Here is a 68,525-nt window from a genome sequence, read left to right as displayed (position 1 = left end):
TGGATCATTTTTGGGTGAACTATGCCTTTAATGTGCTAAGTTAACCATAGTTACTCTCTGCTCTGTAGGTGTTTGATGACTGTCATGAAGGGGGCGAGATCTCTCCATCTAACTGTGTTTACATGGCTGAGTGGCTGGATTTCTGAAAAGCCAACCGGGTGTCTTTTGTTTTTCTCTGTGGAGAAAGTATTATTCGATGCAACTGAAGATATCTTTTTATTTATGTTTTGAACATTAATGGCTTTAATGACTCAAAGAGAACTACATGAAGTGAATCAGAAGCAGCTTCCATCTGGTCGTCAGTGAAATTTGGACACATAAGACTGATTTTCCTTTTCTTTTTTGTTTGTTTGTTATTGATTCTCTTCACCCACAGATATGTCTTTAAAGATATACCTCAACCATATCAATAAATAAATGTTTTCGTATTTGTTGATAGGTGGTCTGCACATTGGACCGTGTGCTTGTGGACTGCATCCATGTTTTAGCTGATTGTTAATGACACTTATGTTTGTTTAAGTTGTATGCGTTAGTAAGAGTCAATTACACTTTCACTGTCCACAAATGCAATAGTTTATTATACATGTGCTGGAGTATTTAATTTTGTGTGTGTGTATATGAACTATTCAATTATTTGGTCAGTCAGAATTTGTAAGAAATTAGTACTTTTATTCAGTGGTGCATTAATTTAATCAAAAGTGACTGTAAAGACTCCTACATTGTTACAAAACAAAGCATTTGTATTTCAGAAATGCTGTTCATTTTAACTTATTCAAAGCATCCTGAAAACATTAATGATGCACACAGCATAAATACATTCACTCATAAATCAGACATCTTTTTCATATCGGTGACAGATTCATCACGAAATAATTTTATATCAAGAAGAACCACTCATAATCTTCTAATGTGTATTTTTCTCTTCAGTAACGCAGTCTGTTCAGAGTATTCATAGATGATGATGAAGAGACCAAAAGCTGTTTACATCAATGTGACACATCACGCATTTTCATCACAGTCTCTCGCCACCCTCTATTGCGCGCGGTAGCCATAGAAACTGGCCAGAGGGGTACTTAGCAACAGAAAAGGAGGAGGCGCAGCATCATCTGCTGCGAGCGGAGGAAAAAAAAACAGCCCTTCATTTCGAGGATCGACCTTCATTTCATCCAGACCTACTTCTGATGGTGAAAACCGGTCGTTTGTAAATGTTAAACATCCATAAAACTACACTCAGCGGTTTTATTGTAAATTTTAATTGGCTAGATGAAGTTCGTCGTGGTTTTAGTCTCCGCCGGCCTCTTGGCTTTTCTCGGCGCGGTCATCTGCATCATCGCCAGCGTGTACTCACGATCCTCGGCCGCCGCGCCCCAGGCGCTATCCGGCAACCGCTCACTGTCGCTCCTGGAGCCGCTGCCTGGATCCGTGGCGCACGCCGGGACGCTCGGAGCTCTCCATGGTGCTGAATCTTATGAAGGCGGCGGCGGATTGGACATCGGCCTGGAGATACCGTCGCTCAATGAGCTCAGTACCGGGGACGTGACTGGGCCAGGTCCGAAACAATTCACCCTCAATCGACTCATTTGTACCCCTGTGCCCATCAGTGATTGTAAATCCAGGGGTTTGAGAGAACAAGCCGATGACCCGTTTGCAGATGAGGAGGACTGGAGCCTCCGCACCACCGCTGAGGAACTCCGGCAGATCATCATGCAGCAAAACGACCAGATCCTCATGGACCAGAGGACCATCACGGAGCTCACCGGGAAAGTCTCGGATTGTGAGAGCGGACTGGAGGAAAGGAGTCTCCATGAGAGGAGTATGGGGGTTTGGGCGGGCAACCGTCGCCACATGGCCGGGGACGAAGTGAGCAGCTCGGTTGCAATACAGCTGCAGACGGCACGGGCTGTGGAGGAACTGGAGAAAGCGATTCTTCAACTCAAAGATCGCATAGAGAAGTTGGAGGTTGGTGTGAGACACTTTTTTTTTTTTAAGTCTAAAATGTTTTTGGAATTGGTGCCATGGAGATATTTAGGGGAAATGGTTTTGTAGGCAAGGAGGCGTGCAAAAGTTCAAGATCAGGGGGATAATTCATTGTGCCTGTTCATATTGAAGTACTTCCCTGCTGACACCATCACAAAATGTGTAATGGTTTTACTGGTTATGATAATAATTGTACTGGTTTTAATGGAAACTGTGATGGACCCTGTGGGTTTCTACTGGTAAGTGGTTGCCGTCTATTGGTGGCTTGTTAAAACTACTAAATCCTAATAGAATATGTCCCAAAACACTACAGAAACCTATTTTTTAATGGTTTTAATGGTTAAAACTTGATGGTTTGTAATGTTTGTAATGGTATTTGTAGTGGAGACCATTAGATTTCTGTGATGGTTTCTATTGTTTCTCCAGCAGGGTTTTTATGTGTCTTTGTGTGTTTTTCTCACCTGGTGGTTGCTTTCCCCTCCATGGTGGAAAGACATACATAAATCATGATGGAGGAGAGAATAGTACAGGTTTCAGCCAGCTGGGGCACTGTCAGCAGTCGAAAACGGTTTTTTGATTTTGTTATTTTGAATTGTTGAGTGGATTTGTTATTGATTAGGTTGATAATATTGGTTTAATGTTCATTAGGGCAAGATTTCATTATTATTGAAAAAAAAAAAACCTTCTACTGTGAAAAACTATATAAAATAAATGTTTATTTTACAGTTTATTTACTCACCCTCATGTCCCTCCAAACCCATATCACTTTCTGTCTTCTGTTGAGCACCCTAGCAGAAATTTTAAAGAATGTATTAGTCACTGTTTTCTATGCAATTACAGGGAGTTTTCAAGCTTCAAAAAGCATGTAAAAGCCCCATAAAAGATTTAAAACGTATTTTGTATAACTCATGCATCATATTCCAAGTCTTCTGTACAGAACGAAATGTAAGTCATTGTTCACTCAAAATCTTGGCATCCGTTCTAGCTCTCCTTAAATGAGAATCAATTCAAAAAGTATGTCTGATTCATCAAGATTCAACAAATCATTCTTTTGAGTTCCTGTAATTGAAATGGATCTAATATAGTCAGGTACACTTGTTAAACAGGATGTATTAGGTTTTGCGATATTGACTTCTTGCATAATTATCTCGCAGTTGGAGATAGGCCCGGCAGCGATGAACCACACTGAGCATACTGTGAGCACCCTGGGGAGTGTAGTGGTGGGCGAACCTGGCAGGCCTGTGGAGGATCTGGAGGGAGAGCTGGAAAAAAAGATTAGGCTGCTGGAGAAGGAGAGAAAGAACCTCCGGAAAGAGACCCAGAGCCACCACCAGCACATAGACCAGGGAATCAACACCCTGCAAGAGCGTATTGCAGAGCTGGAACAGAGTAAGGAGGAAGGTTTGGTCAAACTCAGGGGAAAGGGGATGATACGGTCTCTTCATTTTCAACTCACTCTCTCGATCTTTTCTTCCCAGGTCTTACAGATTACAGTTACCCACAGGGGTATAAACTTTCCTTCCCTGTGCGGACTAACCACATGTATGGGCTTGTCCGGCGGAATATTCCAGAGATGTACGCCTTCACGGCGTGTCTGTGGCTCAAGCCTGTTGAGAATGGAATTGGGACGCCATTTTCCTATGCTGTACCAGAACAACCCAATGAACTTGTCCTGTTGCAGGGCATTCATAATCCAGCAGAACTACTCATCAATGATAAGGTAAGACCTAGTACACCAGCACTCCTCAAATATGGGCCTGGAAGGCCACTGCTCTGCAGAGTTTAGCTCTAACCCAAGTCAAAGTCACCTGAGCAAGCTAATCAAGGTCTTCAGAGTTACTACAACATTATAGGTAGTCTTTGAGCTAAACTCTAAACCCTCCAGGTCCAGATATGAGGAACCCTGCCCTAAATCTTCCTTCCACAGCAACCTTGTGCAATACAGCTGATGGACTCAACCCTTCCTTCCATTTACAGGTGGCACAGCTGCCTCTATCTTTGCCCCAGGGCATCTGGCAGCACATATGTGTAAGTTGGACCCTACGGGATGGAGTTTGGAAAGCATATCAAGGTGGAAAGTTGAGAGGACGGGGTGAAGGTTTGTCTGCATGGCACCCAATCAAATCCGGGGGCGTCTTGGTGTTGGGACAGGAACAGGTAAGCAAGACAGTGAATCTTGAAGAGTCTGAATACACCCTCAAAGGTACACATTCACGCTTGGAAAAAAAATGTGCAAAAATTGTACCTTCAGTTGTGCAAAAGCTTGTCACTGGGGCAGTATCTTCAACAGGACAACTTTGCACCTTATTTAGCCCTAAAAGATTCATGGTAGTACCATAAAGCTACATATTTTTACCTTAATATGCACCTTTTAGGGGTAGATAAGGTGTAAAGTTGTCCTTTAAAGGTAAGTGCCTCAATTTTTGCACATTTTTTCCTGACAATGTTTGCATCCTTCAAGGGTTGTTAAGGTACAAAGGTATACCTTTGAGGGTCCTACCCCAGTGACAAGGTGTTGGACCCTTAATGGTACCATTTTTGCACAGTATTTCTGATGCAACATTATGGTTGTCCATGTGTAACCCTTCTGCTCTCCTTGGCTCCTCTGCAGGATACCCTTGGTGGGCGGTTTGATGCATCCCAGGCTCTTGTTGGGGAGCTTTCCTTATTTAACCTGTGGGACCGGGTGTTGTCGCCAACAGAGGTTGCTGCTTTGGCGGCATGTGCAGAGTCGCCCCGCTTGGGGAACATAGTGCCCTGGACGGACCGAGATGTGGACGTGTTTGGAGGGGCCGTCAAGGACCCTGTTGACCCCTGCCTTCAGAGCTCCCATCCCCGGCAGTGAGCAGGGCTATGGGTTGATACCTTTCTTTTTTTTGAGGCGAGGGTAAATGAGACAAAAATGGCCTGAAAGGTATGACAACTGTGCTGTGGTCCCGGTCTGTGTATAGAATATATTTACCGTAGAGATACACTCTCACTGAGTGTTTGTTTCTGCAGGAAAGGGATTTGTCTGTATGTGTGGTTGTGTCACTTTGGATAGAGCTGCTGCCGAGGGCTTTTAAAGGCCTGTTTGTGTCTCTTGTTGCTTGTGTTATTTCATGCCCTTCTTCTCAAAGCATTACCGCACAATGGTCCCTTCAGATATAGAGAATGTTTTTGTAATATGATGGATGTGGCTCATTCTCATAGCACTTGTCTTGCTCTTGTTTCATTATTTGTGTAAAGTGGAGCTTTCGCTTTTTTCCCAGAGCAGCTTTTTCCTTTCTTGTTTTTATTACCGATCCCTTAGGGTCACTTCACTTGTTATTTCAGTCTGGTTGCACTTAAAGGTGTATAATGTCTTATCTTTATCATAAATTTTTTTTGTCTTTTGGCATCTGGTCAAATGGGTCTTTACCCTGCTGTGTATCTTTTCTCACAGATTCAGCAAGATTCAAAACTTTTTTTTTTAAACCAAAATGTGTTATTTGAAGCTTGATATCTTAAACATCAGACTCAATTTTGAAGATCTGATGTGCAGCCCACACACTATGAAAATATGAATGTAAAACAGTGTTTAGCATCTTGTCGCGTTACCATTGCACTGCATCTAGTCCTACTTGCCCCCTCACAGAGAACAGCTTATGGAGAAGTGCCTGTCTGTTTATTTGACTCTTGCTATTGGTTAATGATCAGCTGTGATGTCAGTATAGTGCTTCTTCATATTTGCACCACCAAGGATCTACTATGATATTGTGACAAATGTGGATGAAAATATTAAAACTTTGAAGAAAATGAACTATAAGAGTACTTTGTCTTGTTTACTTGTCTGTCTATCTATCTATCTATCTATCTATCTATCTATCTATCTATCTTGTTTACTTGTCTGTCTCTGTCTTTCTGTCTATCTATCTATCTATCTATCTATGTCTATTGATGGTCTGAAATTTATTACATTATTTTGATCATTGTTATATGAGTATTTATCCACTATTTCTTAAACCAATCCAAAACAAAATGCTTAAAATATGTACATAACATAAAACTGTATATGCACAATCTCATGGGCTCAAATTCATGCAAATCCTGGTTATTGTCATTCTCATCCTCTCATTGCTCTCTTCATGCTGTTGCTGCTGCTGTTGAATTATAGATGAGTGATAACGACCCCCTTCATCACACTGACCCCTGCTGCTTCTCTCACACCAGTAACATCCTCTGTGTTTGTGTGTGTGTGTTTGTATTTCCTCTTCTGTACAGTCTCTGTATTTGCCATTTGAATTAATTTAAATCTTTGCAATACTGAAAATTTGAATAATCATATGCCGGCTGGGTATCCTTCCTATATCCATCCCACGATCACATAAAAATAATATCATGACATGGACTGTGTACAATGGCTGCCTTTATTCCTCACAGCACTTGTTAGACACATTTATAAAGAAACACTTTGGGTTGTCATGTTCTGTAAGTGTCATTATGTTCCAGACTCCCATCTGTTGCAAGCCTCCTCTCTTTTCTTCTCCTCCTAAGATACAATTCTTGCTTATATTCTTGCTCAAATCAGTGGCTAGATTCTCCCCTCCCCCTGCTTTTATTTGTAAATCTATCTAGAAATTGAAAATCCCCTGTAATCCACAAATCAAAACATGGTCTGTCTGGGAAATTCATGTAAAGCTTTTAGATGATCAAGTGTCTCAAAATCAGCACCATCCAATGCATAACATACTATAACCTACAAATGGCTATAGCTTAATGCTCTCCCTGAATATTAAATAGGGATATATGAGAAACTGTTTAACTGTATTGCAGTGTTGTAAAGGGTATCCTGTTAACACTGAAAGGGATTGGTCATCCAAAATTTAAAATTCTGTCATACCATCCTCAAGTTTCCTTGTCCTGTTGAACATAAAAGAAGATATTTTGAAGAGTGTTATCCCAACAGTTGCTGGTAGCCGTTGACTTCCACAGTATGGATAAAACAAATACTAAGTCAATGGCTACCAGCGAATGTTTGGTTATACTCAGAGCAGCACCGCATCTTGCTGACAGCTCTTAGATCAGTGTGACAGTTATCTGGGGCAAACTCACCAGCTGTGCACAGATGTATCTAGAGCTTACTAGGGTCAGTAAAAAGCAAGAGAGTAAACAACACAGATGAATGTAGTGGGAGCAATGCAGCATCTAGACAGCAGGCTTCACCCTGCTCAGACCGCAGTAAGGTTACATGGGGATAAAACACAGCTGGTGTCTGTGCTCACAAAATACTGAGCTTAAAGAGATGCACAGAAATGACAGTTCTGTCAACATTTACTCGTTGTGTGGTTAGACGCTTTGTCAGTATTCAGCCTAAAGGTTTGGAATGACATCAAAGCAAGTAAATGAGAACAGAATATTAATTTTCGGTGAATTGTTATTATTATTATTATTTTTATTTATTTATTTAAAAAAGACCAATAAGACATGACTTGCAGTCCATCAATTAATGTCTTGTGAAGCAAAAGCTGTGTGTTTGTAAAAAACAAACCCATCATTAAGACTTTTTAACGTTAAACTGTAGCCTCTGGCCAAAATGCCAGTCTATAATGCATAATTCTCACATCGCAATCCACTGACACATTCGCTTAAGAACTATTTTTGCTTGTAAATGGTGTTTGATCCGTGCATATTTCTCTCCTGATTCAGAAGAGATAACGTTTCACTGGAGAAAGCAACATTAATAGCCTAATAAGATGCCTATAGATATTTTAGCTGAAAGTAATAGTTCTGAAGTTAAAAATGTCTTGATGGATTTGTTTCTTACAATCATGCAGGCAGCTCACTTCACAAGACGTTAACTGATGGACAGGAGTCATACTTGTGGATTATTGTGATGTTTTTATCAGCTGTTTGGACTTTCATTCTGACGGCACCCATTCACTGATTTATTAGTAAGCAAGTAGGCTAATGTACAGTAATGCTAAATTACTCTAAATCTGTTCCGATTAAGAAACAAACTAATTAATAGGTGAGTTGATAATGTTTGTTAGTGATGGTTTGATTGAACTACTCGTTTTAAGCATACTTCTTAAATTTGCCTATTTCAATAATCTGTCCTCATAAATGAAGAAGACCCGAAAAAAATCTTGCTATTTGACCATAGATAGAAATGCACCTGACACTTGAACGACCGAATGAACGACACGCCCACGGACCAATCACGACAAGCGACGCGTTACGAAGGGCGGGGCTACGCACACAGCTGTCGCGCAGGAGTGGTTGCCATGGTGGACATGTCTCTCTAGCGATGTCGGTTTAAGCGCATTGAACGTCAGTTTTCTTTTATTACGGTAAATTTCGCTTTATACTTTCAAAGCTAGTTCATATGCAACGTTAAATACCTAGGTAGATCATATAATGCTAATGGAAATAAAAACGAGTGACCTAGCCATACAAATTAGCCTAGCAAGCTAGCAGTTTCCCTTATAAATTACTGTTCGTTTTCCAAAACAACGTTAATAATCGCTTCATAAGCATGCAGGACTATTATTAACTATTCAAAAATATGCTCAATTACGTTTATATGACATTTACTTCAACAAAAAGTGCTATGGTATTAGCATTGATGTTTGGACATCGAGTCAAGGTAACGTTAATGTAATTTTATTGAAACTTAAAATTGAAATGCCACTGTATTAAGTAACTTTGCTGTACTATGGTATATCAAAGTATCACGGTATTACTGATACCACAGTTTCAAAAACTATTAAAATAACAGCCATCTCAGATTTATTAGATATGAATTCTTATATCTTAAATATGTCCATTTATTCTCATCTAGAGCTGAACATCATGGCAGAGACAGTCGATGGCAAGAAGGACGAGGCAGACTACAAGAGACTACACAGCTTTCCTCTCATACGGGTAAAAACTGTTGCATGAATGGACTTCATCAATCTTATGAAAATTATAAACCGTATTGTAACAAGCAAAACAAAAAAGGGTGGAAAAGCACGTTTTCTTAGTGCTTTCCAGAACTCAAACAGTCGAGCATGGCATTGGAAACACCAAAAATCATTGGTTTGTTACATGAGCTTGTAAAAATGTACACCTTATTTCTTTGGAGAAAAAAGTGACTTGTCAGATGCAATAAAAGTTTTAATTTTGGGCCTGTCCGGCTGCCTTTAACCATGAAATATTGGTCAGAATGACTCGTAAACATCTCAGTCATAATATAAATTCCAATAATGCAAAGTTTCACAACTCGGTATGAGTCTAAAAGTTACAAAGCTTAAAGAAGAACATAAAAAACCGATGCGGGTCAGATTGACCCGAAACATACAGTGTATTTCCTCCACAGCACACAGATATGCCTGAGGAGATGCGGGTGGAGACCATGGAGCTCTGCGTTACGGCGTGTGAGAAGTTCGCCACTAATAACGAGGTTAGTTCTCATTGCCATCTAGGAGAAGCAGATGAGATGTTAATGAGGTCTCCTTTGTGATTGTTCATTCCTTTGGGTGGTTCTTTCTCAACAGAGCGCCGCCAAAATGATAAAGGAGTCTATGGATAAGAAGTTTGGGAGCTCTTGGCATGTGGTGATTGGTGAGGGCTTCGGTTTCGAAATTACACACGAAATGAAGAACCTGCTTTACATGTTCTTCGGTGGAGGCTTGGCGGTGTGTGTATGGAAGTGTTCCTAACACTAAACGACTGTCTGACAAACACTTTTTTTTTTTAATGTGCTTTCTGACTTTATATTCATCACTGAACAGAGTGCATCATTTCATACTGTTTATTTTGCGTTTTATGTTTTCTTCTCTCTTTTAACTGTTCTCTCAAAGCTGACAGGCCATCTGTTGGTTTTATTGTCCATCCCTGTCACTCTTTCTCCATCTGTCTCTTTTCTGTCTTCTATCTGTACATCCTCCGTTGCTTATGATAATTTCTATTCCTTTCATTTTTTTTCTGAAGGACAAAGTATTTTTATAAGACAAATCCTATTTTTTTAATTAATATGTGAATACATATGATCTGTTTTTAAAACTTCTGATATTTTATAGGAGTTGTACATTTTGCACAGCTGTGATGTGTATTTGTTTTATTATTAATAACGATTGTTATTGTCTTGTGTAATAAAACCTCATTAGAAATTAAACTCTTTTGTACCTGCTATACATCATTTGAAGTGATTTGAAGAAAAATTGATTTAAAAAACAGACATTTAACAGAACAGTGCATCCAATAATTTACTCATCCTCAGGTCAAAAAGATGTAGAGTTGGTTTCTTCATGGGAACAGTTTTGGAGAAATGTAGCATTGCATCACTTGCTCACCAGTGGATCCTCTGCAGTGAATGGGTGCCGTCAGAATGAGAGTCCAAACAGCTGATAAAAACACCACAATAATCCACAAGTAATCCTCCAGTCCATCAGTTAACATTTTGTGAAGTGCCCTATTTCGTAATACTGCTATCTTAAAAGGGATTCAAGTCATGTTCATCGATTGTTAGATGGCTGTGATGCATTTATCAGCTGTTTGGACTCTCGTTCTGAGAGCTGTCATTGGCGAAAAATGCCTTTATCCGTAGAATTTAATAGGTATGTATGAATTGAGAAAATATGTGTTTTTAAAAAGAAGGGATTCAATTGCTTTGAGTGTTTGAAGCACTTTTTATTTACTGATTATTGCCCAAGGGAGTGTAGACATCTGGCTCAGAGCATCTGTTTACTCGGACACACACTGACCTGCTGTCAGGTTACTGTGACCTCCATACCAACAGACACTCATTAACCTTTCTTTGCTCACCTTTTTCACTTTTAAATATTCATTGCAGCAAAAGGACTTGTTCTTCTGTGCCTTGCCTCTCACGTTATGCTTAATACGTAATACTTCTGTGGAACACAAAAAGATGGTTAGCAGGATAAACTGTAAATAACAATTTTAATATAAAATAATGGCAAATGCATGGTTTTGCAAGTAAAAACGAATAAATTACTGAATAATTTATGGTGAAAAGCAGCAAGTCATTGCATGATAGTTGTGATAATTAAAGATTGGTATATTAATTAAATACAGTTATCTAACATATGCAGTTATTATATATAAAATGTTTTAATGTTTTTCCATATTAACCACAGCTGCCGTTTTCTTTTTAACTGTAAATTTAAAAGTTGCAATTAAATGTATGTAGAGATCTTTTCTTCCGTATTGTGACGTACATCTGAGTTTTATGGGTTTTCTAAAAAAGAAAAAAACGTTGGGCGGAGACTTGGTTCTATGCATTAGTTGTTGATTGGATGTTCAGATATGGGTGTGGCCTGTGAGTTTTCAGGGGTGGAGTTTAAGCAGACTTACCAACGCTCATGAACAATATCTCATGAACAATTCGTACGTATTTTATGAGGTGGCTAATTCATACAAATTCGTATGACCTCACTCGTACAATTTGTGTGAGGGGTAGGTTCAGGGGTGGGGTTAGGTGTGGTCCTTTGTACGAATTCGTACGACTTGGCGACCTCATAAAACAAGTATACGTTGAAAAAAATATAAAAAAATACGTCATCAGTGGGAAGTCTTAGTGGTTGGGAAGTCCAGTTATGACATGTTGCTTAACCTGCATTTGTGAAATAGATTGTCCCCCACCTAATATATATATATATATATATATATATATATATATATATATATATATATACATATTTGTGAGCTTTAAATGCATTATGGAGAAACACATCTTTCTGCTTGACATATTATCAAACCTCAGTCAGTCTTTTGGTTTTCAAAAAAAGGGCTTTACGCAATCTCCCACACTCTAAACAACTTTGCTTTAATCGTTTGGCCTTTTGGCATCTGCCTTTTCATCAGCTTCATTTCAAAACTGTTACTTACTGTAGCAACCTGTACAGACATCATGTTTCGGGACTCACCATCCACTGTTACAGGACACTGAAGGATAACTAATTATCACGGATTCATACATATCTATCTATCATGACTGGAATAAAGTCATGGCATGCACTTCCCCTTCTGCTGTGTATCTGATCTCTGATTGCATGGCATTATGCAACATTAGCAAATGTTCAGATTTGATCACGAAGCACCACGCGGTGTGAGGTGTTCTCCGAGTTATTCATCTGCTGGTGTGTGGTGAATGTGGGCGCATGTTTGCACGAGAGATGCTCGTGCCAGTCTGTTTCTGGGTTGCCAATGCGAGGAGGTCCCCCATCAGATGTACAGGGTGAAATTATGAGACCCAAAAGGGCATTTTTGCACCTGTCTCTCCTGATTTGGAACTGTCTATACTTAAAACAGTTCTCTACATTACAGGTGAAATGATATTTATGTGAAAGCATCACATGAAAGAATTCCCACTTAGGTTTATTGGGGAAAAGAAGACAAGACTTAAATGAAATGCAACCTTTGTAATATAAAATAATTCCTTGTTGGCCCAACCATGTTTTTTGTTTTTTTTTTAATTATTATTATTATTATTATTTGTGGTAGCAGAACACCAAAATATTGAAAAAAAAAAAAATAAACATTCCTATTAAAGTGTCCAGAATGTAACCATTTTGTTCATGGAAAACCAAAATGTTAATGTAATACAAAATAAATATTAATAATTAAATATTAATATTTTTGTAATGTTTTTCTAACCTTTTTACAATAATAAATTCTTGTTAAAACATTTTTTGGATTAATATTAATAAATGATTTTCATTAATATTGCCATTGATATTGTTTTGCCAACATTATTATAATATTATTGCTGTTATTATTATTTCTGTCAGGAATGTAATGTTTTGTTTGTTTATAAAAATGTAAACCCAAACTGTTGAACTAAAGTAATGCAGAAATATATTGTGATTTTATAAAAATTTCAACATTTTATGGTTGTCTCTTCAGTATATTTTGATTAATATTAATTACATTATTTTCATTAATATTCATTATTTTCATTATCAATTCATTCATTGATTAATATTAGCATTGCCAACATTACAATACTAATAAAAATATTTAATTTTGTTTGAATTTTAGTTTTATATTGTTAACCCCCTACCCTCTGCAACCACAATAAGTTTTGTATTAAATGAATTATAAAAGATAAATCTTAATAAAATAAAAACATATATTAAAAAAAACATTTTCATATAAGCTTTCATGGCGAGACCCCCAATCATTTGGTTTCACCAGAAAAATGACTAATAAGCAATTGTCCTCTACATAGAATAAAAGTGAAAAAGTAGGCTCGGTTGCATGAGGGTAGAGGACAATTTGGTTTAAAAAAAAAAATAACAAATTGACCTGACTCTCCCATATTGGGAGATGTGCTGGACATTGCAGGGGGGAAAGTAAACATGCCCATTCAGATCAACCTAACCTGGCACCTCTCCTTTGTAATGTTTGAGAGAAAAAGGGAGTGCAAACAGGGAATAAAGGTCTAAAGGACAATCTGAGCTTCCTTTTAGTCCAGACAGACGGAGACAGCAACACCTTCAGCTGGAAGACAGGTATGTTTTGCTCTATATTCTTTAACATGGGTGACTGTAGAGTTGAACTTTATACTTTTTGCCATCTCATTTCAGTACAATGCGAGTATGTACACGTCGGCGTTCACGGACATTGCGCTTATGGCTGTTAATTGTCTTCCTGAGTCTGCATTTGCTCGTGGTTTCTCTTGTCCTGTCCATATACCACACTTCCTGCGAGCTCCACTCATACCCTGACATCCAGACCTCCGTCAGCTTCTCCGTTCAAAATACATCTGCTTCAACAAGCACAATGGCTGCTGCAGGAAGTGACACCCAGGAAATGGAAATGGATGGCACAGCAGATGATCTTGCCAAACTGGAGGCTCTGTTCTCCCACCCGCTGTATAATTTGCCCACTCCACCTCTGCCTGATGGTGATTGGCTGCTGAAAGTCCGAAAGAAGAAAAAAGAGGAAGAGCGTAGCGCACAGCAGTGGTGAGGATGTTATGATATCACTTTTTCGTTATTTTGGACTGCATGTGGATTTGTTCGATTTTCTAATATAATATCAAGGCTAAATATATAAATTAAATAAATGAATAAATATGTTTTTATTGATTATTTCTGACAAGTCATAGTGGTCTAACTGGTTCACGAATCAGTCTGAATCAAGAAAATCACAACCAAAAACATTCACTTTTGTGTGATTCTTCATCCTGGCCTCTAGGTTGTCAGTATTGAGTCCAAAACTGCTGCCATATTAGCCATCAAGACGAACAAAATTCCTTGTTGCTTCTTTAATTATGACTGCTGTACTGTAAGAAAACCCATGAGTGAATCCCAACCTTAGGCTTAGTGCTAATGAGGACGGCTATGATCCTATCCTCTGGAATGCTAGTGCTGAGACACATCCACCTTGGCTCCGGTTTCACCTTGGCATATCTCGCTGGCAGATGTATCAGCACAAAGACCCCAATCTGTCAGTGCTGACTCAGCAAATGGCATCCCTTCGCATCGTCAGTGCAGGTAGGTGACCTTAACTTGTGCAAAGCAAGGCCTTTATATGAGAAAGAGAGAGGGAGGGAGGAGGATGAAAAGAGCATAGAAGCCTGTTTCCATCTTAGAGTGAAAAATTAAACAGACAAACAGGTTAAAACACTCTAAAGTGTATATATAAAGGGATAGTCTATGCAGAAATCAAAATTCTGTCATCGTTTACTCATCCTCATGCAGTGGTGTCAAAAGTATTCACATTCATTACTTAAGTAGAAGTATAGATACTAGGGTTTAAAAAGACTTTTGTAGAAGTTGAAGTATCAACTCAAGCTTTTTACTCAAGTAAAAGTGTAAAAGTACTGGTTTCAAAACTACTTAAAGTATAAAAGTAAAAGTAATGTAAGGAAAAAAAAATGCCATTAAGAACAAAAGCTTAGGCCACGCCACAGGGGCCTATTGTGCACTACCCCACCTCCTCAAAAAAACATTTTTCTAAAGGCTACAGGCCATAATGACTATAATGTTATATTAAAATATTCATGTTGAAAAATTTGGGATGCACTAGATTACCTGTTTCAGCCGCATATATGCCCATTGAAAATGAACACACTTTAGTACAATGCAAATACATTAAAAAACTAGAGATATGATGACTAGTTGCCTATAAGTATTGTAATGGTGCAAAAAGTCAAACTTCAGAGGCATGTCATCAATAACCTTTAAGTGGAATGTATTTAATGTACATCCAAGCTTAGCTGCAGGAATCTGCGAGGGCAACGAACAAGAAAATTGGTGTACCCAGGGCAGGCTTAGTAACAATTACCCTTGTATGGTTGTCTATTTACAATAAACATTAGTGCTGTCAAAATGAATGATTAATCCAAGTGATTAATCAAAAAATAAAAATGAAAAATAAATCATAATCCTAATACCTTCTTGATCGATAGCTTCCTGTATTCGCTACATGGTTAGAGATTTGGACTTGTAACCAGAAGGTCACAGGTTCGAGTCTCGGTGCTGGCAGGAGTTGTAGGTGGGAGGGAGTGAATGAACAGCGCTCTCTTCCACCCTCAATACCCATGGCTGAAGTGTCCTTGAGCAAGGCACTGAACCCCCAGCTGCTCCCCGGGTGCTGGATATATAGCTGCCCACTGCTCCGGGTGTGTGTTCACGGTGTGTTCACTTCTCACTGCTGTGTGTGTGTGCACTTGGATGGGTTAAATGCAGAGCACCAATTCTGAGTATGGGTTACCATACTTGGCAAATGTCACGACTTTCACATTGTCAATCGCAAACGCTAATTTATTCAAACGTATAGTTACCGGACTACCTACAGTAGCTTAATTTGCGGAGGATGAAGAGAAAGCACCCATTTGATAAATGAGCCAGTAGTTGAGAAATAATTACTTTTAAGTAGGGTCCGGTGCCATTTCGATACTTTTAAAATGGTACCGGTGCCTAAAGGGTGCCTGAAACGATACTTAAAAAAAGAGCCACAAAAAAAAAAAACTGGATTAACAATAAAGAACATTACAAATATTTAAAATAAATCCATAGCTTTCACCTTGGATGCTCTCATTTGCCAAGTTGTGCTTCCCTTACTCTAAGGCTAATAAATGTATTTCACAATCTGGGTCATTATTTAATACAAAAGCACACATAATGTTTCTACTGTATCTCTGTCAATCACTCTGATATTTAGTTAAAATGAGTGGTGTCTGTCACTGTCTTTAAGCAGTTCTGCGAATGACTGTATGGTCATTTTTTATAAAGTAGCAACAATGTCGTTTGTAAAGTACAGTACTGTGCAAAAGTCTTAGGCACATTAGTATTTTCACCCCAAAAAGGGGTTTAAGCCATTTATTTATATATCTTTTGCTGTAGTGTGTCAGTAGGAAATATCAGTTTGCCATTCATTTTAATAATAATCTAGTGTGATTTTGAATGCACAAGCAGTCTGACAACGGCAAAATGAATGTTTGGAAATGTAAACTGATTTTCTACTGACACACTACAGCAAAATATATAAATAACTGTCCGAACACAATTCTTTGGGGTGAAAACACTAACGTGCCTAAGACTTTTACACAGTAGTGTATGTTTAAAGTACGTATGATTTAATTCAGTATATTTAAATAAGAACAATTGAAGTATGCGTTCGTTTATATGTGTTAAGGGCTAGATTGTCGCTGGAGGAGACAGCTGTGGTGTGATGAGCGGTGACAAGCGAAAACTTTACAGAAACCGACTGCTCCCTCGTGACCTTTTGTAAACTGTATTTATGACAAAGAACTGCACAGATACAGATATTCTAACAATCTATCGATAAACACACACCTTGTGTCCTCTGTTTCTGTTTAAGTGCGCTCGCGCTTCTCCACCGCCGTCTGTGGATTGAAGAGCGCGCTGAAAGACGGAGAGTAGACCGGTCTGCCGCCTTTTTCATATGAAATTTAAGGGGATTGACTCTGAGGCGTTGGCTATTTTGAGTTCGGTTTTTGGTGTTAGGTTTTATAGCCCCTATAAAAAAGCCTAGCGACGCCCAAGCTTCTTGTGTAGGCCTACATTTCGGAGACCCAGGACAAACATTTCAATCGATCGCTCAGGCATTCCATACCCCAACCCTACTTTTAAGAAATATATTTTTTGATATACGAACCCAACACTGGCTATGCCCTTACTGGAGTGTGATGTAATCTGTGTCATGTGCAGGTGCGATGGATCGCGTACAAACCAATAGGGTGTCGGAATGGTATATGTTTATACTTCTCATCCAACCACAATCAACTTCACTTCATCCGGATGGCGCGATTTATCTGGATAGGGTTTTTTTTTTTTTTTTTTTGGAATGATGACAAGCCGGAATGAAAACCGAAGTGAGTAACGAACCTATTTTTAAAATGTAAGGAGTAGAAAGTACAGATAATTGCGTGAAAATGTAAGGAGTAGAAGTAAAAAGTCGGCTGAAAAATAATTACTCAAGTAAAGTATAGATACCCAAAATTTCTACTTAAGTAATGTAACGAAGTATTTGTACTTCGTTACTTGACACCTCATGTCATTACAAACCTGGATGCTTTTATTTCTTTTTAGTGGAATACAAAATATGCTATTTTGAAGAATGTTATTAACCCAAAAATTTTTCTTCCTTTTGGCTTCTATTATATTTTTGGTTTATGCAATAGAAGTCAATCGTAACTGAAACCATTTGGTTGTCAGTAAACTTTAAAATATCTTCTTTTACATTCCACAGAAGAAAGTAAACCCCAAAGTATGCTTCACTTTTTGTGTGTATGCTAACGTGTGCATACATTGTGTGCAATGCGAATTTCGTCATCAGAATAGTATGCATACCAACCGATGAAACTAAAGAAACAAAATGACAACCGCAACAAAATAATGGAGACTGAAACAACAACAGATGGCAACATTGACAAGCACTATAGTGAGAGTTTTAAGAAATTTTGGCAACTTTAGTTTAAAAGAGTACAAAGAAATTTTTATGGGTTATAACTTCTGTAAGCGATTTTCATGTTATTTAAATTTTTTGGTGGACTTTCCTTTTAAAATAATTTTATTGATAAGAATAGAGTCTAGGTATTATTGACTTTTTGTGGACTAGATCTGCTGGGTATGATCAATTCTTTCTGCTGAATTACAGGGATTAGGATACATGGTTTAAGGTTAAAGGGGTCATCGGATGCCCATTTTCCACAAGTTGCTATGACTCTTTAGGGTCTTAATGAAAAGTCTATAACACACTTAGATTAAAATTTTTCAATGGTAGTGTAAAAACACTCTTTTTACCTTGTCAGCTCTGTTCATAGCAAGCCGTTTCCTTGCATGTTGCTTTAAATGCTAATGAGCTCTGCTGACCCTGCCCCTCTCTTCCGTGGGGTGACGAGCAGACTGTAAACTTTAGCTGCATTTAGTCATGAAACTTGCTAACTGATACATTATTAAGAAACGAGATTTGCAAAGATTAAAAAAAAAAACCCTATACTCACTTCATCTCTAGGTCAAGCTGGATCACTGGAATGGTTTGCGCAAACATAGACGCATTTAGGTAGATCGGGAATCGGCGCATTCCCTTCAAAAAACAAAGTAAGGTTGTTCCACTGCCTCTTTAGCGGCTCAGATGTGGGGAGTAAATGACGACTGCTATGTTCATTATTATATCCAACAACAAAATACCATAATCGCTTAATCTGAGACATTCTTGGCTTGTGGGATTTTAAAATAAAAAGAAATTAGATTTAGATTTAAAAAAACACTGGGTGGATTTTTATCATTATAGGGTGGATGTGTACACACACTTCCAACACACATTTATGTTCAAACAACATGTAAAGTGACTTTTGCATCCGATGACCCCTTTAAGCAAAAATAACCTCTGTAGTAGACAAGTGGTCCTGGGGAGGAGGAGGGGCTAAAGAAAATTCAGTAACATTTTACTTGAAGCCTTTATGTATAATGCATTACAAGGTATTCATAATGTATGTTGTAATGCATTATAAATTTTTATAAGTAATTATAATCTTAGTTAAAATGCATTATAATATTTGAAGGTTTGTTTGTTATGTGTTTTAATGCAGTATACATTCTAAAGGTGGATAAGTATTATAATGTGTTATAACTGTGGTTACAATTATTCATGAGATCATACAATGCATTATAAAGTGCATTACAAGGCATAATAAATGCATTAAAGCTACTTTTATAATATATTGCATATACAGGCTTTAAGTAAAGGGTTTCCAAAAATTCTCATGTTCGTGCAGGACCAGGTCAAGACGAGAATAAATGAGATAACATAGTGCTATGCATTTGTGAGAACTAAAGTCACAATTACCAGACATAAAATCACAATAACAAGTAAACTTTTTGTGGTGCTTTCCAGTGCAAAAATCAGGTGGGACGCAGCTGAAGTTGGTGATGTCATTTCCTAATTATGGACAGGCGCTCTTCAAACCCATGAAGTGAGACCCAAGCACCATGTGCCTCTTAGTACAACAAAGTGTTACATTTTTCAATTTGTGTACTGTATGTACAAGAGTATATACATCAAGTGACTGCTTGATAGAGACATTTTTTTATTTGCTTATTAGCATTATCATTCAGTGCTATAATAAGTAAGTTCTGGTTATAAACCACATTTTTTTTTAGATCTCTTTGCACTATGAACTAAAGGGTCATTCAGACAGAATGTATTTTTTGCACTCCACTGTACTACGATTGTATTTCTATGTAAACACTTGAGCTGCTAGACAGACATCTTTGTTGCATGGGTCTTTTGCAGCATCATGTGAATAACACTGTGTTCTAAAACACAGCCCTCAGGTAGGTTCATTTTTTAATAAAATGGCTACCAAGACCTTGCAATTTTTTGTGAGATGCAGTGTAATTAACTAATAAAGTATAACAAATAAATGCAAGATTTGGAGACGCATTTTTAAAGTAAATTTTTTTTCCACTTAAGACTGAGCGCGATGGTCAAACACTCGTAAATTCAGTGAAAAACAATGAAAATGTAGTGCCAGAATGGTTTTTACATTGTAAGGGAACAGTGAAGTGGCTCAAATATGTTAATGTAATTCAAGATCTGAATTTTGATGATTTTGTTTTAAATTATGATCAGAATTGTTTCGACTTAAAGACAGGAACGGCATGAGGAGACCAACGTGAATCTGTATTACTTTTCTGACTTTGAGAGGCACAATGCTGAGATCGCAGCCTTCCACCTGGACAGGTAAAAGCACAGACTGTATTTTACATATATAGCCATAAGATAAATCAGCTAATCAGTCTGAATTCAAATGAAATAAAAAATATTTGAAAACACTTTCTCTCTCACGATAAGGATACTGGGTTTCAGAAGGGTGCCTCCAGTGGTTGGGAGGCTTGTTAATGTAATAAAAGAGATCAAAGACATCACCACCGACCATAAACTGGTCACAACATTTTTCATGTCTCCAGGTTTGTTGCACTTGGCTCTTATCTTCCTCCATCACTTCCTCTCAAACAGAGAATTCTTGTACGTCACCATCTGTCTTTCTCTTTCTGCAGTGGGGAATGCATGTTTTTATGGCCAGTGTTCCTATTACTGCTCCACAGAGCATGCTATCTGTGGCCGTCCTCTCAAGATAGAGGGGTCTATGGCTGCTATGTTGCCAGACCAGAGTTTGGCACCACGTCGCTCATGGAGGAGTCCCTGGAGGCGGTCCTACAGCCGTAGCAAGCTGGCTCAGTGGGTGGAGAGTGTGTTATTTAAAAAGACAGTACACCCAAAATTACTCAACCTCGTGTAGTTCCAATCTTGACCTTTCTTCTGTTGAACACAAAAGAATATGTTTTGGAAAACTCTCTTGGTGTTTTCTGTCTATACACTGAAAGTCCTCAATCTGGACTTTCAAACTATTCTCATTTTGGGTTCTTCTTCATTGTTTTTGTACATATTTATTGAGTGTGATTCACAGTGGAGAATCCAGCGATGGTTATTTCTTTAACAGATGGGCGACAGACTCCAACTACTGTGACTCCATAAAAAAGACTCCTCCCTATGACCGAGGCACTCGATTGGTGGATCTGATCGACATGAGCATTCTGGACTTTCTAATGAGTGAGTCATGAATCAGTTCAGATGACTCAAGGGTGAACACTTACAAAAAAAAATTGAGGTTTTCTGATGTGTAACATAGAAATATTCTGTTTTTAGACTAAACTCAAGACATTCTTTAAAATAGCTTGGTAGCATGTTATTACCGAACTTACATTAATATGGTAATGATTTAATATGGTAGGCCTATACAGTATATCCAAGTGCCACAGTACTTACTCAAAACCCGAAAATGTGTACAAAAGAATAGCTTTTTGAAAGTCACTGGAGTCCAAATATCAACTTCAGACCTCATCAACTTCCACTGACCTGATGTAAATGATCAAAATACTCTTTATTTGTCTCTCTTTATTTTGAAATCTTTGTTTTCCTGATACTTTCCATCTACCCTCCTCAGGTAACATGGACAGGCACCACTATGAAACGTTTGAGAAGTTTGGCAATGACACATTTCTCATACACTTGGACAATGGAAGAGCGTGAGTATTCAAAATCGAGAGTCAAAGAGGCTTTCTGGTGATATTCTGGTTTGGCTCAGTTTGAACGAGCATGATGGCTCTTCTATGTTGTAGGTTTGGACGTCATTCTAAAGATGAACCATCTATATTGGCTCCTCTTGTGCAGTGCTGCAGGTAGAGTGAACATAACTAACAATTTAAGAGTGTTGTGTTTTTGATCTGCGTATTATTAACTCGTTCCTTTCTTTAGGGTCCGTCGTTCCACATTGCTTCGTTTACGCCTGCTATCTCTCCAGTCGTATCGGATGAGCGATGTCATGCGTGCATCTTTGTCCCAGGACCCCCTAACAGTGGTGGCCCCGCTCCTCACTGAACAACATCTTTCCGCTTTAGATCGTCGCCTAGAAACAGTCATTCAAACCATTCAGGACTGTCTACAGCAGCATCAACATCACAGTGATGTCATATATGACGACATCGCCGATTTAAGACAAAATTTAAGTTGAATTTTTTTAAATATATAAATTAGATTATAAAAGTGCTTCAATCTCAGTTGGCATAAAATATTTACATAAATACTAGATACGTTATCCAACTGTTATTCTCATTTATCTTAATTTTAAGTGTAAAGATTTGTTAACATCGAGAACATTGGCAAAACTTAAAATCACCTAAAACCTCCCTTTGAGGATGTCCTCATTTGTAAAACCGTGTGTTTTGCTATTTGTGAATATACAGCAGGACACAAGGGAGAGGAAGTGATCAGAGATGTATCAGAAGATGGGAGACAGATGGCATCAAATACAGCATTTTTGATTACATTATGCCATGTGATACTGTATATTGAAGCATTACCATGGTAAAGACCGCACATTACTATAAGTCATCCTTCATCTGAAAAATTCAGGTAGATTCAGTCACATGGCACAGTGAGGACATTTACTCTGTTCTAGCACAAAACTTTATGGCCATGTCATACCTTCATCCCACCTTTTGATAACACACTGGATAAATACTTTTACAAACATTACTGATTTTATGCGAAATATGCAAGTTAGGTAATGTAAGTGTATTTTCTAACATGACAATGATTGTCTGTATTACTGTAATTATTTCAGCAACAACAAACTTGAATCTTGCATTGTTTGCTCTTGAATAAACTGATTGTTAAAAGTACTGAATTAAAAGAAGATCATACTGTTGTGTTTTGGTGATTAATTCACATGTTCTCCATACATATCACAATGATCTTGTGTTTTGAAACAATGATTATGTGGACTGAAAATATGCGCAGCTACAATGAAATCGTGAGATCAGGTTTGAAAGAATGACTAAAGTTTTGTACTAAGAGTTTTGAAAACGTACACCTTACTTGTGAAAATAATACCAAACCAATTTTTAAAAAAAAATACATGCACTCAAATACAGCTGTGCCTCTAATTGGGCTGTTAATGCAATGGCTCATCAACCGTATTGTGACATATGTCAAATTCATCAATGAATTGAAGTCATTATTTGACGCCAAATTGACATTGACAACATTGGATTTTGGTTACACAACCTAAAAACAACTAATATCAACATCAGCTGTCATCGGTATTGCACATTAAATTAACATTGACCCAAATTTAACCAAATATTAATTTCTTATGACGTGTACTTGCTGGGTATTTTTTGTTAGTTAAGGTTTTTTTTGTAACTTGTTTATTTGAGATTTTGAGTTTTTGATTTTTTGGTTATGTGTGTTTTTGGCTGTGTGTTTTAATTTTTGACAATCAAGTGAATTATTTTGAAAGTTAAAGCATGGGCGTCAGACTCATTTCACTGATGCTACATCTACACATTTCAGGTAAGAATATTGTTTTAATGGATTGCAGCTTTGCTTAAAAATGTGATCAAAATTTCATCCAACACAGACTAAAGACATTTTAGACTTTAAGGAGAGTTGCCTCCCTGCCCTCATAGTGACTCACTTGTGGTTTTTCATCAATGCAAATATTTTGGATTCATTCATTCATTAATTTCAGGCTCTCTAACAATGAACCGCCTCTCTGTGACCTGTAAGAATATTTGTGTTCTGAGGGAAAACAACGTGCAGTTGAAGTGCTCTTATGACAGTAACAGCAACATTAAAACTGTGTTCTGGTTCAGTGAGAAACAAAGTACAAACTGGAGAAGAAACAACGAACGTGAAGATTTGACTTTAGACTCAGACTACTCAGGACGAGTGATACATCAGATCTCAAGCAGCTCTTCAACACTCACAATAATAGATTCTGGTCAGTTTAGATTTTTTCCTTTGTCAGGTTTTATTAATTTTCACACTAATTCAGTACTGCAGGTGAGGATGAATTCTGCATCTACAGGCCCCAGAGATCAGAGAGTAATACTGACCTGTGATTTGACATCCAGACCTTAAAATTACTACTGGAAAAGAAATGGACAATATTTAAAAGATATTAACTCCAATTCATCATGAAAATTCTGTGCAAATTTTGCATGTTATTTGTTTGTTTAAATGAAAGTGGCATTATAAAAGTGTGGACTAAAAGCACTTATTGTGCATTTTCACACACTGGCTGTCTTTGCACTTGACCACTAGTCTAACTTGGTATTTCCTGTGTTTGGACCAAGTGTTTAAATGGGTGTGAAGACCTTTTGAACTTGTGATTACACAATGGGTTGTAAAGTTTTTTATTTTGATTTTTTACGGAGCTTTATTTACACATTTTGATTTTAAATCAAAATGTGTTGATTTTAAACTCTGGAATAGCCTTCCTGATAATGTTCAGACACACTTTCTCTGTTTAAATCTAGATTAAAAACACACCTCTTTGGCCAAGCATTCAAATAATGTCTCATAATTTTGGACTGCAGTTATATCTGATCAAATGCGCATTATTATTCTTTAGCTTGGGTTAAACTAATTCATTTTACTTGGCTGGAACAGCAGCTACGCTAATTATGTCTCTATTTGTTTCTCGGTTTTGGTAACTAGGATTTACACAAGCTCCAGTCTGGATCCAGAACACCCGAGAAGAGATGATATAAGCAGAAAAAACACCTTGTGTTTTCTTATAACTTAAAATCAAGCAGGGCTGTGATCTGTTTAAACTAGTGCTGTCAAATGATTAATCGCGATTTTCATGCGTATTTTTTTTTTTTGTTTATATATTGTGAGTGATACAGTATATATTTTGAAAACATTTACATGTATTTACATGTATATATTTATATTCATATAATTTATATTATATATAAATATATTTAATATATAAACATAACATTTTTCTTAAATATATACATGCATGTGTTTCTGCTAAAAGTGTCTGTTTAGATTTTTATTTGAAATTACTTATAGAAAATAAATTATTAACAGAAAACAACAAAATATCTCATGTTTAATTTAAAGAGCTCATGTAACATAACCGCTCATATTGAATTCCTGAGTTGAGTTTGACTGGTAAACATTTTCTGAAGAGTACACACATCTCGTCTTTCTGGTTAAAAAATAATTTCATTTCCCCCCAGTTTGTCAGTGAGAAAGAGGAAGGAAACAAGATCAGCAGAAAGACAGCAACAGCTTCTACAACAGACCATAGAAATAGCAAAAACCATCCGAGAACAACAGAAACCTGTAATGTAGGTAAATCTAATTTATAATTGTATTTAAAATGTTATATTAAGTAAAATGCTACTATTTTCATGATTTTAATGGGGTAGCATGAATGAATGAATCTTCTAAACTGTAATGACCCTTCAAGCGTGTTGTAGTGAAAGTGTAATTGTATTTTTTTCAGGTTGAGCAGCTCTGTGTCTTTCATTGTATTATGTGAATTTACACAAAGTGAAGATCATGAACTCCAGACTCTCTCCGTTGATCCTGCTGCTTCTCATTCCAGGTTTGAGCATTATTGTGTTTTTCCCTTTGTAGTGTTTTCATTTAAATGTGTCTCTTTGATATATTCCAAGAGTCATTATCTTGATATATTTTGATCATTATTGCTCTGTATGTTCAAGCTGTTAAAATAATTTAAGATCAGTTGAACTGTCCGGTAGAGCTGAATGTCAGTCTGAATGGATTTTCTGTTCATACATTTAAAAATGAATGCATGTAGATACATTTAAAACAGACTTTTTGACAGTATTTCAAATTGAACTAAATTAAGCAACATGGTTGAATGGGTGTGGGCAGCAGATTCGTCATGCACGGTTGCTTTAGCAATATTTGTTAGTATGAACACTGGATTGTTTCGGTATGATCTATACTCGGACTGTTTGTAAAACATCTCTATAATGAAATGTTTTCTTGTTCAGACCCTGCAACAATGGACCAGCTCTCTGTGACCTGCAGTCGTAAGAGTATTTGTGCTGTGAAGGGGTCAAAAGTGACACTGTGGTGCTCTTACCCCAGCTTCAAAATCAAAACTGTGTTCTGGTTCAGTGAGAAACAAAGTATAAACTGGAGAAAAAATAACGAACCTGAAGATTTGACTTTAGACTCAGACTACTCAGGACGAGTGATACATCAGATCTCAAGCAGCTCTTCAACACTCACAATATCAGACGTGAGAGAGAGAGACTCTGGAGAATATCAGCTCATGTTCATCATGAATGATGGAGTTAAACATCTCAGCTCAGCAGACGTCAATCTAACAGTCACAGGTGAAACTGAGTCCAGATACTGGTCACTTCATATTTTTTCATCTGGCTTGTGATGAAGTTTTCAGTCCTGCAGGTGAAGATGAATCCTGAATCTACAGACATGACAGATGAGAGTGTAGAGCTTAACTGTGACTCTTCCTGCACCTCTGGAGGTTCTTACTACTGGATGAAGAATGAACAGTTTTACAGCTATACAGAGTCCCGCAACATGATTGTGTCACTCAGCCAAAATGCTGGCAAATTTTCCTGTTTTCTTCATCCAGACCTTAAACATCGCTCCTCTTATCTGTGTAAGTGTTGAGTAATACACTGTTTGATCCATACATGTGTATATTTGAACAAATGTGTACATTTTGCATGTTAATCTGTGTCTCTTTCAGGTGTTTCTCAGAACGGCTGCTGGGGTGTGACTTACACCTCTAGAAGAGTCTGTGCTTTGGTGGGCTCAACAGTAGACATTTCCTGCACATACGCACATCCCTCTGGTTATACTGTAAATACAACATTCTGGCATTACGGTCAGCCTGGAGACTTCGAGGATCTGCGTGAGGAGCATCAGTTTGCTGGTCGTGTGGAGTATGTGGGGAACAAACTGAGAATCAAAGAGCTCAAGAGCAACGACTCTGGAGAATATCGATTCAGGTTCATCACTAACTTAGACCAATACTCTGGATCACCTGGAGTCATTCTTACTGTTACAGGTAACAAATAATAATGATTTTGTTTTTTATGTCAGCCACTGCATTTTAATCATGATCCAAACAAAGATGCTACCTACAAGAGCAGTTTCTTATTAAAATTAGATTAAATTAGATGTAATTTCAAAATCTGAAGCAAAAACAGAATGGTCTGTCTTTAGCTTAGCAAAACTATGCTACATAAAAACATCTGCAGGAATCAAATACAGTAGATGGGCTGCGTGAGAGCGCAAATTCACTCTCTGGCAGCAGGTGGCGCTTATGGAACAGCAGCAATACAGCATTCAATAGGTTACCGCTGTAAACACAGCAGCGGTATGCTTACAAAAACTATTTCAGTATTACACAGAGGCAAGATGGGGAAAAAAAAACATCTAAACATTTCTTAAGACAGTCAGTTCCCCTCAGAGATGCATTTATGTAACCCCACTCCTTAATTCAATATTATATATTTTCTTCCAATATTTCGCAAATCGTGAACAAGTTAGCTGCAGCCTGCGATAGTATTTTCCCCTCTTTGAAAGTATCGCTGGGCTCTAGTAATGTTCTGTTTACAGACTTTGTAATATTTCCACACAAATGACATTGGAAAACACAAAATACTTTTAAAAATAGTTTTCCAGGACAACTATAAGGTTTTCCAGGACATTTTACATTTTCTCTCATTTGTATTTTCCAGGACTGGAAAATACGCCATAAATTTTCCAGGTTTTTCACGACACGTGCAAACCCTGCCGGTGTTTGGGTCACTGTCTTATTTACTGACCTCTAACTTTCTACATACGTAAATTAGTGGGTGGGGCTAAAGAGGCAATGATGTAGAAGTAGGCGTTGGTCCTCTTCTGCAGAGGCAGTCTTTTGTCAAACTGTGATATACTGAGGAGGAAATATGAAAATAACACACACACACACACACACACACACACACACCAAACAACAACAAAAATAAATAAATAAATACAAAATTTGGACAGCTTGTTTTTTTTTTTTTTTTTACTTATTCATTTTCCATGTCAGTCAAATGCAGTGTTAGGCTTAGCCTGAAATACTTCAATTGTTTTTTTCAGATACACAGGTGACAAGCAGCCCGGCCACTGTCTCAGGAGGAGAAGAAGTGATATTAAGCTGTTTAACCAAATGCACTCTGAACAACAAATATACTTACATCTGGTACAAGAACGGACGACAGGTAACAGATGGATTCACTAAAGACAACAAGCTGTACCTGGACTCAGTCAGCAATGAAGAGCTTCAACAGTATTCCTGTGCTGCAGAAGGTAACACATCTCTCATGATACATGTGCTTCAGTGTGAAATGTTTGCAGCATTCAGGTGTTTTCTCTTAAAGTCATGATTCACTTCTTTGTGTTGTGAAGATTCAGTGAACATCACAGCGTTTAGTCATTATACAGTCACTCTGCTGGTGTTTTTACCTCAGTTTCTCATAATAGCAGCTCTGTGGATGTGGTGAGTAAATTATCTAATTGCATGACATATATTGAAATTAATTCAGATTATAAGAATGTAAATGAATTATGATTCAACAGCTATTTCATCATAAACTCCTTTCATAACCAAACTGAAAACAAAAATGAAGAGGTGAGAAATAATTGATATACAGAATCTGCAATAATATTTTAAATGCAGTTGCTACAAAAATGATTCTAAATATGTGTTATAATCTTCTTTTTGCCTTAGATTCTGATGTCCCAGATGTCTTCATCAGAGCTGCTGGAGTGATGTCAATGTGTTCTTTCACTGTGACATCATCACCTAGCAACAGTCAGCAGCAACATTACAATGATGTCATAGACAGATCAGTGACTAGTCTTCATAAATGAACAAAACTAAAACAAAGCTAAATGATTGTCCAGGTTTTATATTTCAGAAGATAAACTGTAACAAAAAGTAATGATGACTGTTATTGTGGAAAAATAATTCTAGGTAAGACTTTAAAATACTGTTCCATCATAAATGAATAACTACACAGGAACACATGAATAATTAGCATTTTAGTTACTACTATTAACCTTATAAGAAACTATGGTTAATGTTTTAGTAAGTAATAGTGCTTATTCGACTGTAGTTCACTAATAGCTAATCGTTAACTACTATTTCATTTTTTCATATGCCTCCCAGAGAACTACCCAGAACTATTGCATATAGGTTCATAATTAGTATGAATAATGCATTATTCATTTCTAAAGTGAAGGTCATGGTAACCCACTAGTAATGCCTCAAGTATTACCAGATAAAGGAATTATTTGGATCAGTAACAAGGACACCTTAAAATAAAGAGTAACCGTTTTTTTAAAGCATTGAAATGAGAAGCACCGTTTTCATTGTCTAAAGATCATGTAAGGATCCAACTTAAATGAAGGGGTGAAGCCTGTTCAGATTCTGATATTTACAGGGGTTGGACAATGAAACTGACACACCTGGTTTTAGACCACAATAATTTATTAGTATGGCGTAGAGCCTCCTTTTGTGGCCAATACATAATCAATTTGTTTTCGGAATGATAGATACAAGTCCTGCACAGTGGCCAGAGGGATTTTTAGCCATTCCTCTTGCAGAACAGTGGCCAGGTCACTATGTGATGGTGAAGGAAAACGTTTTTTTGACTCGCTCCTCCAAAACTCCCAAAACTGGCTCAATAATATTCAAAACTGGTGACTATGCAGGCCATGGGAGATGTTCAACTTCACTTTCATGTTCATCAAACCATTCTGTCACCAGTCTTGCTGTGTGTATTTGTGCTTTATCATACTGATACAAGGCACTACTTTCAGGGTACAATGCTTGAACCATTGGGTGCACATGGTCCTCCAGAATGGTTCAGTATTCCTTGGCAGTGACGCGCCCATCTAGCACAAGTTTTGGGCCTAGGAAATGCAATGATATTGCAGCCCAAACCATCACTGATCCACCCCTATGCTTCACTCTGGGCATGCAGCAGTCGGGGTGGTAAGCTTCTTTGGGGCTTCTCCACACTATAACTCTTCCAGATGTGGGAAAGAGAGTGACAGAGGACTCATCAGCGAACAATACATGTTTCACATTGTCCACAACCCAAGATTTCCACTGGTGGCACCATTAAAACTGACGTTTGGCACTGGCACGAGTGACCAAAGGTTTGGCTATAGCAGCCTGACCATGTATATTGACCCTGCGGAGCTCCCGACGAATAGTTTTGGTGGAAACAGGAGAACTGAGGTGCACATTTAATTCTGCAGTGAGTTGACCAGCTGTGGTTTCATGTTTTTTGGATACAATCCAGGTTAGCACCTGGACATCCCTTGCAGACAGCTTCCTCTTGCGTCGACAGTTACTCCTGTTGGATGTGCTTCATCCTTCATGGTGGTATGCTGACATCACCCTGAATACTGTGGCTCTCGATACACCACAAAGACTTGCTGTCCTGGTTACAGATATGCCAGCAAGATGCACACCAATAATTTGTCCACTTTTGAACTCTGATATGTCTCTCATTATGTTGTGTGCATTGCAATATTTTATGTGCAGTTGTGCTATTGCTCTGCTAATTCAACCTTCACACTCTGCTCTTACTGGTGGAACATGCAATCATTGAATACTCGCCACCAGGATGTGCAAATATAGCCGTGAAACCTCAAACACTATTTTGGCCAGTGCTTCAGTTTCATTGTCCATCCCCTTGTATATTATTGGTTCTTTATTTTGGCATTATTGCACACTCTTATATTTTATATTTTAGTGGATTTAATGACCAGTGCCTGTTGGTAGTCAAATGGATGTTGATTGGCTATCAGTGTTTTTATTGTTCATCAGCTGAAAAAAAAAAAGCTCTTAAAGTGATCACAACCATTTTTTTCTCCATGTCATTGTCAGCAAGTTCATGGTTACAGTGATCATTCTTGGTATGAAAAACAGCAAAATCAATAAAAACTGTTTTTAATAAGCAGAAAAAACATCTTGTGTTTTCTTATAACTTAAAATCAAGCAGGGCTGTGACCTGAACGGCTTTGTGGACTTGGTAGAGTTACTTCCTGGATATGTGATTTTCTGAAAAGACAGCACCACCTATTGGTCAAGAAAAAAAAAATAAAATCTGTTTATAACCAACAGTATAATAAATAGCATGGTCTGGAAGTGTTCTGACAATTTGGGGACAGCGACATCTAGTGAACTGTCCTTGTTTGTGACAAATATCTCTCTTTTACACTACACTTTCATCTTGGTTTGTCTGTTCAGCTGCAGGCCCAGCTGAATGTAGCACATTACCATAAACTGTGTGTTAAACCCCAGCTAGAGAGTCTCATGTACTTCTGTTGACTTTTGAGTCTTTGTGTTGTGTTACTTAAATACAAAACATTTTATTACATTTTAGCTTTTGATATTAACTGTAGGTCAGAGAAAAACAACACAATGAAGCATCCTGTCCATATGCCTATAAAAATAAAAGAAATGTCATCTTACAGTGCAGTTGAATGTAAATTAATAAATAAATGTGTGTGTGATTGTGTGTGTGTGTGTGTGTGTGTGTGTGTGTGTGTGTGTGTGTGTGTGTGTGTGTGTGTGTGTGTGTTTCCTTGAACTTATGATTCCCATTTACCAAAAGTTTTGCAGGAAAAAAATATCAAAAACATGTTTGCATAGAAGCAGACTCTGGTAAGTCTACTGCTCAAAACCAACACTTAAAGCAATAGTTCACCCAAAAATGAAAATCTGCTAAAAGTGTGTTTAGATTTTTATTTTAAATTACTTATAGAAAGTAAATTATTAACAGAAAACAATGAAATATCTCAAAGTTTAATTTAAAGATCTCATGTAACATAACCGCTCATATTGAATTCCTGAGTTGAGTTTGACCGGTAAACATTTTCTGAAGAGTACACACATCTCGTCTTTCTGGTTAAAACATAATTTCATTTCCCCCCAGTTTGTCAGTGAGAAAGAGGAAGGAAACAAGATCAGCAGAAAGACAGCAACAGCTTCTACAACAGATCGTAGAAATAGCAAAAACCATCCGAGAACAACAGAAACCTGTAATGTAGGTAAATCTAATTTATAATTGTATTTAAAATGTTATATTAAGTAAAATGCTACTATTTTCATGATTTTAATGGGGTAGCATGAATGAATGAATCTTCTAAACTGTAATGACCCTTCAAGCGTGTTGTAGTGAAAGTGTAATTGTATTTTTTTTCAGGTTGAGCAGCTCTGTGTCTTTCATTGTATATGTGAATTTACACAAAGTGAAGATCATGAACTCCAGACTCTCTCCGTTGATCCTGCTGCTTCTCATTCCAGGTTTGAGCATTATTGTGTTTTTCCTTTGTAGTGTTTTCATTTAAATGTGTCTCTTTGATATATTCCAAGAGTCATTATCTTGATATATTTTGATCATTATTGCTCTGTATGTTCAAGCTGTTAAAATAATTTAAGATCAGTTGAACTGTCCGGTAGAGCTGAATGTCAGTCTGAATGGATTTTCTGTTCATACATTTAAAAATGAATGCATATAGATACATTTAAAACAGACTTTTTGACAGTATTCTAAATTGAACTAAATTAAGCAACATGGTTGAATGGGTGTGGGCAGCAGATTCGTCATGCACGGTTGCTTTAGCAATATTTGTTAGTATGAACACTGGATTGTTTCAGTAGATGATCTATACTCGGACTGTTTGTAAAACATCTCTATAATGAAATGTTTTCTTGTTCAGACCCTGCAACACTGGACCAGCTCTCTGTGACCTGCAGTCATAAGAGTATTTGTGCTGTGAAGGGGTCAAAAGTGACACTGTGGTGCTCTTACTCCAGCTTCAAAATCAAAACTGTGTTCTGGTTCAGTGAGAAACAAAGTACAAACTGGAGAAAAAATAACGAACCTGAAGATTTGACTTTAGACTCAGACTACTCAGGACGAGTGAAACATCAGATCTCAAGCAGCTCTTCAACACTCACAATATCAGACGTGAGAGAGAGAGACTCTGGAGAATATCAGCTCATGTTCATCATGAATGATGGAGTTAAACATCTCAGCTCAGCAGCCGTCAATCTAACAGTCACAGGTGAAACTGAGTCCAGATTCTGGTCACTTCAGATGTTTTCATCTGGCTTGTGATGAAGTTTTCAGTCCTGCAGGTGAAGATGAATCCTGAATCTACAGACATGACAGATGAGAGTGTAGAGCTTAACTGTGACTCTTCCTGCACCTCTGGAGGTTTTTACTACTGGATGAAGAATGAACAGTATTTCAGATATACAGAGTCCCGCAACATGTTTGTGTCAATCAGCCAAAATGCTGGCAAATTTTCCTGTTTTCTTCATCCAGACCTTAAACATCGCTCCTCTTATCTGTGTGGGTGTTGAGTAATACACTGTTTGATCCATACATGTGTATATTTGAACAAATGTGTACATTTTGCATGTTAATCTGTGTCTCTTTCAGGTGTTTCTCAGAATGGCTGCTGGGGTGTGATTTACACCTCTAGAAGAGTCTGTGCTTTGGTGGGCTCAACAGTAGACATTTCCTGCACATATTCACTTCCCTCTGGTCATACTGTAAACAAAACATTCTGGCATTACGTTCAGCCTGGTGACTTTATGGATCTGCGTGAGGAGCATCAGTTTGCTGGTCGTGTGGAGTATGTGGGGAACAAACTGAGAATCAAAGAGCTCAAGAGCAGCGACTCTGGAGAATATCGATTCAGGTTCATCACTAACTTAGACCAATACTCTGGATCACCTGGAGTCATTCTTACTGTTACAGGTAACAAATAACGATGAATGAGTTTTTGTTTTCTGTGTCAGTCAAATGCAGTGTTAGGCTGAGCTTGACTTATTTCAATTGTGTTTTTCAGATACAGAGGTGACAAGCAACCCGGCCACTGTCTCAGGAGGAGAAGAAGTGATATTAAGCTGTTTAACCAAATGCACTCTGAACAACAAATATACTTACATCTGGTACAAGAACGGACAACAGGTAACAGATGGATTCACCAAAGACAACAAGCTGTACCTGGACTCAGTCAGCAATGAAGAGCTTCAACAGTATTCCTGTGCTGCAGAAGGTAACACATCTCTCATAATGCATATTGTTGAATGCAAAATGATTGTTGCAGTCTGTTTGAGTGCAATTGCTGTTTTCTGATTCATTTAATTCATTTCTGTGTTGTACAGACCAAAAGGAGAGCACAGCGCTACGAAACGCTGCTGTCATACTGTGTGTTTTTTTTACACTTGCTCTCATAGGAATTCTGTGGTATAGGTCAGTAAATTTCATTTGAGGTTTTAGGATTTTGAAAAACATCAAACAGTAAAATTATAAGCTAAACTGAAGAGAAATATTTAAGTTTCTAACCTATTTATGTCACAAATAAAATAATTGTGAAATATAATGATAAATAGAATCTTTCAATTGTAATAAAAAATGAATTAAATACAAATAGCCGTGTTTCTTTAAGAGGAGAATGTGTACCTTGTCTAAAACCCACAGGATTGAAAAGGGGGAGGAGGAGGTTCAGGTAAAGATGTCTGACACTAAATTTAATTTTACATACACTTATTTAAAAATGCTTACTTTTCTCTTAATGTCTTTCCCCCATCAGTATGACTCGGTGCATAACAACACTGCACCCTCTGACTTTACGCAGAAATCAGATGCTGACAATCAAGACATTCAGTATTCCAGCATTAGTTTTAAAACAAAACATACATCTTCAGTTCCCACCGATGAATATCCAACAGACGCTACAGAAACAGAGGCTGTCCACTATGCCACTGTAAGGTTCAAATAACACACTGTTGCCTCTGGTGAGCTTATCATGTTATTGCCTTTGGTATATCAAAATAGTACAACTGACCATTGGCGTTGGCAGCTGATTTCCTACACTGTGGTTTTCTCATGTATCACTCTTTTTGCTTAATAAAATAATTACAGCACAAATCAATAGTTGATGTCCATTCATTTTTTATTTTTTTTTTGGTAAATAGACATCCAACAAGCAGGATAATGTGCAGTCAGATAGTCATTGTTGCAGAAAAAAATGTGTGTGTATATATATATATATATATATATATATATATATATATATATATATATATATATATATATATATATGATATTCTATCATTGCTGCAACTGACGAAACCAGCAGTTCAATTCCAGGGTGCAGCAAAGTCAGACTGTGCTGAAGAATCATCTGTTTCCTGTGGTCTTGTCCCGGTGGTCGTCTGAGACAAGGTCTTTACAGGGGATCTGTCTCTGGGGCTCTAGTTGTCCTGGTCTCCGCTGTCTTTCAGGGCTGTAGAGGTCCTTTCTAGGTGCTGATCCACCATCTGGGCTGGATGAGGATGTGGAATTGTGTGGATTTATACACACACAATTACCGTTATCAACCTTGACAGGGGAATTCTGAACATCTTTCAGCTCAACCTCAAGAAGACCCAGAACATCTATGAAGTTCAAGAGTTGATACTTGATGAAATGAAGTTTGATTATCAAAAAAATGAATCTAGATCTTAAATCTGAGTCTTCATTCTGATGTAGGATGGAGTTCAGGGCATTTTTGAGACCCAATATCCGATAAGTGAAGATGAAGGAAATAACCACACCACCATCACCAATTACACTTTTCCATGAGAGGAAAATGAAGGATGTTGGCTTGACTTATGCTGAAAAGTGCATTGAATGTCAACAGGTCAGGTCAAAAATGTCTTATTAATGTTTTTGTTTCCAGAGGGTCTGTGACTATTTTAAAAAACTTAAATATTCAATAAACTATATAATCCAACAAAAGGTATAGAGTATATCTGGAGCTGCAACCTACACCTACATCATGAAGCCAACTTCAACTGGTGTTATGATTTCTGAAGCAACAGTCCAAGAGTTTCATCAGTTTACACCTCTATATCAGTTTACACCTCTATATGAGATTTGTGGTGCTACCCAGATGGAAACTAGGCAAGACGTTTGCTTATTTACTCTTGTATGGAATTAATTTTATCTGTGTTCATTTTTTTTTTTGTGTGTGTGATAACCTGAGTACTGTATATTTTCAATATCTCAGACAAACTTTTAACTTTCTGGAGATCACAGTCTCTCCCATACTTCCAATCAGTGCTGAATATTTAGCCCGTGGAGCTTTACAGTATGAATTTAGCACTGAGACTCTTTCGAGCTCATGAGAATCAGTAATCCACAAGCTCAATTAAGGACAAATTCCATATTATTATTAATATAAATTTAATATAATTATAATTTAACTGATTTTGTTTTACTGGTATTCATTAAGACAGTAGATGCTCTGAATCATCTGAATTTATTTATTAAAAAAAATTAAATAAATTGGGAAGAAGTCCATGAAGATGTTCCTCTGAAATGTATTCAGCTCATCCAGCTTTTGCGATTTTGCAAGCATGGATGCTATTGAAGGAATCTGGTCTTAATTTAAAACCAGACCAAATTTCAGGAATATTCCCTTTAACAGTCTGAAACAGCTGTTTACAGATTGTCATTCATTTTTTACTCTTCTAAGGAAATAGATCTTAGATGCTGTTCCTGGAGTTGGCACCTTAGCTGCATTAAAATTCATCAAGAAGACCTTCTTGGCAGGCAAACTTTCAATCCCTGAGTTCACTCAGGTCCTTCTGTCCACTGTGCACATAGTCACATTAGATTTTATTGTTAAGATTTTCTTTGAATGATTGTTTTGCTTGACTATGTGTGGAGTGTGGACAACTTCCTCTTTTTTTCAAGCCCTTCCACCCTTCCGAGTTATTGAGGTGGCTGCTAAGCCTGACATTGCAGAAATCATCTTGATCCTGAAAGTACTGGGCAACGCTGGTCACCCTGCTAGCATTAAATACATCACAAATTTACTACCAGTATTTGGGAAACAAATACATCTGTTACACATGAGAGTTCAAGTGGGTGCAGTTTTGGCTCTGAGGGCTATTGCCAAAAAGGAACACAGACTGGTTAGTCAGATATTTTTGAGTCATGCTTTGCTTTGTCATACTGATTGTGAGTTACCTCAACTTTTGTTTCTCAGTTCCATTGTCCCTGTTTAACAAATCACCAAACCGATGAGTTTTAAGTAGTGAGATATCTAAAATGTTCTGGTATATAGGTGCCAAGGACTGGAGTTAAGAAAGACTGGTTTACAATATGCATTTAATTTATCATATAAGGTCCAGAATGTAGTTCTTTTTTTTTTGCAAACAAAGATCTCCACTCAGAGATACGCATGGTTTCATGCATTGTGCTTTTTGAGTCAAAGCCAAGCATGGGTCTGGTTATTACTCTTGCATGTGCTCTACAGAAGGAACCAAATCTACAGGTGGCCTCACACATGAAAGCCTTGATAGGGAGCACACACCCTGAGTTTCCTATAATGTGAGTTTTACGCTAACAAATGAGAAAATGTTTTTTTTTTTTTTTTCATTGAGTGTGAATGATGTGTTTTGATCAAGATATTAAGCACAAAACTAGACACACAGCTTCCGTTACAGCAAAGCTTTTCTCTTGGATAGTTATGAAGGTAAGAAAGTTCTGTTGATTTCCAATGGTGTTGCATGCCAGGAGATGGTTTCTTCTGAAAACTTACCCATTAGTTTCACCATTTAGTTCCTCTCATGGTTGGAGCTGCTGGTAGTGCCTTCACCATCAATGATGCTGCCACCATCCTGCCCAGAACTGTTGTAGCTAAAGCACATGCTTACCTGGCTGGAACTGCTGCTGATGTTCTTGAGGTGAGTAAATAATAAACAGGAAAAGATGGAGTACTTAGTAATTGTATTCATTTCTTAAACTCCTACCCAACCTCACTGAATTGCTTTCTTTCAGGTTGGCATTAGATCTGACGGAATTCAGGAGGCTCTTCTGAAATCTCCATTACTGAATGAGGACACTCTGCCAAGCATGAAACAAGTTCCTAAGGCTATAAATGTGGCATATCATAAATGTAATTTATGGTGTGTTTCTTAACAGTTACATATATTTGATGTTTATTTAGCATACTGCAGCTTAAAACATTCAAAGCCCCGCTAAAGAAGCAGCCACCAGGCTCGATCTATGTGAAAGTTCTTGGACAAGAAATTGCTTTTGCAGTTGTTAACAATGCAGTTCTTGAACAGGCAACACAGGTACTGTATATTGTGGTGATATCACTTCACATGAACCAAAAAACAAACTAATTTGCATTGTCCCCCTAAACCTTTGAGAAGAATAATCAAAATGAAGCTAACCATCAAATTTTATCTTAGCGTAATACTGGGAGCTATATACCTGAGCTGGCGGGGGAAGCACTTAAAGCAATGCAGAATGGCTTTCCAGTATGCCAAACCCCTGTTGTTGATAGAAGTGCATCTCATGATTCCTTCAGTAGCTGGTGTACCCATGGAATTAAGTTTGTACACTGCTGCAGTGGCTGCTGCTGATTTGAAGGGTAAGAGTCTCAAAAGTACAGCAGTCTATTTAAAGATTGATTGGAAATAGAGAATGGCATTTACAAATGCACAATATTTAATAGAGAATGCACTTTACAGTAATATTGAAAAAAAGAAAAATCTTATTTGCCATCATATCCAGTCCAGAGATGGTAGTTGCTTGGCTATACTGTTAAAAATGAGTTTCAAATGAATATAATTTGCTTTATTCATCACTACATAGTCATCTGAAACCACTGAAACTGTTATGGCACCTGCTGAGGAACCTGAAGACCAGTGTTCTGGTTCACAAAACTCTTTGTTCTGTTGTACCTCACATTGGAGATAATGTATGCATGCAGGTTATATCCTGTGATGCCACCTTCATAAAAAACTCCACCCTTTATAACATGATTGGACAGCATGGAGTACATATTAACATAGCTTGAGGCAAGTGCAAAATCAAATCTTAACTGTACATCATAATTTCGCTTTTTATTGTTATTGAAAAATTGTTATTAAAAAATTTATTTTATGTGTTTATTTATTGACAGCTGATGGTCCTGCTGTTGAGGGATTAGATCTAGAGGTCCAGCTAGGCTCGAGAGCTGCTAAAAAGCTTCTTAAAGAAATTAGCTTTGCGAATGCGAACACTCCCAAGGTGAAAGCCATCCAAAATGAGGAAAATCTTAGAGGGTGAACAGTGCAACTCCAGTTTTTTCAGCCATAAAAAATTATTTTCTCCTCAAAGCACCAGCAGCCACAGCTTTAGTTCCAGCAGTTCTGTTTACTCTTCCAACTCACATCTGTCTAAAGTGAGTCAAAAAGATGATCTGTCGAAAGTTGTTTGAATTGCTTGAATTGAATTGCTGAATTGAATTGTTTTCAGCAATTTGGGATTTCAGTCTAAAAAAAATGTGGAAAATTGTGGAGTGTGTACCTGGCATTAAGGAATTAAATAAAAAAACTAACTTTTACAACTTTTTTTTTTGGACCTCTAGGAACTCTCCAGTGGAAGTTGTTAAACCCTTTAATTCATATTTTTATTAGATTTTTTTAATTAAGTGGTAAATGTCTTTATGTGACTGCAGTCTAGATTCCTTGGGAACTTGGTTCCTCCAGTGGTTTCTATCATTGCACGTGTTGATCGCAAGTTGTTGGGTACCAGCTCACTTCTCATCTGGACAGGTCCACCTCAAGGGTGCAGATCATTGTGGTCTCCATTGCAGTGAAGGACGACTGGAAGATGTGCACTGACAGTGTCTTGTTGTGCAAGCACAATGTTGGTGTAAGAAATTTGATTAAATTAATTTCTGTTATCTTTTTCTGTTATGTCAGGGGTGTCCAATCCTGTTTCTGGAAGGCCAATAACTTGCAGAGATTAGCTCCAACCTGCCCCAACACACTTGCCTAAAACTTTCTAGTAATCTTGAAGACCTTGACTAGCTGGTTCAGATGCCTTAATTCTCTGCAGGATAGTGGCTCTACAGGAGCAGGATTGGACACCCCTGTGTTAGGATGAAGCATTCAAAATTTGCCTCTATCTAGGCAAGGATTGCTTGGGGTGCAGAGTGGTAACAATATGCAAACATATAAATGTTTTGTTTTTCTCACTATTTAGCTAAATGCACTAAGATCAGAAACACCTTGACTACATACAACCATAAGAAGTATAACTATGAAATTCCTCTTTCCTGCTACAAAGTCTTAGTTCAAGACTGCACTTTAGAGCATAAATTCATAGTCCTAATGAAAAAGGATGATGTTTTTGAGCATGAAGACCTAAACATTAAGTTGGCAGACATGTAAGTCCAGCTTACCAATATTACTAGTACCATTATACAAAAAAGTAACCTCATTACACAATACAATTTTCTTCCACAGCAATGATGTTGACATATACCACCACAAGAGTGCAGTGAAGGTTAAGATGAATGGAATTGAAATACCAACCAACATTTCGTTCCAGCACCCAACAGGTTGAAGTTCTCCACATTATTTTGGTATAAAAGTCTGTTGCTACAAAACTACAATTTGCTTCTTCAGGATTTTAATGCTGATATTTCTAAAATATCTATTTTCCCTGGATTTTTCTGGTTTATGTTGTGGATTGGATGAAGGGGCAGACGTGTGGACTCTGTGGAAAAGCTGATGGGGAAATCAGACAGGGGTATCGCACACCCAGTGGATACCTGACCAAGAGTTCAGTCAGCTTTGCCCACTCATGGGTGCTTCCAACTGAGAGCTGCCGTGATGCCAGCCATGAGTTGCTCATTCTATGACAATAAGTCACTCCAGTAAAACACTTTTATTGTATACCATCTTCCCCAGCGTGTTACATGAGGTTTGAAACTGTAAAACTGGAGAAGCAAAGGTCAGATAGGCAAGCGTCCAAATGCTACTCTGTTGAGCCTGTGTTGCGTTGTCTGGCTGGCTGTCTGCCAAACAGGACTAGTCATACAACTGTTGGATACTACTGCCTGCCTTCTAGTAAGACCTCTGTCCACCACAATTTCAGATAATATTTCTCCAATGTGTTAAACAGCTACAGTAAAATTTTGATGTTTTTCTTTTAGACTTAAGACTGAACCCTTCTGCAAATATGAGCAGCAACTATGAGAAGACAGAAGATCTGAGTGAAACTGCAGAAGCCCACATGGCCTGTCACTGTACAGAGAGTGTTTAACGGCTGTTGCAAAATTGCAGCATATGTATATATAAAGATTGTAACTCAGTTAAAAAGTGTCAAAACTAGAAGTGAAGTGTGAAGTGTGAAGTGTCAACTTGAAGTGTCAGTTTTTGAGTATTTCTACAGTCAAACCTGAACACAGAAAGCATTTTGTTATACAAAACATTCAAATTATATAAAAATGTAACAAAAATAATCAGGAATGCTTTATCAGAGCTTAATCTTTCTGGGTCTGATCTGATATCAACCTCTTATATCCGTTTTCTGACTCATTTTGGCTATATGGTTATAGCCATACCAATTTATGTGAGTGTGTATAATTGTGTGTGCATATGTGTGTGTGTGTGTGTGTGTGTGTGTGTGTGTGTGTGTGTGTGTGTATGCATGTGTGAGTGTGTGTAAGTGAGTTTGTGTGAGTGGATGTGTCTATTTTGCACTCTTGATGTTTTAGAGTGTAACCCCTTCCTTGCTGTCTACTTTTTTTTACTAAATTGTAGTTGAATTATTGATTTTATTTTACATAGTGTGTGTGGTCGTGTGTGTGTGTGGGTGTGTTGATTTTGCACTCTAGATGTTTTAGAGTTTCATCCCCTCATTGCTGTGCATTTTTTTCTGCATCGTGTGGGATTTGTAGATTGTACACACAAACATTATCTGTATTTTAATTAAAAAAAAAAATTTTTTTTTTTGCCATTTCCCATTCATTTCCTATGATCGGTCGAAGTGTGTGACTATTTTTTTTTTTTTTATGAGCACATAGCTTTTTCGAATCATGCCCTCAATTTTTGTGTGTGTTCACATACCAAGTGCCATAAAAGTCACCAAGTTTCGTACCATTCCGATGAAGCTACGTTTTTTACAATTTTAAAATGTAAAAAGAAGACTGCACAAGGGTACTAAACAAATCTATTAAATGCTTCAAATGTATCAGTTATTTCCTGTTATATAACAGTTACATTTTTGAAGTCTAACAGGTCCAGTGCATTAAACAAATTCATTAAAAATGTTATATATGCAAAGGTATGTATCATTTTGGTTGAGTTTGCTTAACATGCATCAACCACTGCAACATGGCTTCTACACCTCAATGGGTGTCTTTTGTTTGATAAGGTTTTTGTGTTTTTTGTTTTTTGAGTTTCCAAACATTTTTCTACTTATATGCATGAAAATAAGTTGACAAGCACATGTGATTTGGATGTTTATCAATATTAAAAAACAATGACCATGACTTCTTGATTTGTTTACTTTACCAAGTCAAAATTGCATGGTGCATGTCATGACATTGCCCTTTCACCTTTTATCTATTTACAACTATATCCTACTAAACATAATTTTAGTTTTTTGAAAACTTTATTGAACAGGCCTCAAAATTTGATAGGCTCAGTGAGTGTGGGCATACATTATATGAATAAATGACCATTTAAAATGAGTTTGAAAGTATATCTAGGGGCTATTTTATTCACTACACGTGACAGCCAATTATTCCATACACTTGTAAAAACTGAAATTTTTGTATTGGTCATTGTTATAAATGAAATAATTAAATTGTTAAATGAAATATTTAATTAGAAAAAGAATACTATGTTTCACTGTGGACTTTAACCTGAGGATGACATGATGAGAGGACAGGGTAACCTAACCTCTAATTGATATCTATTTGTCAACTAACCAAATAAAGCGTAGTCTCAGTTCTAAAATGCAATCATAGAAACATTTGTTAATCATTATTTTAGAATTATTATGTTGTCAGCAAAAACAAAAACTATAAAGGTCTGTCCTTTTCTTGCATTCTTCACAAACCACCAGCCATGAGAGCTGTTGTGCTTGCCTTGACTCTAGCCTTTGTGGGTAAGTCAGATTTTCGAGTTCTCTATGTTTAAAAAATGTTCTTACTGTATATGTAAAAACTTTATTTTCAGGGTTTTGTCTCATTAACTAATTTGTTTCTTGCAGCGAGTCAACAGATTAACCTTGGTAAGTGTTGATTTGGTTTTCTTTTAAGCGACAAATAAATTATACATATACTCTATAATACAATACATGTTTTAAAACAGAATAAAATATAGTCAATATAATTTATGTTTCAGTTCCAGAGTTTGCCCTCGATAAGACCTATGTGTACAACTATGAGGCTCTACTCTTGGGTGGTCTTCCTCAAGAAGGTCTGGCTAGAGCAGGTATAAAAGTCAACAGCAAGGTTCACCTCAGTGCCGTCACTGAGAACACCTTCTTGATGAAGGTAATGACTGCTAAAACACACACAAAAAAAGTCCCTGCTAGCCACTACTGTTACAAGCAATAACAATCATTTAAATGGAAAATGTCCCCTTACAGCTCATGGACCCTCTAATCTACGAGTATGCTGGTATTTGGCCCAAGGATCCATTTGTTCCTGCCACTAAGCTCACCTCAGCACTGGCTGCTCAGCTTCAGATTCCCATCAAGTTTGAGTATACTAATGGTGTGGTTGGAAAGGTATTTGCCCCTGCAGGAGTCTCCCCTACTGTATTGAACTTACACAGAGGTATCCTCAACATCCTTCAGCTCAACCTCAAGAAGACACAGAACATCTATGAGCTGCAAGAGGTGAGAAAGTAATCCTAGTACATTTTTTAAACCGATTTAAGTTCTGCAATCTTATTTCTTGTCTTGTCAACCAAGGCTGGAGCTCAGGGAGTGTGCAGGACACACTATGTCATAAATGAGGATCCAAAGTCAAACCACATTACTGTCACCAAGTCTAAGGATCTGAGCCACTGCCAGGAGAGAATCATGAAGGACATTGGCTTGGCATACACTGAGAGGTGTTCTGAATGCACAAAGGTAAAGAAAAAAAGATTTAATGTATTTCTTTTCTGAGAACATGGACCAAAAAATTTATGAATTATCTTGCACTTCTAAAAGATTATCAATAAATCATTATCTAGAGTTAAAAAATTTATACTTACCGGTCTCTTAACAGAGGGTCAAGAGTCTGATTGAAATGGCAACTTACAACTACATCATGAAACCGTCTTCCACTGGTGCACTGATCACTGAGGCTACAGTTGAGGAAGTGCATCAGTTCTCACCCTTCAATGAGATCCATGGTGCAGCAATGATGGAAGCAAAGTATGTTTAATAAGCTGTGAGACTTAGAAATATGAAGCAGCAATATTTCTAACACATTTCATTATTTAAAAAAATGGGTAATGTACAGAAACAATTGTGTGTGTGTGTTACAGACAAAGGTTGGCTTTTGTTGAGATTGAAAAGACCCCTGTTGTTCCAAACAAAGATGATTACTTGGCTCGTGGATCCCTGCAATATGAGTTTGCAACTGAGATTCTTCAGACCCCCATACAACTCATAAAGATCAGCAATGCACCAGTGCAGGTAAAGATGTAGATTAATTTACCTGTAATGCATCAAAGCTTTTGATTGTAAGAAAATCCATCCACACTGAACTGTCAAGAACTGATGCCTGACCATTGCCTTTTTCTAGATTGTGGAGGTGCTGAAGCACTTGGTTGTGAACAATGTGGCCATGGTCCATGACGACGCTCCACTTAAGTTTGTTCAGCTCATCCAGCTCCTGCGTGTTTCCACCCTGGAGAATATTGAGGCTATCTGGACTCAGTTTAAGAATGAACCAGCTTACAGGTAGAATTTTGTGGAAAATGTTAGCAAATTTTAGTTAAAGAGAATCCTTAAAAATGTTGTCCATTAAACAATGACTCTGGTAGGCGCTGGATTCTAGATGCTCTTCCTGCTGTTGGCACACCAGTCATTGTAAAATTCATCAAGGAGAAGTTCCTGGCTGGTGAACTTACCCTTCCAGAGTTCATTCAGGCTCTTGTGGTTGCTCTGCAAATGATCACTGCTGATTTGGACACCATCCAGTTGACTGCTGTGGGTATATATAATTATACAAAAGGTCTGTTTTATGTATGTTGCTAAACCAAAGAAATCATTCTCATATCCTTTTGAACAGAGTTTGGCTATGCATGAGAAAATCGCCAAAATCCCAGCTCTGCGTGAAGTTGTAATGCTTGGATATGGTTCCATGATTGCCAGGCACTGTGTTGCAGTTCCCACTTGCTCTGCTGAGCTCCTCAGGGTAAACAATTCAAGCCTTAAATATCTGATAGGGATTTGCCATTTGCTGTTTTCTAATTGTACTGTATGTGTATTACATTCCACAGCCCATCCATGAGATTGCTGCAGAGGCAACTTCTAAGAATGATATTCATGAAATCACTTTGGCTCTTAAAGTTCTGGGCAATGCTGGTCACCCTGCTAGTCTTAAACCCATCATGAAGCTCCTGCCTGGACTGAGAACTGCAGCTACATCTCTGCCCCTTAGAGTCCAGGTTGATGCCATCTTGGCCCTGAGGAACATTGCCAAGAAAGAACCCAAACTGGTAAATGGCCAACATCAAAGGAATGATTAAAATATGTTTATGCACATTTTCTTCCAAAAATAAGCTGATCTTGATTCTTGCCACAGGTTCAGCCAGTGGCCCTGCAGCTTGTTTTGGATAGAGCTCTCCACCCAGAAGTGCGCATGGTTGCTTGTATTGTGTTGTTTGAAACCAAGCCCTCAGTGGCTCTCATGTCAAGTCTTGCTGGTTCTTTAAAGACTGAAACTAACATGCAGGTTGCAAGCTTTACCTATTCCCACATCAAGTCATTGACCAGAATCACTGCTCCTGATATGGCAGCTGTGTAAGTATAATTATCTGTATGTTTTATCTCATCTCTTCACATGATCAGAAACTGATCTTAAGCTGTTTATCCATTTTAGTGCTGGTGCAGCTCATGTTGCTATCAAGCTTTTGAGTCACAAGCTGGACAGGCTTAGTTTCCGTTTCAGCAGAGCTCTTAAGTTTGACATCTATCAATGTAAGTCTTGAAAACCAAGACATTTGTAATGTATCTCTTCATAAGAGGGTATGCTTGGGGCTTTTCATAAAATAGCTACCCATCAATGGTATTCTTACCTATGTCTCTGTGCAGCTCCTCTTATGATTGGAGCTGCTGGCAGTGCCTACATGATCAATGATGCTGCCACCATCCTGCCCAGAGCTGTTGTAGCTAAAGCACGTGCTTATCTGGCTGGAGCTGCTGCTGATGTTCTTGAGGTGGACTGCCAAAATAAATAATAAATAAATAATATCATTACTTTCTTGATTTTCACCAATTTTATAGATCTTTTTATTGAAATCTAATTTATTGTTTCACAATCTTTTGATAGTCTTCTCTCACTTGCTACTTTGAAACAGATTGGTGTGAGAACTGAAGGAATCCAGGAGGCTCTTCTGAAATCTCCTGCTGCAGATGAAAGTGTTGACCGTATCACAAAGATTAAGCGCACCCTGAGAGCAGTAAGTTATTTGTATGTTATTGTTTGCTAATGAATTTAAGACATGGCATTAAAAATAAACCCATGATTTCTGTATATTCCTTTAGCTCATAAATTGGAAGGCTCTCCCAACCAGTCAGCCACTGGCTTCAGCCTATGTCAAACTGTTTGGACAGGAGGTGGCTTTTGCCAGAATTGACAGGGCCATCATTGAACAAGCAATATCGGTACTGTGTTCAAGTTCATGTATCCTCTTTTATGAGAATAACTCTAAGTTCAATCTCACCCTGACTTATTACTTCAGATGTTAGATTCTTAAATTCTTTTAGATTGATTTTGTGCCTTTTTTATTAACACTATCCCCAGCTTGCCACTGGACCCAAATCACATGAATTGTTGAAGGCGGCTCTTAAAGCTTTGCAGGAAGGAACTGCCTTGCAGTATGCCAAACCCCTGCTTGCAGCTGAAGTGCGTCGTATCTTGCCAACAGCAGTTGGTTTGCCCATGGAGCTCAGTTTGTACACTGCTGCTGTTGCTGCTGCATCCATCAATAGTGAGATTTTTTTCTCTTAGAATTTTTCCTTGGAAATGAGGGAGTCACTTCTTCATTTAATATTGTTCTGTTTATCCTTCTAGTTCAGGCCACCATTACACCACCTCTCCCGGAGGAGATTGAGACCATGACTCTTGAGCAGCTGAAGAAGACTGATGTTCAACTCCAAGCTGAAGCTAGACCAAGGTACACTTTTACAAATGCATTAAATACCGTATGCAAACATGGTTTTCAAAAACATAACCTCTCTTATTCTTATTTCAGTATTGCTCTCCAGACCTTTGCTGTGATGGGAGTGAACACTGCCTTGATCCAAGCTGCTGTTATGGCGAGAGGAAAGATCCGTACAATTGCACCTGGAAAAGTGGCTGCAAGAGCAGACATTCTCAAGGGCAACTACAAGGTGGAGGCTCTGCCTGTTGAGGTCCCTGAACATATTGCTGCTGTGAGGTAACAAGATCTCAGTCATGATAGCATAGCAGCAATGAATATTGGATATCTCTAAAAATTAAGTTTTCTCCAATATTTTCTTGTTTTGATAGCTTTGAGACTCTTGCTGTGGCCAGAAATATCGAAGATCCTACTGCTGAGAGGATTGTTCCATTGGTACCGGAGTTGTCACTGCAAAACCGTCAGACACATCTTGCTGGATCGGTAAGCCACACATGTATAGTGCATGTGGAAGTAAGCAAAGACTTCTTTTGATGTAACAATGCTTAACTAATTTTTTTTTAGTCCTCTGAGATCCTTGATCCTGAGATGCCACATGATGCTCCTTTGAGAGCTCCTGCTCCATTTGACAAGACTCTCTGCCTTGCTGTCCCATATATTGGAATCAAGGGATGTGTGGAGGTGCACTCTCACAATGCTGCTTTTATCAGAAATGATCCTCTGTACTACATAATTGGACAACACTCAGCCCGTGCTACAGTGTCAAGAGGTATACTTACAGAAAATATTACATTCATGAAACTCAAGGATTTTCAAATAAAATGATAATTAAGGGTCTGTTGTTTTGGCTGTAGCGGAAGGTCCTGCTGTTGAAAGACTGGAGCTTGAAGTCCAAGTTGGTCCTAGAGCTGCCGAGAGGCTCCTTAAGCAAATCAGTCTCATTGATGAGGAGACTCCAGAAGGAAAGGCCTTCTTGTTGAAATTGAGGGAAATCCTGGAGACTGAAGATAAAAACAGGCCCGTCTCTTCTGAAAGCAACAGCAACAGCAGCAGCAGCAGCAGCAGTTCAGGTTCTTCCATGTCCAGCTCTCGTGTGACTAAGGTGAGGACAAGGGATCTTGCTTGGTAGCTAACATTTTTTCTCATCAATCTCTCAACATTTAAAAAAAAATATTTCTCACTGTTTTCTTATGGGATTTTAGGCTGCCAATACCATGCACCCCTTCAAGAAATTCCACAAAGATCAGGCAATTACTAAATAATACTTTTTACTCATTACTTTTCAAAAATAACATGTTTGTGTATCTTTATTTGGAGAGACTGAGTTCCTTCTAGTTCAGTTAACATTATACAAAAACTTTGCAGTACATGGTACACCATGGATCCTCAAAGGCAGTTAGCAGTGGAAGCACTGCATCTAGTTTTGAGCGTATCCAGAAACAGGTGAATCAATTTCTGTGATTTGTTTTGTCCATAACAAAATCTACAAAATAATTTCAAGCTTTCTTGAATGAAGTTTAAATGCTTGTTCGTTCTTTCAGGCTAAATATCTTGGGAATGCTGTTCCACCTGTTTTTGCTATCATTGCCCGTGCTGTTAGAGTAGATCACAAGTTGTTGGGTTACCAGCTTGCAGCTTTCTTTGACAAACCAACTGCAAGGGTGCAGCTCATTGTTTCTTCCATCGCTGAAAATGACAACTGGAAGTTGTGTGCTGATGGTGTCCTGCTGAGCAAGCACAAAGTCACTGTAAGATCAGAGCTCATGTGGCTGAAATTCCTAAAAAAGTGTAATTCTGTCCTTGATGATCTGCTGGTCCAAAGTGTACATACATTTTTATTTTCAGACCAAGGTTGCCTGGGGTACAGAGTGTCAACAATATGCAGTCATTACTAAAGCTGAAGCTGGGATCCTTGGAGAATTCCCTGCTGTCCGTCTAGAGTTGGAATGGGAGATGCTTCCAATTTTAATCACCAACTATGCCAAAAAGTAAACACAATGATCAAAAACTATTGTGTGGTAACTGCATAAATGTTTTGTTTTAAATACCCCCAACCCCGACCCCCCAACCTTATGTATCACTTTTTAAACAGGCTGTCTAAGCATATTCCTATGGCAGCATTACAGACAGGGTTCAGGTTTGAAAGAGCCAAAAACAGTGAGAAAGAGATTGAACTGACTGTGGCCTTGCCCAGTAAAAGGTCTCTGAATGTCATAGTAAGGGTTCCAGAGGTGAGTGGCCAGTAATATTTAAACTAGGACTCACTCAGAGATAAAATAAGAAAAAGTACTGTAAATACTGTAAAAATTTTCTGCTGTTCTAGATGACACTGTCAAGGATGGCTATTCCTCTCCCTGTCACTATACCCATCAATCCTGATGGAACTCTTTCTGTTCATATTGATCAAGACATTCTGTTCAGAGTCCAGAACTATATCTATGATTACACCACAGGTACAAATATATAACATGACTTACATGACATAAATATATTCTGAAACCACACATAGCCACACTTGTTTTTGATTTCCTTTTCTTTAGCACAATGCAGCATGATGCAGGACACAATCACTACGTTCAACAACAGGAGGTACAAGAACGAAATGCCCATTTCTTGCTACCAAGTCTTGGCTCAGGACTGCACACCTGAGCTGAAATTCGTTGTTCTCTTGAAGAAGGATCAGGAGTCTGAAAAAAACCACCTGAACATTAAACTTGCTGACATGTAAGTTCTCTCTCTTGTGAACTGGTATCCATATAATATGCAGGTTTGCTTACTGTGGTTATCATTTCATTACCACTGCACTGAGTCAATCACCTGTCTTTAACAGCAATGTCGACCTGTATGCTTTGGGCACCCATGCAAAAGTTAAAATTAATGAAATGGAAGTGCCCATCAGCAGCCTTCCCTACCAGCATCCCTCAGGTATGTTCTAAGGTCCATGTGGTCTCTTTGAATAACTTCACATAACATGTTCAGCTAATGTAAATTAAATTGCCTTCTTGTTTAGGCTCCATCCAGATCCGGGAGAAGGCTGATGGTTTGTCACTTTATGCTTCTGGTCATGGGCTTCAGGAAGTCTACTTTGCCAGTGGTCATTGGAAGGTGACTGCAAGTTAATAAGCATTTATCAGCTACTGTGTTTCTGCAACAAAAACCCATCATCCAGAGTTTGATTATGCAATTTTTCATTTATAGATCCAAGTTGCAGACTGGATGAAAGGACGGACTTGTGGACTCTGTGGAAAGGCTGATGGAGAGATCAGACAGGAGTACACCACACCCAGTGGATACCTGACCAAGAGTTCAGTCAGCTTTGCCCACTCATGGGTGCTTCCTGCTGAAAGCTGCCGTGATGCCAGCCGTAAGATTTGTCTGACACTGTGAATTACAAAAAATCATCATATGTTTTAAAGACATTTTTAAAAAGAAATTTATTTCCTCTATCAGAATGCCGCATGAAACTTGAATCTGTGAAGCTGGAGAAGCAGGTGATATTGAATGGCCAGGAATCTAAATGCTACTCTGTTGAGCCTGTGCTGCGCTGTCTGCCAGGCTGTGCACCAATCAGAACCACTCCTGTCACTATTGGATACCACTGCCTTTCCACACGTAAGTTAAGGCTGACATGACTCTGGTCCAGTGATTGTCACCTGGTTTTGCTTTACAAAGCAGATTTTACATCTTAAAAAGTTAAATGATTAACATAGGCTAAGTGGGAAAATATATAATTTTGGTTTCTAAACAACATATGCATTTTTTTATTCTGTGTTACAGTCTCTAACCTCAACATGCTTGATGGAATCTATGAAAAGAGTGTAGACTTGAGAGAGACTACAGATGCTCATGTGGCCTGTCGCTGCAGTGAACAGTGTGCTTAAACCCACTTCTTAGCTCAGTAGTACCTAATACAACACTTTTTGAAGCTGCTGTAAAATAATGCCTCATTTTCAATAAATGTGAACAAGCATTCTGAAAATTTGTCTAATGACTATGTTTTTATCAGCTGGTGCACTATATTTTCTACTGTTGTCTACTTCTGTTGTAACCACTATAGATATTGAGGGAACACACAACAACGGGTTTTTCAATGACATATTGTTATAATATTTTAAGAGCACTAAAAATAATACAAGCGACACATACTGTGAAATACTACCTAACCTGACACTACATAAGACTCTCAGATACTAAATATTAAGGCATTTACCTACACAAGCTAAACAAGTGAATACTAGTCTAAATAGTTTGTGGAATTATAGAACTATGTCTTAGAAAATAGTATCACCTGAATCAGCTGTTCATACAGAACTCTCATCCATGTAATCAATTTCCTTCTTATCAGTGCTACTTTCTCTCTTTTAATTCAAGCATAAATGAGGTATTGCCACTATCTTGAGTCTCAAAGTGCATGTCAAGTAAAAATGGCCTGAGAACTATTTTAAGACATGCTTTAACTATTTTAAGCATGCTAAAGCAAGAAACACAAAAACACAGATTCAAAGAAAAACAAACCTGTTAATCAGTTAGTAGTAAAATAAAACCCAGTGCAATGCCATCATTAATGTATATCTTGCACAGGGATCCACACAAATCTTTGACCTTGAAAAAAAAGGAATCGTAATGGCTGACATGATGGGGAAGGTAGAAATGTTAAATTTTTTGACAATTCAACTTTTCAGCACATACTGTTTGAGGAAGGACACATGGAAGGTTACTTACTAGCTGTCTGCTGTGCAGTTGAGTGGTTTGCGATTGTTTTTCTGTTTGTAAGCTATCTTACTATCACTCTGTCATTTAATTATCATCATACTTCTGATATTATCTAACAAACTAATTTTACATCATTCGTTTTTTAATGTAAACAGCTAGCACTGTGCATTAGCATTCCGTTAGCCTGTTAGTTTGTCATTCACACTAGTGATGTGTTGTTCATGAACGATTCTTTCAATTGAACTAATCTTTAAAATGACTTGAACGACTAGGGATTCGTTAATTTTATGTTGACCACGCATGCACAACATCCTACTGGTTCTTTACAGGAGACAGGAATTATTAGTTTAGTTCACCTGTTTGGGTTCGAGTCGTTTGTTCATCTCATGACAGACGCTATGCTGTCTGTGCCGGAAGGATAAATGATTAGTTCACTTCTCGAGTCTTCAGGTCTGAGACATTCATTCTTTTGTCAAATGACGTGGCAGCAGTATTGGATACAGAAATTAGTTAATAATTCCCAACCTTCCTTACAAACACATTTGCAGTCGTGTGATGCTTTTCTAGTCTCAAATTGTAACTTTTTTATTTCTCACAATTGATACATTTGTGTTTCTTTTCTAAATTTTTCGTTTTTGGTGCGCTGCTTAGCGTATTGGGAAACGTCTTGTTCGTGACCAGCTGTGAATAATGTGTGTAACACGTCGATAGAATTGACCCGGCGGTAATATAGCCTCGGTTGATGACGTCATCTGAGCGCGCCCGCAACACGGGGCTATAAATAGATAAGCCACAGGTCTTTTGTCTTCAGATCATTCTGTGCATGTGTGCGTCAGGAAGATTCTTTTTGTCTACTACAGATCTTCGTACGATGACCCAACGAAACAGTAAGTGTTGTGTTCCTCCATGCTCTCGTCCTATGTATGAGCTGGATACGCATGATTACTGTTTTGTTTGTTTGGGGGAAGAGCACGCGGTTCTGGCTTTAGAGACGGGCGAGTGCGAGCATTGTGAACTGTTCTCAGTGAAGATGCTTCGTGCTCGTCTGAACTATTTTCAGACCGCACCCACCTTTTCGTCGGAGGGCTCTCGTGCGGGTCTGCGTGACGAGCGAGCGACGGGCCCGTCCCTTTCGCTTGCAGTGTCACCAGATCCACGCATCCTCTCTCGTGATCTCGAAGCGCGCTCCGGTGCTTCTTCGATTCACGAGGAGGATGATATATCTCTTGAGTCTTCGGGCGATGAGCAGGCCTCTGAACGCTCCTCTCGCGAGAGGAAATCGGTCGAGGAGCTGCTCGAGGTGGTTACTCGCGCGGTGGACAGGCTGCAGCTTGACTGGCCACGCGACCAAGAGACCCCCAATCGTAGTAAGCTGGAGGATAGGTTTCTGTCGGGTGGTAGGAGAGAGAGACCGCAACATCAGTCTCTCCCCTTTTTCGAGGACCTCCATGATGAACTGTCGAAGTCATGGAGCAAACCGTATACTTTCCGCATCTTTGTGCCCTCGACGTTGACTTATTCAACTATCGTGGATGCAAAATCGCGGGGATATTCGGAGATGCCTCGGGTTGAAGAGTCGCTTGCGAGCTATCTCTCACCTGAATCTGCATCCTCGGTGAAGAAACCTACTCTCCCCACTAAACCTTGTAGAATTACATCATCGCTAGTGGGTAAAGCTTATCAAGCTGCAGGTCAGGCTGGTGCTGCGCTGCACACTATGGCCAGTGTTACAGGCATACCAGGCTGACCTATTGAAGGACTTGAGTGTGGGCAGTACAATCGACGAGGAAGCATTCGCTGAGCTTCGTCGGGCCACAGATTTGTCTCTCCGGGCGACCAAGCAGACGGCTCGTGCCATTGGCCGGTCGATGTCAGCTTTAGTCAGCACGGAGAGGCATCTGTGGCTTAATTTGACGGGCATTAAGGAGAAGGAACGTTTGTTTCTTTTAGACTCCCCTATCTCTCCATCTGGCCTGTTTGGCGATTCAGTTAATTCGGTCGTCGACAGGTTTAGGGAAGTAAAGAAACATTAAAAAGCGTTCGTTCAGTTTCTTCCTCGCCGCACTCAAGGGGAGGGGCCATCAGCCACCCAGCCTCGCCCCGGTCCTTCAAAAACCAGGGAGGTTAAAAAGCAGAGCGTGGCAGACCGTGCTCCCCCTTGTAGGGATTGGGGACAGGTTCGCCGTGCTCAGCAACCTCCCAAGCCGGACCTCAGGACTTTTATTAATAGGAAGAAGAAGTCCTGACGCCATGGCACCCGTGCTGGTGGGGGTAGTCCCTCACGGGGTGGGGCGCGCTCGAGAGCTTTTCGCCCCGCCCCGTTACCCTCACAAAACCCCTCCATCCCCGCCGCTTCTGGTGTCTCGGGGGGCGGGGGTTTCCAGCGAGATTTTAGATGTTCCAGTACTTCCTGCCATCATTCTGGACACGGAACATCTAACATCCCCTCAAAAGGAAGTATTGAAATTGGTACCACTCTCAGAGAGTCTGGCAGCGTGGAAACTTCTGCCAGGCATTTCTGCATGGGTATTGAGCACAGTACGGGTAGGATACAGGATCCAATTTATTCGTCATCCTCCACGTTTCAACGGCGTGGTTTCCACTTCCGTGAAACCGAAGCTGATGCAGGTACTGTCTCAAGAGCTACAAACTCTTCTGGGCAAAGAGGCCATAGAACATGTTCCTCTTCCACAGAGAGAGTCGGGCTATTACAGCAGATACTTCCTAGTTCCCAAAAAGGGTGGGGGAGTGCGTCCAATCTTGGATCTTCGAGGCTTAAACCGTACAATCAGAGCACTCAAGTTCAAGATGTTAACCGTCAAGACGGTCGTGTCGCAAATTCGGCATCGCGATTGGTTTATCACGATCGATCTGAAGGACGCATATTTTCATATAGAGATTTTGCCACAACACAGGAAATTCCTGAGGTTCGCTTTCGGGGGCGAAGCATACCAGTTTCGGGTTCTTCCTTTCGGCCTAGCCTTATCACCCCGCACGTACACAAAATGCATGGATGCAGCGCTGGCTCCATTACGACTCCAGGGCATTCGCATTTTGAATTATATCGACGATTGGCTGATACTAGCGCAATCGCGAGAGATGGCGCTACAACACAGGGACATCGTGTTAGCTCATCTAGTTTCTCTGGGGTTGAGACTCAACACCGAGAAGAGTGTTCTCTGTCCGACTCAGAGAACGACTTATCTCGGGATCGTTTGGGATTCGATCACGATACGGGCACAACTGTCTCCCGCTCGGATCGAGACCATTCAGCAGACCATGAGCAAGGTCAGGCTAGGCCAGGATCGCACTGTTCGTCAGTATCAAAAGATGTTAGGTTTCATGGCTTCAGCATCCACGGTGATTCCTTTGGGGCTGTTGCACATGAGACCGTTTCAGTTGTGGCTAAAAGCCAGAGGATTTCATCCGAGAGCCAATCCTCAAAGGCAAATAAAAGTGACGCGCCGCGGGCTTCGTACACTATCTCTGTGGATCAGACCCCGGTTCCTTGCCTTGGGTCCCACTCTAGGGGCACCGTGTCGTCGCAGACTGCTAACGACAGATGCCTCCCTGTTGGGCTGGGGAGCAGTTTTGGATGGCCACCCAGCTCAAGGGGAATGGGGGGGTCGTCAGCTCGATTGGCACATCAATTGCCTCGAGCTGATGGCCGTATTTCTGGCTCTGAAATATTTCCTCCATCATTTGAGAGACTGTCATGTTCTAGTACGGGTGGACAACACAGCAACAGTCTCATATATAAATCACCAGGGGGGTCTGCGCTCACGCAATCTGAACAAGATAGCGAGGCAGATTTTTCTTTGGGCCCAGGACAAGCTCCTGTCACTCAGGGCAGTTTACATTCCGGGGCGTTTGAATGTGGGAGCGGATTTACTGTCCAGACAGACACTTCCGAAAGGGCAATGGAAACTCCACCCATAGGTAGTGGAACAGATTTGGGAAAAATTTTATGAAGCAGAGGTGGACCTCTTCGCCTCCCTTCAGACAGCGCAATGTCCCATCTACTTCTCTCTGAGTCACCCAGCCCCCCTGGGTCTGGATGCGATGGCACACACATGGCCCAGAATGCGCCTGTATGCATTTCCTCCAGTTTCTCTGCTCCCGGGAGTCCTAGCCAGAGTTCGCCAACAAGGGTCTTGCCTCTTGCTGATAGCGCCACGTTGGCCGAACAGGGTATGGTTCTCGGAGATAATATCTCTCCTCGACGGCTCGCCTTGGGCGATTCCGGAGAGGAGGGACCTTCTGTCTCAGGCAGGGGGTACGATATTCCATCCCAGGCCCGACCTGTGGAATCTTCATGTTTGGCCCCTGAAGGGTACCAGCTGAGGAACACAGGGCTGTCGCCGGGTGTTATTGATACCATCCTTAGTGCTAGGGCTTCCTCCACCAGACGGAGTTATGCCAGTAAATGGGGTGTCTTTGACAGGTGGTGTGTGGTACACAATGTAGATCCGGTCAACTGCCATATTGCTTCAGTTCTGGACTTCATGCAAGAGAAGTTGTCAACAGGCACATGCCCTGCTACTCTTAAGGTTTATGTGGCCGCTCTTTCGGCTTGCCACGCCTTGATTGACGGGGTGCCACTCGGGAGACACCCTCTGCTCTCTCGCTTTCTTCGTGGGGCCAGACGACTGAGGCCTACAGTAAAGACCAAGATGCCTTCTTGGGACTTAGCTATAGTTCTCGAGGGTCTGGTTGAAACCCCCTTTGAACCTTTAGAGTCAGCGTCTGATAGACTTCTAACTCTAAAAATGGTTTTTCTCATGGCAATAACTTCTTTGAAGAGGATTGGGGATATGCAGGCTCTGTCTATCTCACCATCATGCTTAGACTTTGCCCCAGGGAGCGTGAAAGTGATTCTGCATCCTCATCCTGATTACCTGCCTAAGGTTCCGTTTTCGGCTGTACATCCGGTCATTCTAGAGGCTTTCTGTCCTCCGCCGTTCGCAACGCCGGAGCGGGAGAAATCTTATAGACTGTGTCCAGTCTGTGCTCTTCAGACTTACGTCCACCGCACTAGCCAGTGGCGTAAGTCGGAGCAACTGTTCGTCTGTTATGGTGGTGGTAACAGAGGAGCAGCTGCCACCAGGCAGACCATGTCTCACTGGGTCAGGGATGCTATTGCTTTGGCTTATGAGGCGCGCGGTCAAGCTTCGCCTATAGGTCTTAGAGCTCACTCCACAAGGGGGGTCGCCTCCTCTAGTGCTTTAGCAAGGGGTGCCCCCTTACAACGGGTTTGTGATGCAGCAGGTTGGTCCTCTCCGCACACATTCATAAGATTTTATAGTTTGGATGTCCATGCTACTCCGGGCTCTCATGTCCTTGAGTCAACATCACAAGCTAATGTCTGAGGCCTTCTTGTGGTTTGGTAGCACACCTGCACAACCTTAGGGGTCCAGACATTTTCAAGCACGGCGGCGTGGGTATTCTCATTCCCAATGCGCTGAGCAGCGCAGCATCGACTGAAGCTTTCGAAAGGGAACGTTCCTGGTTACTTAGCTGTAACCTTGTTCCCTGAGAAAGCGGAACGAGATGATGCGCTGCATTGCCGTACTGAAATATGTCCCAGGACTGCTCTTCAGACAAAATGTCCTGTTGATGCACCTGTGGCTTATCTATTTATAGCCCCGTGTTGCGGGCGCGCTCAGATGACGTCATCAACCGAGGCTATATTACCGCCGGGTCAATTCTATCGACGTGTTACACACATTATTCACAGCTGGTCACGAACAAGACGTTTCCCAATGCGCTGAGCAGCGCAGCATCTCGTTCCGCTTTCTCAGGGAACAAGGTTACAGCTAAGTAACCGGGAACGATCACATTTTTTAATTTTGTGTGTGGTGATGAATATGGTTTAGATTTTTTAGATATGATGAGGAAATATAACTTTGATAAAGCAAAGATACCTATATATAATAACAGCATACAGTTAATAATATGTAATGTTTGTATTTATTGTAAGATACTGAGTGGGGAAGCGGGCAAGTGACAAAAGAACAAACGACTCGAACTCAAAGACTCGAGAGACGAGCTAATAATTTCTGTTTCTGGTACAGACTGCATAGCTTCAGTTTATTGGGATGTGATGTGACAAAAGAACGAACGATACAGAACGGGAGGTGAGGAAAAGTAACAGACTGCATAATCTGTAACAATAAATTAATAATTTCTGTTTCTTATAATTTGGTCTTGGTTGCATTATAGTTTTATTGCATTACCAGTCTTATTCAAAACGTTGCGTAAGTGTCATGGAATTTGTCTATTAACATACATTTTAATTATATTGTGCTGGAATAAATGAAATGACTTGGAAAAAAAGATTTGTTCACATTGATGCATGAGATTCAAAGATAAGTTTTTTTAGGATTTTTGTATATTGCCATTGTTGTTTAACACCTACCATTTATTTTCTCTCTCGCACCACATTTTGTGTGTTCTTGGAGCAACATTTAATGAAAAAAGAAGTGTAATAATTGGAGTAATAATTGGCAACATTTAAATAATATTCTATAATATTTCATAGAAATATTGATGTATAAATTATTTCCATATTCACTTGCTGTGTCTCCCAAAATGCCTGATAAACATGATTTAAGTCCTGATGTCCTCTACAGTGGAATCAATGCCCTGTTCTGTAACAGAAAGTAATAACGTTTTGACATAACGTCTGAGATGTTGGTTTATGGAATACAATTTGAAAAGTAGTCCGATTTAAATTATAGTCACACAGAATTGAAAATTCCATTGGCTAATTACAGGGCCTAACGTTAACCCAACTGATAGTTGATAGTTTTGTTGCAAAGCACAATATAATGGTGAAATTAGATCTTGTGTTTGTTAAGTTAAAACTGATTTATTGTTGTATAAGCATAACAAGCATCATAGCAAAAAGGCTGACAAACTTAAGAGTTATATCCACCAATTAACATTAGCCCTTCATTCATGACATGGATAACTTAATAATCATACAGAGAGAACATAGTTGCATACCTTTATCTTTTGCTAGTTTCTCCTCTTCTTTCTTTTTTTATTCTAAATTAGGCACCTGATGGCTTTGACCTTTTCCTGTCCATCTCTGTGTTTATTTGGCACTCGACAATTAACAGATTTCCCATCCCCCAACACTGTCACTCACGACCAGAAGTCAAGACTAAACCAATTCACCTTGGTGACCACATAATCGTTTTCAATTACCTATTTTTATGAGCCATTTCACATAATTCAGAAAAACAAACATGTGCAGGAACTATAGGCCTGTATTTATAATATTATCAATGAAATGTGCGTTATTTGGAAGAAAAGTTGAGGTGCGACCCCGTTCCATTTGGGAGAGACCCAGAGTTGAACTGTCTCCTGCGCCGAGCCCCGCTCCCCTTTCCCCTTCTCACAGCTTCTGTGCACGGCTTTGACTTTGCGTGCATTTTCGGTCTCTTTCGCGCACTCTCACTCTCTTTTGGACACACTTGGTCTTTCTCAAGCACTGTCGCTCTCTTTCGCCCTCTTTTTCAGTCTCTCTCGCGAACTGTCGCTCTCTCTCTCGGCGTTCGCATCACTTTTGTCCAGCCCGGCGCCTCATACACGGCACCTTCTCAGCAAGCAGGGGCGCCAATTTGCCAGTTCCCAAGGCAGTGAAATGACAGATAATAGAAAACTGTGCACGACAGACTTTACTTTCACTTTGCGTTCATTCATATTTCCAAAGAAATATGTTAAATAGTATTTCAAAAGACCAAAACCTATGTTTATTGGTTGAATATGGGACAGTTTGAATCAATCTGGGCACGGGGGTGGGACTAAGCATCAACAATCATTTCTGTTTGGCTCAGAGGAATGAAATGCATTGATTTCTTCTGATGAATGTTGTCAAAATGTGATGACGTAATCACGTACACTACAGAGCCTATGAATATCCAAATGAGAGAATATCTCTGATACGCGGAGAATCTCCGCTTAATGTCACTTTTTAAAGCATTCAGATAGGATTAGCGACCTAAAGTTATTACACATTTAAGAACAACAGTTATATTTAGCCGCGGACAGGTGTCTCGGTCTTTGAGGGTTAACAGACGTGGTCAAAACAGGCAAAGTGAGATCTAAATACTCTTGTACATAGTCCTCGAGCAATCGTGTACCCTGCTCGAGGGCTAATAAAAGTCTTGCAGTGTCCATACCTGGCCAATGTCCATGTGAAATGCTACTGGATCCTTGTGGGGGCCGAGTATTCTGTTATGGAGAGAACAGAGAAAGCGTGTGGATCCATATGCAAAGCTTTATTTAACAGTCGTGGTCAAAAACAGGCAAGTGTAGCATTTGGACCAATCAGACACACAACAATTTGTTATATTTAACAAATAATATCTAACGCCCTCTCATCTAACCAAAGGGTCAATGGACCCTTCCCCCAGAATGCAACTACCATCTCAAGAAGGCAAAACAGGCCTCTGGTTCCATAGCAACTAAAGACAAACTATCTGATAACACAAGTTTTATGGCTCAATGGAATGCGGGCAAAGCAACTCTTAACTCAAATCTCTCTAAAACAAACACATAATGCCCATAAAAAGGGACTCTTCCCTAATAAGTTCATAAGAAAACCTCTCTTTGAATGAACACACATATCCTTCAGGTTATTGTGTATATTATTGCTGTTCTTGTATATTGTCTGTTCAGCATTTCAGCATTTCAAGTCGCCTTGAGCCCAGCAGTCCTTTGAAGACTAGTTAGGTTAGTTTTCCACATGTTGGTACTATGTGCTAGTTATGCCACTTTAGATTAGGAATTAATTGGATGTTTGTGTAGACTGGTTAAAATGTAAAACTTGGTTTTGTTTACACGAAAATCTTGTGTTAGAGACAACAGGAAGTTATAGATGATTAGTGAATCAGGCTGAAATGTAGCCAAATAAGTACAACCGATTGTTGTTTACTGTTAGTAAATTAGCATTGCATCGCTGGGTTATGCGGGTTGTTTAAATTCCTTTTATAAATCAGCATTGTTTTTGTCCTCTTTGAAGCACTGGAATTATTGTATTGAAACAGTGACTTTATGGCCTGTGGAGATTAATTTGAATGATAGAACTAGAAAATTAGTTTTTGAGTGTTTCATTCATCTTGATCTTATGTGTTTCTAGTGTTATAGTGGATTATTGAGCTAGGCTATATGAAATGTTATGTCAATATGGGTAATACTGAATAATCATTTAAGTCTAGGATGTTTTCTGGCATCTCTTTTTTGTACACAATCTTCATTATGTAATTTTTATGCTAGTTCAGAATGACTTCCAATGAGGAATCAAATGGAATCGAATTTTCTAGATAGGTGCACCAAAGAACAACTTTTAGCGTGACCTGAGAGTGACGTTAGAGCAAACGTGAACGGAGGCCGTATGAGATGAGGAAGCTAGAGCTTGAACTGGAAGTCAAGAAAGCGGAAGCTTCTAAATCCGTTCAGGTTGTGCAGATTTCTTTTGATGTTGGTCGAAACCTTAAGATGGTTCCTCCATTTTGTGAACGCGATGTAGACAAGTATTTTGCCCATTTTTGCCCATTTTGAAAGAGTCTTCTTCTCTAAAATGGCCAGAAGAAGTCTGGACTTTACTGACAGGGAAGGCACAGGAAGTGTTCTCTTTCTCAAGAAGAAAGTGACGATTTTAAAAAAGTAAAAACCACCATTTTGAGAGCGTATGAGTTAGTGCCGGAGACTTATCGCCAACGATTTCGGCGTTACAAGAAACTTGAAAAACAAACTTATGTTGAATTTGCTTGGGAAAAAGAGATTATGTTTACAAGATGGTGTCAGTCTCAGAAAATAGAAACTTTGAACCAGTTTGAGGGAGTTCATTCTTGTAGAAGAATTTAAAAACTGTGTACCAGGATCCGTATCTACTTATTTGAATGAGCAGAAAGCCCTGACCTTAGATAATGCAGCTGTGTTGGCTTATGAATTTGTTCTGACTCACAGAGTTTCTTTTCCTGATAGAGCATCAAGTGACCAGAGTAAAAGGTTGTTTCGGAATCTGTGGACACCTCCAGTGATTACATCAGGCACTGTGTTAGGTGTGCCCCCTGTGAGTCAGAATGTGTCATCAAATAATAAAGGTAAGGTGGTCTGCTTTTATTGTCACAAAGTCGGACGTAAAATCTCTGAATGTACCGCTTTAAATAAGTCGGCTAAGCCAGTTGGATTAGTTGGGCTTGAACCATTGGAGATTAATACTCACAAACAGAATTCTGTGGGTAGAAAGGTGATAAAACAGGTAGATATTAGGTATAATTATACAGAGAATGCTCCATTTATTACTACTGGCATCGTGTCTCTGCCAGGACAAGAGGAAAAATTTTCTGTGCAAATCCTGAGAGACACGAAGCTGCTCAGTCCTTCTTGTTAGAGGGAGTTCTTCCACTCTTAGGTCAGACTGCAACAGGGAAGGATGTATTGGGGGATAGAAATTACTTTCTTAAAAGTTCACTTACACAAGGTACATCTTACCTCTGATCTTGTAACCGGTGATGTGATTGTTGGAGTACAATCTTCTCTTCCTGTGCCAGGTATTGCTTTTATTCTGGGAAATGATCTTGCTTATAGGAAATGTCTGGGGAACATCAAAACCTGTACTATCTACTGTTGTAGTTTCCTTACCTGTGTCTGCAGATATTCCTAATGAATGTGGTCAGAAATTTCCCCATGTGTTTCCTTCCTGTGCTGTCACCCGAGCCAAGAGAAAACATCTTAAAGCTGATCGATTGTGTGAAGGTGAAGTCTGTTTACACCCTGACCATGGAGGTAACCATGGAGGAAACTTCACCTGTTCATTCTGAAAATTATGTTGTTGAAAGTGGTCTTTCATCAAATGAAGTTGGTGGTGGGACAGCTGAAGGTAAACCACTTGATATGACATTAACAGACAACATCACTTTGGACTCATCTGACTATTTTTCTGAGGAGTCTGTCTCTCAGAAGAAAGGAGTATCAGAAGATCTTTTGTCCTAAGATAAATTTATTCAAGAGCTGTTATGGCCCCGGTTCGTTTCTCATTCAATGGAGGTCATGCAAGAGAGAACGATCGCTTGTGGAGAGACTTTAAAGATTCAGAGAAAGCATTTAATTCCTAGAAGGGAATTTAAAGGTTGATTGGTGTCGTTTAATTAGTGTTATGAAATTGGAGCGAAGCTTGGTGTCCTGAGACAAGTTTTCCAAAGCCATGAAAAGAATGAAAGGAAAGTGTAAAGATATAAGGTAGAAAGTACCATATACATGTGTTTCAAATAAATGTTACACCATACTACTGCTGCTGCTGTTGTTTTTCTTTCAATAAGCAAATTTAAAGGGTATACAATAAATTAAATGCCAAACGAACATACAATAATAAACCTTTGTTTTTATCAAAAGTAAATCATGACACCACATAAAATATAAAAAGGTGTAACAATTTATCCAGTTTAATAAAATAAATGAACACAAATAAAATAAAGTAACAAACTGACTCCAATATTTTTTTTTCTACATCATGCTAAAGTTTTACAGACTATGAGACATTCACATTTCCCATAAAGGACTGATTATGGTTCTTTTGTATTGCAAACATGATACTGACTCTGAACTGCTGCTAATCATTATTCTTTTGTCTATAATATTCTGACCATTGATGCCCGTCTCACACCTAGATTGCCTACACTTCATCCTTTTATAGTTGTTGTGTTTAGGGGATACGTGCGAGCATTGCGAGTTATGTTTACATTAATCTTCACCCTGCCACCAGCAGCGTCAGGGTGTCGGAATGTTCCAAAACAGTACACCGTCGCTCAGCCTTTTCATTCTTTTTTTTGCCCCCTAATGAAGAACGAAAACGATCTTCATTAGAAGTATACCGGGGCCTTTAACTGATGTAACTCTTAAACCTTTGCTTTCAATGGTCTGTACTGAAGGAGATATTGAGACTCTGCTACCTTCCTGCTATTTTCTAAAAGAAGGGCTGTTGTTTAGATGGTGGGTCAGTGAAAATGAACCAGTCACTAAAGCTTATGTTCAAGTGGTACTGTAGTACCTCTTAAATTTAGACTATCTGTGATCAGGTTAGCTCATGATGGACTGGCTGGACATATGGGGGTGAGGAAAACATATGATCGATTGCAACGTAAAGTCTTTTGGCCTGGATTAAAAAGAGATGTGGCTAAGTTTATTCGAACTTGTCACGTGAGCCAACTTACTGGTAAGCCAAACCAGAAGATCCCTGTGGCTCCCCTCCAACCTATACCAGCAATGTCAAAACCATTTGAGTATTTGCTTGTTGATTGTGTAGGTCCTTTACATAGGTCATAGACCAGTCATCTGTATTCACTTACAGTTATGTGCTTATCTACTCGATATCCAGCAGCGTATCCTGTCAGGTCCTTCACTACAAAATCTATTCTCAAAGCTTTAACTGACTTTGTCAACATTTGCCATTCCCAGAATTATCCAGTTTGACCAGGGCTCTAATTTTCTGAGCCGTCAGTTCGCTAAGGCTTTGTGACAGTTGAAAATCAGTCATAACTTTTCTAGTACATACCACCCTCAGAGTCAGGGGGCCCTTGAAATTTTTTATCAGACCCTGAAGTCATTTCTGCGGTCATTTTGTGTTGAACTTGGGACTAATTGGGAGGAGGGGCTGCCTTGGCTGCTTATGGGTGTTAGAGAGTTTACTCAGGATAGTACTGGATTTAGTCCAAATGATTTGGTATTCGGACATGAAGTTTGTGGTCCCACTCCGGTTCTTGCTGATAACTGGATCTCAACTGAACCCTCCAGAAATGGTGGTTTTCGATATCGGCTGTATAAGGCTCGAGCAATTGCCCAGAGAAAACTGGGGAAGTCACAGAGTAAAATGGAGAGGTTGTTTAATAACAAGCAGTATCTTGGGAATTTGGGGTTGGAGACCAATTATTAGCTTTGTTGCCTCTTGTAAATAACCCTTTTCAAGCCTGTTTTGCAGGTCCTTATTCTGTCCTTGAATGCCTCCAGGGACATAATTATTCTGCTGAAATCCCCGGAACGACGTAAGGGAGTACAGGTTTGCTACATAAATCTGTTAAAGCCTTATTTTCCTCTTACATCTTCTGTTGGGTTAGTAACCACTGTGTCAGATGATTCTTCACATTTGAGTGGGAAGGGGACTTCCTCCTCAAAGAGTTTTTCTTTGGATTGCATTGGGGATGACTGCATTAATCTTCCTCGAGGTGTTATTGAGGGACAAATGAATAACTCTGAGATGTACGAAAACTTGGTCCATCATTTACCCCATCTCTCTGTCTGAGAAAAGTGACATTCTTCAGTTGGTGCATTCTTTTCCTAACTTGTTTTCTTATGTGCCTAGCTGCACTACAGTTATTGAACATGACAATGATGTGGGTACTGGTACCGGGTACTGGGTACAAGGACACTGATAACACCACACAGCCACAACAAGCACTGCTCATGGACACTATCTCGGTTGAGCCCTGCCCACTTTGAGTCATTGAGGACTGTTGCACTGCAGCTGTCTACCAGCCATGATTCGTTTAGAAACATTAAAATCCAGATTGTTTGTGGCTATTAAGTCATTGATTAGAAATGATTTATTTTTTAGTGAGCGAATGTTTAAAAATCCTAACTTGATGGCAGTGCTTTGTGTCTTTACGATAATCTTAGTTTGATGCATAATAGGCCGCAGATTAGATGAGTTAGCCCTTCGGCTTGAGAAGGCCTTAGACTTTCTATTACGTGATAAAACAGAAATAGAGAAAGCTACAGGCACCCTCTCTCCAGCATCTCCACTTCTATGCTTCTCACAGAAAATGGAGGAACTGGTGTATGCTGGGACCAAACTCTCCCACTCTTTTACTGCAAGCCCCCAGATATCAACTAAAAAACGGCAGGCCCCCCAACCACCAAAGCCTGTCGGCCCTGCTCCTGTGAGAGCTCTCTGACTGCTGCCAAAACGCCAGGGCCCAAAACCCTCCACCTGCTGTAGGTGAACCAAAAACAACTGATAGCAGCTCTCAGTGATATGTGTCGGTTCCCGCTATAATAGCAGCAACATTCACAAATGTTTACAGAACAAGCAGGAACCCAGTGTGCCTGTAGCTTTCTCTATTTCTGTTTTATCACGTAATAGAAAGTCTAAGGCCTTCTCAAGCCGAAGGGCTAACTCATCTAATCTCCGGCCTATTATGCATCAAACTAAGATTAGTGTAAAGACACAAAGCACTGCCATCAAGTTAGGATTTTTAAACATTCGCTCACTAAAAAATAAATCATTTCTAATCAATGACTTAATAACCACAAACAATCTGGATTTTAATGTTTCTAAACGAATCATGGCTGGTAGACAGCTGCAGTGCAACAGTCCTCAATGAACCAGCCCCTCCTAAATTTACTTTCATGAGTGTCTGCAGGACTGTTAGGAGAGGTGGATGTGTAGCTGCTCTATTTAAAGTCTATCTATGCAAGCAAGTGTCATTTGGTCAGTACTTGTCTTTTGAATATCTAGGGATTGCAGCACATCCAGAACGCTGCTGCCAGAATTTTGACTAGAACCAGATAATCTGAGCCTATCACACCAGTCCTCAGGTCCTTACACTGGCTTCCAGTTACATTTAGGACTGATTTTAAAGTACTTTTACTCGTTTATAAATCACTCGTTAACCTGGGACCAAAATACATTGCAGATATGCTCACTGAATATACACCTAACAGACCACTCAGATCATTAGGATTGAGTCAGTTAGAAATACAAAGGGTTCACACAAAACCAGGGGAGTCGGCTTTTAGTTATTATGCCGACCGCAGTTGCAATCAGCTTTCAGAAGAGATCAGATGTGCTAAAACATTAGCCACTTTTAAATCTAGACTCAAAACTCATCTATTTAGCTGTGCATTTATTGAATGAGCACTGTGCAATGTCCGAACTGATTGCACTGTATTTTATGTAAAATCATTTTCTATTTTTAATTGCCTTGCCTTGCCTTTGGTACTGCTTTACCAATTAAGCAGCATGCATATAGGGTAAATCCTATGAAGCGTGAATTGTTAAAAAGGGAGGTTGTTTACTTGTTAGATAACAACTTGGCTGAGCCCAGCTTTAGTGTTTGGAGTTCCCATTGTCTTCTCGTAAATAAGCCAGATGGATCCTACAGATTCTGAACAGACTATTGTAAGCTAAATTCCATCACTAAGCCCAACTGTTACCCTTTACCCTGCATAGAAGATTGTGTGGACAGAGTGGGGTCTGCAAAATTTGTGATCAAATTTGCCTTTTAAAAGGGAACTGACAGATTCCACTGACTGCTAGGGCAAGAGAACTTTCTGCATTTGTGACCCCTGATGATTTTCTCCAAAACCGTGTTATGCCATTCGGGGTTTGAAATGCTCCAGCCACCTTCCAGCACCTTGTTAACAAGGTGTTGTCTGGACTGTTTGGTTGTAAGGGCTTATTTGGAAGATGTGGTCTTGTTTAGTTCATCTTGGGCAGATCACCTAGTCCAAATAAGGGAGTTATTTTGTTGTTTGACCGAGGCCTCTTTAATGTTAAATCTGGCAAAATGCAATTTTGGAAAAGCTACAGTCACCTACTTAGGTAAGATAGTGGGAAATGGACAGGTTTGTCCAATTAAAGCAAAGATCAAGTCTATCTGTGCTTTTTCAGTACCTACAAATCGCAGAGAATTGCATAGGTTTCTGGGAATGGCTGGGTATTATCGTGGGTTTTGTCCAAATTTTGCATCCATAGTGCCACCCTTGACCGATCTTATAGGTACTAAAGTACCTTTTGAGTGGACCACTGTTTCTCAACAGGCATTTGATGGAGCAAAAGCCTTGTTGGCTAGTGCTCCCATTCTTGTTGCACCAGATTTTTCTCAACCTTTCTGTTTAGCTGTGGATGCCTGGGACAGGAGCGCTGGAGCTGTTCTTTTACAGAAAAATCAGGATGGAGTAGAACATCCAGTCTGCTATTTTTTTATTTTAATTTTTTTAAATAATGTCCATCAGCGAGTTCACTCCATTGTGGAAAAGGAGGTGCCTGCCCTTGTTCTGGCTATCCAACATTTTTAAGTTTATCTGGGATCTTCTACCAGTCCAATTGTGGTTTATACAGACCATAATCCTTTGGTATTTTTACATCGAATGAAAAATCATAACCAGAGGATAATGAGGTGGAGTCTCATTTTACAACCATTTTCCCTTGACATTAAACACATTCGGGGCAGCAAAAATGTCATTGCTGATGCCCTATCTCAAGCATGAGAATGTATATTTTGTTGTTTTCCCATTTTCCTTTCTCCTCTTTCTGTCCTGTTTTAATAGGACCCAGGAAGCTGGAACCAAGTGGAGTGAGGAACAACTTGTCAATTTCTTTTTCTTTTGCATTCCCTAGAGGAATACTTTTGTGGGGGAGGTGTTATGCCTTCCTGTTTCCCCCTTGCTGGTTCTGCTAAACAGTGCAGATGATAGTTGGGCCACAAGTGCATTCCATTATCTATTAAACCTCTGATGGTGTTAGTATAAAAGATTGATGCGCCTTAGCATAAGGTATCTCTTATTTTTTCTCTCGCTTACTTTTTTTCTCCTCCTAATATTTCTTTCCTTTATAGATTGTTAGTGTCAGAGTATTTGCACCTTTAGTTACCACAAGTGCGTGTTTTTTCCCCTACACGTCGGTTTTCTTTTGTTTGTTTAATAATAGTTTTTTTGTCCTTTAAATAAATTGGTTTATTGTTTGAAGAATTTGTTGTTTGCCTCTTTTATGTTGCGGTATATG

At 39.1% G+C, this 68,525-nt stretch overlaps 6 protein-coding genes, 1 long non-coding RNA gene and 2 pseudogenes across 10 annotated transcripts; 8 read left to right on the top strand and 1 right to left on the bottom strand.

The window, feature by feature from the left end:
• Positions 1–406, top strand: part of LOC109046981 — a 3,322-nt pseudogene extending 2,916 nt beyond the window's left edge.
• A 667-nt stretch (positions 407–1,073) lies between these two features.
• LOC109046682 (neuronal pentraxin receptor-like) lies at positions 1,074–5,758 on the top strand. The gene is made up of 5 exons (XM_042749395.1): positions 1,074–1,959; positions 3,132–3,366; positions 3,456–3,697; positions 3,955–4,134; positions 4,589–5,758. The coding sequence occupies exons 1-5, from the start codon at positions 1,264–1,266 to the stop codon at positions 4,820–4,822; spliced, it is 1,587 nt and encodes a 528-aa protein (XP_042605329.1). The 5' UTR covers positions 1,074–1,263; the 3' UTR covers positions 4,823–5,758.
• A 2,377-nt stretch (positions 5,759–8,135) lies between these two features.
• LOC109046679 (dynein axonemal light chain 4-like) lies at positions 8,136–10,112 on the top strand. 2 transcript variants are annotated; one of them, XM_019064456.2, is made up of 5 exons: positions 8,191–8,288; positions 8,545–8,584; positions 8,780–8,862; positions 9,299–9,382; positions 9,477–10,112. In XM_019064456.2, the coding sequence occupies exons 3-5, from the start codon at positions 8,791–8,793 to the stop codon at positions 9,639–9,641; spliced, it is 321 nt and encodes a 106-aa protein (XP_018920001.1). In that variant the 5' UTR covers positions 8,191–8,288; positions 8,545–8,584; positions 8,780–8,790; the 3' UTR covers positions 9,642–10,112. The 2 variants fall into 2 exon arrangements, with proteins under 2 accessions (XP_018920000.1, XP_018920001.1); XM_019064455.2 differs by lacking the exon at positions 8,545–8,584 and having other exon boundaries at positions 8,136–8,288; positions 9,477–10,110.
• Positions 10,113–13,312: 3,200 nt separating this feature from the next.
• Positions 13,313–22,687, top strand: fam20cl (family with sequence similarity 20 member C, like). The gene is made up of 11 exons (XM_019064450.2): positions 13,313–13,454; positions 13,530–13,910; positions 14,266–14,441; positions 19,312–19,390; positions 20,068–20,160; positions 20,272–20,387; positions 20,478–20,658; positions 20,921–21,030; positions 21,425–21,506; positions 21,600–21,659; positions 21,736–22,687. The coding sequence occupies exons 2-11, from the start codon at positions 13,534–13,536 to the stop codon at positions 21,989–21,991; spliced, it is 1,530 nt and encodes a 509-aa protein (XP_018919995.1). The 5' UTR covers positions 13,313–13,454; positions 13,530–13,533; the 3' UTR covers positions 21,992–22,687.
• Positions 22,688–25,009: 2,322 nt separating this feature from the next.
• LOC109046683 lies at positions 25,010–30,650 on the top strand. Of its 2 annotated transcripts, none has more exons than XM_042749398.1 (9): positions 25,010–25,127; positions 25,286–25,387; positions 25,803–26,150; positions 26,216–26,440; positions 26,531–26,851; positions 27,916–28,125; positions 28,225–28,315; positions 28,396–28,447; positions 28,547–30,650. In XM_042749398.1, the coding sequence occupies exons 2-9, from the start codon at positions 25,342–25,344 to the stop codon at positions 28,586–28,588; spliced, it is 1,335 nt and encodes a 444-aa protein (XP_042605332.1). In that variant the 5' UTR covers positions 25,010–25,127; positions 25,286–25,341; the 3' UTR covers positions 28,589–30,650. The 2 variants fall into 2 exon arrangements, with proteins under 2 accessions (XP_042605332.1, XP_042605333.1); XM_042749399.1 differs by having other exon boundaries at positions 25,022–25,131.
• LOC122141582 lies at positions 27,021–28,337 on the bottom strand. Its single transcript, XR_006157944.1, has 3 exons — positions 28,282–28,337; positions 28,014–28,116; positions 27,021–27,724 (listed from the first exon to the last, which is right to left on the bottom strand). It is a non-coding gene; the product is annotated as an uncharacterized LOC122141582 (long non-coding RNA).
• Positions 30,651–31,398: 748 nt separating the features above from the next.
• On the top strand, positions 31,399–34,781 carry LOC109046678. Its single transcript, XM_042749396.1, has 9 exons — positions 31,399–31,880; positions 32,040–32,140; positions 32,557–32,904; positions 32,970–33,194; positions 33,285–33,605; positions 33,697–33,906; positions 34,016–34,103; positions 34,299–34,359; positions 34,444–34,781. Coding segments are annotated over exons 1-9 (1,545 nt in total). The 5' UTR covers positions 31,399–31,878; the 3' UTR covers positions 34,633–34,781.
• Positions 34,782–34,847: 66 nt separating this feature from the next.
• On the top strand, positions 34,848–40,949 carry LOC109046982 (annotated as a pseudogene).
• A 1,718-nt stretch (positions 40,950–42,667) lies between these two features.
• Positions 42,668–50,999, top strand: LOC109046983 (vitellogenin). 2 transcript variants are annotated; one of them, XM_042749385.1, is made up of 34 exons: positions 42,668–42,800; positions 42,906–42,926; positions 43,040–43,191; positions 43,287–43,538; positions 43,614–43,775; positions 43,915–44,063; positions 44,177–44,327; positions 44,437–44,594; positions 44,678–44,843; positions 44,926–45,051; positions 45,137–45,355; positions 45,442–45,659; positions 45,739–45,836; positions 45,951–46,075; positions 46,217–46,318; positions 46,404–46,523; positions 46,663–46,849; positions 46,933–47,035; positions 47,114–47,299; positions 47,392–47,503; positions 47,585–47,789; positions 47,875–48,122; positions 48,223–48,267; positions 48,386–48,463; positions 48,562–48,768; positions 48,866–49,008; positions 49,113–49,251; positions 49,344–49,473; positions 49,561–49,744; positions 49,851–49,945; positions 50,031–50,125; positions 50,219–50,384; positions 50,471–50,632; positions 50,798–50,999. In XM_042749385.1, the coding sequence occupies exons 1-34, from the start codon at positions 42,761–42,763 to the stop codon at positions 50,899–50,901; spliced, it is 4,848 nt and encodes a 1,615-aa protein (XP_042605319.1). In that variant the 5' UTR covers positions 42,668–42,760; the 3' UTR covers positions 50,902–50,999. The 2 variants fall into 2 exon arrangements, with proteins under 2 accessions (XP_042605319.1, XP_042605320.1); XM_042749386.1 differs by having other exon boundaries at positions 42,715–42,800; positions 43,046–43,191.
• The last annotated feature ends 17,526 nt before the right edge of the window (positions 51,000–68,525 follow it).

Source organism: Cyprinus carpio, chromosome B22, assembly GCF_018340385.1.
Source record: "Cyprinus carpio isolate SPL01 chromosome B22, ASM1834038v1, whole genome shotgun sequence".
Lineage (NCBI taxonomy): Eukaryota > Metazoa > Chordata > Actinopteri > Cypriniformes > Cyprinidae > Cyprinus > Cyprinus carpio.
Note: the sequence above shows the minus strand (reverse complement) of the source record. Positions and strands in the feature narration are given on the sequence as shown.

Coding starts and splice junctions, on each gene's coding strand:
- LOC109046682 (XM_042749395.1), top strand. CDS start 1,264: ATGAAGTTCGTCGTGGTTTTAGTCTCCGCCGGCCTCTTGGCTTTTCTC. Junction 3,367..3,455: donor TATTGCAGAGCTGGAACAGA/GTAAGGAGGAAG, acceptor TTTTCTTCCCAG/GTCTTACAGATTACAGTTAC. Junction 4,135..4,588: donor TGGTGTTGGGACAGGAACAG/GTAAGCAAGACA, acceptor GCTCCTCTGCAG/GATACCCTTGGTGGGCGGTT.
- LOC109046679 (XM_019064456.2), top strand. CDS start 8,791: ATGGCAGAGACAGTCGATGGCAAGAAGGACGAGGCAGACTACAAGAGA. Junction 8,863..9,298: donor ACAGCTTTCCTCTCATACGG/GTAAAAACTGTT, acceptor TTTCCTCCACAG/CACACAGATATGCCTGAGGA. Junction 9,383..9,476: donor AGTTCGCCACTAATAACGAG/GTTAGTTCTCAT, acceptor CTTTCTCAACAG/AGCGCCGCCAAAATGATAAA.
- fam20cl (XM_019064450.2), top strand. CDS start 13,534: ATGCGAGTATGTACACGTCGGCGTTCACGGACATTGCGCTTATGGCTG. Junction 20,659..20,920: donor AGCCGTAGCAAGCTGGCTCA/GTGGGTGGAGAG, acceptor TTTCTTTAACAG/ATGGGCGACAGACTCCAACT. Junction 21,660..21,735: donor CCTCTTGTGCAGTGCTGCAG/GTAGAGTGAACA, acceptor TCCTTTCTTTAG/GGTCCGTCGTTCCACATTGC.
- LOC109046683 (XM_042749398.1), top strand. CDS start 25,342: ATGAACTCCAGACTCTCTCCGTTGATCCTGCTGCTTCTCATTCCAG. Junction 25,388..25,802: donor CCTGCTGCTTCTCATTCCAG/GTTTGAGCATTA, acceptor TTTCTTGTTCAG/ACCCTGCAACAATGGACCAG. Junction 28,126..28,224: donor GTATTCCTGTGCTGCAGAAG/GTAACACATCTC, acceptor TGTGTTGTGAAG/ATTCAGTGAACATCACAGCG.
- LOC109046678 (XM_042749396.1), top strand. Junction 32,141..32,556: donor CCTGCTGCTTCTCATTCCAG/GTTTGAGCATTA, acceptor TTTCTTGTTCAG/ACCCTGCAACACTGGACCAG. Junction 34,360..34,443: donor AGGGGGAGGAGGAGGTTCAG/GTAAAGATGTCT, acceptor TTCCCCCATCAG/TATGACTCGGTGCATAACAA.
- LOC109046983 (XM_042749385.1), top strand. CDS start 42,761: ATGAGAGCTGTTGTGCTTGCCTTGACTCTAGCCTTTGTGG. Junction 44,844..44,925: donor ACACCATCCAGTTGACTGCT/GTGGGTATATAT, acceptor CCTTTTGAACAG/AGTTTGGCTATGCATGAGAA. Junction 45,837..45,950: donor TAAGTTTGACATCTATCAAT/GTAAGTCTTGAA, acceptor GTCTCTGTGCAG/CTCCTCTTATGATTGGAGCT.